The sequence below is a fragment of the Artibeus jamaicensis genome, unplaced genomic scaffold (genome assembly GCF_021234435.1).
Source record: "Artibeus jamaicensis isolate MK-2021 breed Jamaican fruit bat unplaced genomic scaffold, CSHL_Jam_final contig_786, whole genome shotgun sequence".
NCBI classification, from domain to species: domain Eukaryota; kingdom Metazoa; phylum Chordata; class Mammalia; order Chiroptera; family Phyllostomidae; genus Artibeus; species Artibeus jamaicensis.
Window position 1 is genome coordinate 3628143 of NW_026521971.1, and position 60948 is coordinate 3689090.

Sequence of the window (60948 nt, forward strand, 5' to 3'; positions counted from 1 at the left end):
TCCCTTCCAGTTATACCTCTCACCACCTTCCAGGTTCATCATCTGCAGGGAGAGTTGAGTGTGACTTCTCTGTGTAACCCTACACAGAGGCCCCCTTGTCCAGCAGATCCATAAGGTTTGCTGGCCAGCCTGCATCTGGGCAGGGACTCACTGTAGCAGGACAGCACAGACCTGGTGCTCAGTGGGTACTCAGTCAGTGTGGGGTGAATGGAGGCATAGTCGGGGGTGCCAAGCCCCTCTCAGACTGGGATGAGCCTTCCACAGCCTGGCCTATCTGGGGTGAGCACTGGACCCACCAAACAGAGGTACCAGCATCATCCACACAGGCCACCCCAGCTTCTCCACTCCCCTGCCCCCTCCTGGCCCTGTGTGAGGCTGAATGACTTGGGGAAATTCCTAACCTCCCTTTTCAGTGGGCTATTGGCCCTATGAATTTGCTACAACATAACTGCGCAGGTCCCTCCAACAAGGGGACTGTGTCCGTGGCTTGATGACTCATGCACACTGCTCCATCCCGCAGCCTTGGGCGGGACCCAGGGCTGGGGACAGTGCCAGCCAGCGCAGGCTAGGAGCTTGGACATCCCTTTGCCCGAACCCAGTCCCCAGGAACAGAGTGTACTCACAGCTTCGGGACAAAAATCTGGAAGCCGGAAGGCCACTCTCACTTGAACTGAGAACTCTCACTTGAACAGAAGAAACAGTTCAAAGGCCCTGAGGTAGGAATGAGCTTCGTGTGATCCAGAACGGAAATGAAGGCAGGGGAGGTGGGAGCAGGAGGAAAGAGAGGCCAGCAGTAGGACACGTGGTTAGACGGGGCCCACCTGGGTAACGGGGACCGGCTCTCCATCTCAACATCCTTAAATTAGCCAGATCTGCAAAGCCCCTTTGCTGTGTAAGTTTAACACATTCTGTGTTCTGTGCGGCAGGACACATATACCTTGAGGGAGGGGACATGACTCTGCCTACCAGTGTCTCTCTCTCATCCCCTCGTCTTTCTCCCACACACAGTTGCTGCGTTTCTGTTTTCCTATCCACCTACTTATGTGGGACTGTTGACCTTGTCCTCTGGCCACAGTTTCTCTCTCTTCCTACCTCTTTCTCAAGGAAGAGCAAGTTATTTGACAACCTACCATTCTTCCTGGCCTTAATCTTTCAACCTGATCTTTGCATCACCTTTTGGTTATCTCATAAATGAACTTTGAAATGCAGTTTACCATTCAGTTGTCTGTCTATGATGAATAATCGATCATCTGGCTCCATATTTGTGCGTGTGCCGCACGTGGGCATTCTTCTTCAATATACAAATAAAGTAAATAAATACTCTTTTGAGTATTTAAGACATGCTTGCCATGTGCCTGATTCTGTGTCCTGTGTGGGTGAGATGAAGGGCTGATGGCAGCCCAGGAGCCATAGTGAGTCCTTTTTCATCACCATCACCACCACCACCATCATCACTGCCAATCCGTGCACACCGTCAGGTCTTGTTGTCCACGTGGGGACCATCCCTATATGGACCTTCCTGCCCAATCCAGGCTGTTCTAGTCTGCCTGTGTATGCATAAATAATGCAGACTTATTTTAACTTGGTCTTAGATAAAGTGTGGGTAGAAAAATATATCTGCTGGCAACCATCTTATGCATCAAGTAACAAACCCTAAATTTAAATGGAAATTATTTTTAGGTTGTCTGGGCAGATAGCGCAGAAGATGGGGACTCCAGAGAGGTGACATCAGGCATGTGTGGGCATATGCAGATACACAACACACACTTGGGCACACACAGGCACACGTGTGCCCTCTCTTCTTCCCTCTTCCTCCACGTAGTGGCTCCTTCCTGGCTCCCTCCTTTTCTCCCCCACCCCCCACACCCGACCAGGGCCAGAGCAGATGCTTCAACACTGACTCATGACCTACCTCACCTTGTTTCCAGTCTAGGAATCTCACCTCCCCACCTTGGCCATGAGGTCTTCAGGGGCAAGAACGGTGCCTGCTCTTTCTTGGACACGGCCCCCACTAGCCTGGCCAGCCAGAGGAATGGACACCTAAGAGCTGCTGGCCTTTCCTTGAACTCTGAGGGCAGTTGGGGAACAGGGAGGTGAAAAGTTAGATGCCCAGTAACAGAGGCTCTCCAGAGAAGCCCCTGACACCCCCCAAGGAGCCTGCCTCTCCTGCCCCAGCTGATGCCAGGGTAGAACTCTCCTGGAGGAGCTGTACCAGCTGGATGGGCTGCTCAGAGGTGGCCCCGCCGGGGATCCGCTGGACCAGAATTCCCTCGTGTCCAAGCATCCCCACTGCACAGGCCTCCAGCACCAGTTCCTGTCCGAGCTGCTCCCCAGGGCCCTGGCTGGAGATCTGGCACATTGGGAAGCAGCTTACCGCCTGCCAGAGCCACAGGTCCAGCAGTTGTAGTGCCCAAGACCAGCCCAGGCTCACGAGCCACTTAGACCACGGCCCTAAAGGAGGAACAGCTTGCTCACCCGTGCCTGCAGGAGGCTCCCAAGGCAAACACCTTGCATCCTGGAGCACTTCCCAGCAGTGGAGGCTGGTCAAGGCCAGTACACCATTGAGGAAGCCTCAACTGGGGTGAGGCATTTCAGGGCCAGCCGGCCTCGTTGCTTCTGGTTCCATACTGTGCCTGGGTCCCTATCCGCATACCTGATCCCATGCACATACAAGGTATTCCCTCTCCCATCCCCTGGTATCCTCATCCAACAGGACAGAGGTCTCATCCAACACATCTCTGTAGCCTGAAGCGAGCAACAATGGGAGCTGTGTGCAGAACCTATCTGTACCAGTACACAGCCCACACCAATATCCCCGGCCCAGAGTCCTGGCCTCACACAGTCTCCACCTCTGTCACCCAGCCCAGGGCCCTCACTCAGTAAGTTTCATGAACTGTGTAGGGCCCACCAAGTAATGAATTATCCCCACACTTGCTGCCTAAAGGAGCCAGGCTGGGCCAGACATCCTCAAGCCAAATGTGCTGGGAAGAAATGGCGCTCACTGTTGGAGGAGGGCGTTGCACTGGAGGCCAGGCTACTTGGAAACTTCTCTCTTCCTACACTGGTTCCCACCCCAACCTGGCCCACGCCCACGTCCCAGTGGACCGAAGGCCAAGTGGGGGTTTCCATGCCCTGCTGGATCTCAGCCTCCGTGGGAAGGCTCCACCGACATGGACTTGGAATCTTAGGCTGGGCCAGCTACAGAAGCCAAGAGGACCTTTCCACAGGGGCCCAAAGAGGGCCAAACGGGCCCGAGCCACCCCAGAGTCAGCACTGGGGCTCGATCAGACAGCAGACTTCTCATTCCTGCCCTGCAAGGTGATGTTCTGTCCCACCCCTGGGCCAGGGAGCATGTCCCTCTGCACTGGCGATGCTCCTGTCCCTGCGGAATTGAAGCACCTGTGGGGCAAACTGCACTGCTCAACTACAAAGGGCTTTGGGGGTCCCACTCCTCCCCACATCCCCACAGCCCCTACTCCACCCCCTGGCCCTCCCGTCACAGGCAGCCAGTCTTCAGCTTGACAGGTATCTTCCCACACACCTTGTTTTTTTCCGTGAAATTATATATAGCTGGGTGTCTGCCTCAGGATAAAAAGGTAGACTTTTGTAAGTCTTTTTTAATGTGAATACAATCGTATTGTGTGTATTAGCCTGAAACTTGCTTTGTTTTCAGGTGTGCAATAAAGTGATTCAATATTTGTATATTCCGAAACTCGCTTTCCACTGCACACTCTTACGAGGGTTCTTTGTGCATCAGACGCACAAAACCGCACGATGATTCTTCTTTGTGTTGTCTTCTTTTTGCACCTTGGTGGACATTCAACCTCTTTCCAGTTTTTCACTGCTGCCACCTTTGCGGCAACAACGTTCCGAAACATCTTCTAGGGCCCTCGTCAGAGGGTCTGTCAGGCACAGATCCCTGAGAGGGGAGTGCACACCGTTGTCTCCTCCTTCGACGTGGGGCAGCAGCAGCAGGGGCTCACCTTTCACCCTCTGGTGTTAGTACCAGTGCACTTTTCTGTACAGAGGGCGGGCCCCTCTGGGAGAAGAGCCCTAGAACCAGCTAGGAGCTGCACGTTCTGCAGCCCCCCTGCACTGCCGTGGCCCAGGCAGACCCCGCCCACCTCCTGGAACGTCCTCCACCTCCTGTCCCACCTGAATTGCCATCTATCTGCCAGTCAATCCAGACGCCTTTTCAAGAAACCCTCTTGACCATTCCACCCCACAGGCTCCCAAGATGGCTCGTTTGACCTTGACTGTCCTGCACAGGCTTAAGGACTCATCTTCCTAAAGGGGCCAAAGCCCCTTGAAGACAGACTGCCCTAAGACAGAGCCTTGCTCATACTGGAGCTTGTTACATGCGTGCTATTTTTAATAAAGCCACGTTACCTCCAGTGTCACTACGAACTTAGCAAACGAAGGTGAGGGTCTTTGAAGACGGCCAGACCAGGAGATTTGCTTGGATTCATCGGAAACCCTGGGAAAGGGTTGAGAGGGTTTTGCTTGAACTGTTCAACTTGACTTGGAGCCAGAGCCTTTGGTTCTTGGTGGTTCTTGGATGCGCTCAGGCCCCTCAGCTCTGAATGGGGCGTCTCACACTTTGATTCTCGCCAAGCTGGCCTCTGACTTGGCTGGAGTTACCGTCTGCTGCCAGTTTCCGGGGAGGCATTTGGAGGCCCCAGGGATCAGCACTGCCTTCTGCCATCTGTGGCCACTGGGCCGGGTCCGAGACTCTGAGGAGGGACAGGTGGCCTGGCTGGCACATCATCCAGACATCTCCCGGGGCTGGTCAGCACCACCTCTAAACCAGTTGGCACAGGCTCCGGAGGAGCACCTCTCCCAGGAGCACGTTTAGAGTGCGCACAGGGAGAGCCAAGGCTGGATCTTGCTAAGGCAGTGTCTGCAGCCACAGACACGGCCCTGGGCAGCTCTCTCTATCCCAAACCCTCACTGCTGCCCCTGCCTGGAGACTAGGAGGCAGAAGTGGATGGATTTGCCCTCTCTTGAACGTTAAATTACGTGCTTTGCATGGAATAGGCAGCCAGCAGATGTTCACTGAACGACCAACAGAATGAATGTTCTCCCTTTCTCAGAAGAGGCCACCTAGAGCCACAGACCGCATGTGGGAGACAAGAGCGTGTGAACGAGCCACACTGGCTGCATCTGTGCGGTCTTCCCAGGTTTCGTTCTCTCCCTTCGGGACTCCCCAGGTTTCTCCCGGAGCTCTAATGTTAGGGCAAGTGATCCAGTTTTCGTAACCCTTGAGACCTGTTCTATTCAAGGGAGACCCTTGGACCAGCAGCATCAGCAGCACATGGGAGCTTGGTAGAAGTGCCGGCTCTCATGCCCCGCCCCCCACCCCAGACCCAACGAATCAGAAACTGCACTTGCACGAGATGCCAGGTGACCATGGGCATGTTGTCATTGGACAGCTATGGCCTTAAGCAGCAAGTGATTGCACAGAGGTTGGCTGCTAGAAAGTGTGGCGAACTACATTTGCTCACCTTGACGATTCAAATTACTGAGTCAGATATTTTCTGTCTCTCCGGCCCTTGAATACTGTCTAGAACATAATGGGCCTGCAGTAATTATCAATGAATACATGTTGAATGATTTTTATACTATTTTCTCAATTTAGCATGCTGAGCTTTTGCTTTTGGACATAAATTACAAGTTATTGGAAAGAATTTTTGTTCCCAGTAGGGACCCCTGGAAGAACAACTATTGTTAAATGAGCAATTACTGAGTGCAGGCCAATGAGGTACCATGTATATAAGCTCTCAGTCTTTTACAGAGTGTGGTTCAAGGCCAAGGGCATCAAACATGGCCAGGTGCTTGTTAAAAAAGGTATATCCCTGGGCCCTGCTCCAGACCTGACCATTGAGAACCTTTGGAGGTGAGGCTCAGAAATTTGCATTTTTTAAAGACTTTGTTTATTTATTTTTAGAAAGAGGGGAAGGGGGGAGAGAGGGAGAGAAACATCAATGTGTGGTTGCCTCTCATATGCTCCCAACTGGGGACCCAGCCTGCAACCCAGGCATGTGCCCTGACTGGGAATTGAACCAGCGACCCTTTGGTTCACAGGCCAGCACTCAATCCACTGAGCCACACCAGTCAGGGCAGAAATTTGCAATTTTAACACACATCCCAGGCACACTGAAGTTTGGGAATTATTTCATCCCCAGTTTACAGAGGAAAGTAAGCCTTGGGGAGGTTTGCTGACGTGCAAATTTACAGAGCTGGTGAATGGGGGAGATAAGACTCAGACCCCGAAAACAAAACTGCCCAATACCAGATGCATGATTTCTGTGGGATTTCTTAAAGATTTTTATTTATTTATTTTTAGAGAGGGGGGATGGGAGGGAGAAAGAGAGGGAGAGAAACATCAGTGTGTGAGAGATGTATCTATCAGTTGCCTCTCACATGACCGCAACTGAGGACCTGGTCTGAAGCCAGGCATGTACCCTGACTGGGATCTGAACCAGCCACCTTTTGGTTCCCAGGCTGGTGCTCAGTCCACTGAGCCACAGCAGCCAGGGCCAGATCCGTAGTTGTAGCCGCATTGTCTGTGACAACGGGGCTGACTGTATATTTGTGTGAACCTCGAGTGTCCATCAAGTTTGCTATATCGTGAACTCCTGGAAAGCAGCAAATGTGCTTCATTTTTCTCAGTATCTGTAGCATCCATCACCATGCCTAGCACCTGGAAGATCCTCAATACAAATCATGTGAATTGCATTTCTACAAATACATGATTACCCGTCTCTATTAACATAAATGCACAGAGGACATCTCGTTTTCAGGTAGACTCTTGGAGCAGGCTGTGGCACTGTTGGCTTCCCCCCTTTCCCTTGGACCCACTCAGTCAGACTTGTGATCACATCGCTCCCTTGACAAGGCTACTGTCTGCATCACCAGGGGCCTCAGCCTGGCTAACCCTGATGGCCGGCTGTCAGCCCGCACCTCACCTGACCCCTGGGCAGCGTGGGACACGGCACTTTCCTGTTCCCCGAAATTCCCTCCACCTGGCTTCCAGCATATTCATCCTACCTCTCTGGATGTTGCTTCTTCTTTTTTATCCCCCCAGTCCCCCAATTTTGGTACTGTGGTAAAATATACGGAATATAAAGTTATTATTGTGACTATTTTGAAGTGTGCAGTTCCGTGGCACTAAGCGCAGCCACACCACTGTGCGCCATCACCACCGTCCCCCTCCTGAACTCTTCCATCTGGCAAAACTGAGACCCTCCCCATGGACAGTAACTCCCCATCACCCCGGCCCCCAGTCCCTGGCAACCGCCACTCTACTTTCTGTCTCTATAAATGCCACCACCCCAGATAGCTCATACAGGGGGGATCATACAGTGTTCATCTTTTTGGGACTGACATTTCACTTAGCATGGGGACCCCGAGGTTCCTCAGTGCTGCAGCATTCTGCAGAGTTTTCCCTCCTTTTCAAAGATGAATCATATCCCACTGTATGTATCTACCACATGTGGCTTTATCCACTTGTCCGTCAGCACAGGTGTGCGTTGCTTCCATGTTTTAGCTGTTGTGAACGATGCTGCCATCAACACGAGTGTCAAGATATGTCTTTAAGACTCTGCTTTCAATTTTAGGGGAATGCACCCAGACATGAAATTGCTGGGAGATACGGTTATTCTGTTTTTGAACTTTTTGAGGCATGGCTGTTTTATTTTACATTCTCACCAACAATGCACAAGGGCTCTAACTTCTCCACATCCTCACCGACACTCATTTTGTCTTTTTTTTTTTTTCTGTCATCGCAGTAGCCATCCTGGTGAGTATGAGGCAGTACCTCACTGCAGTGTTGATTGGCATCTGCCTGTGAGTAGCGCTGTCGAGCACCTTTCTTTGTGTGCTTATTGGTTCGTATCTCTTCTCTGGAGGGATGTCGGGATACTTCTTTTCCAACAGCATCTTGCTGATTCCTCCTCCCCTGGCATCACCCGAGGGCACCATCCTTAGACCTTGGACTGCTTCCCTTTCTCCTGTCACTTCCTCAGTGACCTCAGACAGACGTGTATCTTTAAGTTGCATCTCCCGCTGACCGCTCTCAAATGATACCTCCAGTCCAGAGCTGGCCCCTGAGCTGAGCTGCTGTTTCTAGCTGCCTGTGGGACGGCTGCCCTTAGATGTCAAACAGGCAGCTCGAGCTTACCATGTCCAGCACTGAGCTCCTTATCTCCTTCCCCCGAAACCTACTTCTCCCACAATTTCCCCCATCTCAGTTCATAACAACTTCACTTTCCATTGGCCCAAGGCAAAACTCTTGTCCTCGTCCTTGACATCTGGTTTTCTCACACCTGGTCAACAAACCCTATCAGAGCTATCCTCAGAATGCATGCAGGTCCTGACCGCTGGTGCTGCTACCACTGTGGTCCGAGTTAACATCGCATCTTGCCTGGCTTATTTCCGTGACTGCTTACTGGTCGTTCTGCTTCAGCCTGCCCCTCATCTAGCACCAGAGTAACCGTAAACTCGAGCGACAGATCATGCCACGCTTCTGCTCAAAACTCTCCATATTACTCCTGGCAAAAGCCAAATTTCTAATCATTGGGCTAATAATGCCTTAATCAACTCTTCCTTGTACAGGCACATATTAGGGGCCTTCTTGCCTCAGGGCCTTTGTACTTGCTGCTCTCTCTGTAGACACAGTGGCTCTCAGCCTCTCGTCGTGTGCGGTGGACCCCCAAGGCAGTCTGTGGTGTTTGTGGGCTCCTTCTAAGTGTAATGTCTTCAAACCCATAAAAATGAGTTACATAAATAATAAAGGAAATGAATTATATTAAAATACAACCCTCAAAATATTTTAAATGGGTAAATAGCAATATACATTTCTTATTAACTCATTAAATTACAAGAACTAGCAGCATTTCGAAGCGGTGATGAGTATAATATTTTAAGACGTTTGCAACAACTATAACGTGACATGAAAATATCTGATTTCTACTAGCGACAATGTCACCGGTGCTGCTAATGTCGCTGTGATTTGCGGTCTACATTTACAATCAAAGAACGTGCTGAATTTTCATTAGTGAAAAAATCATTTTTTTTCTCTTCTTAGATTACCACCCCCTGAATTCTATCCACAGATCCCTGGAAAGGGGTGCGTGGACTCCGGGTTAAGAACCCTGCCCTTAGGATGCTCTTCCCCTGTTCAGCCCTCACAACTTACCCCTTCACGTCCTTTACTCCAAAGCCACCTTCTTGGTGAGCTCCTCCCCGAGGACTGTATGGAAATTGCATCCCCAGTCCCTCATTGCCCTTTCCCACTTAATTTTTCTCCATAGCAATTACCCTCAAATATGATATATATTTTTTACCTTCTAAAAAAAAAAACATGTACAGCTCCTTGCACCAGAAAGTGGACTGCATGAGAGTGGGCACTTTCATGTGGCACCTGGGTGCCGCGTTCCCAGCACACGAATGACCCTGGGCACACTGGAAGCGCTCAATCAATATTTGTTGGGAGAAAAAAAGACTGATTATATCTCTAAGAACTCCATGCTTTCCTTTTTTTTCTGTGAAAAGTTAATGATTTGTGAGACTTTTAATAAACATTAAAGAGTTATAATTAGCTTTACGGTTATCGTTCTGTTAACATTTCCAAGGTTAACCTTAAACAGTAGCAGAGAGCTGTAGAAAGCCAAGGATTTTGATGCAGCTTCCAGTCCTAAGCAAGAAGTGTCTTCCAAGGACTTTTTAGGGGACACGGGTCATATTCAAACTCAGGAAAAGCTACCTCAGAAGCAAAATGCTGCCCGTAGATTCTTTCTTACCTATATAGCAACCAAGCCCCCATCCACAATCAAACCAACGATACGGATACTTTTTATTTCTGGCAGTGTGGTAAAATGGAAAACCCATGGGTTTCAAGGTCAGCTGGGCTAGGTGCCAATTCTGTACCACTTGCTAGCTGTGTGACTGGGGGTAGGTAAGTTACTACACCGCTCTGAATAGTACGAGGATGCAATGGGACGGCTCACACAGGGCACAGCACAGAGCGGGCGCTCTGTCACTGGGCATTCCCTCCTTCTCCGATCTCTCTAGGACATATTTTCACAGCTTGCCAGGGTTCGTGGAATCCTGATGGCTAAGAGGAGCCTGTCCAGTCCGCTCCTTGCACGTAAACGCTCTGCAACTAGACCTAACCAGAGCGGTCTCTTGGGCTGCACCCCCTTCATCGGTGCCTTCATTCCCACCTCAGGTGTGTGGCTGAGGCTGATGTCTGGACCTAGACCACGAACCGGGCCATCTGTCAGTTTCTTCTCCCAGCTTTTCCTTTTGCCCACACTGGGAGGTCTTGTGTTTGTTCTCAAAGATGGTGAGACAGAAATCACTGACCTCCAGTTTTCCAGGGTGAAGAGCTTGCAGACAGCACATTCTCTCCTCCAAAATGTGGGCTCCGGTGAAAGTGCTAATGTGCACCGTGCACCCTGAGCTGCGCCTTGTTTAACACATAGAGCATGTGTGTATATATGGTACATACATGTGCATGCACACACATGACCTGAGGAACCCAACCACCTCTGTTCCACAGACGAGGAAAAAGGGAGCCAGAGAGGAATTTACTACTGATGTCCACATCAGCAGCTGCTGAACTGAAGGGTCAGGATTAGAACCCGAGCATTTAACCATTTTGTTACTCACTCGAGGCCTGCCACCTCTGTCTCTAACCACTGAGCTTGGGGTTGGGCAGATCCTACCCACCGGCTAGGGAGAGAGAGTGAGGTCTATGGGGGAGGCGATGCCCAGCCCCTCCCTCTTGCCAGATAAGACTTCCCAGACTTTGTGAGTAGAAGGCCAGGGAGATGCTGCACTGACTTCCTTCGAGCTCCTATTTCTTTCTTGTTGCAAAAAGTGCTATTTCAGACCCACCATGCCCCTCTTTGTTATGTAGACAATCAGCCCCATCAGAATATGTGTGTTATTATGAGTTTATTATTAGATTTATTTCTCCTATAAGCAACTGTGTTCACATCAGGAATCTTAATTGTGACATAAATGTCACCTTATGTAAATTAAATATTTATCTTCCCATGGAAGGGGGTGGAGGGAAATGAAAGAATAAACAACCTTCAGTCTTGGAGAGGGGAGGTGGTTGCTGGCTCAGTTCATAGCTCAACCAATGTGCTTTCAGAGTCAAAGGTGAGCTGAAAAAATTACTGGATCATCTTTGAGGGCTGCCAAAAGGTAGGGGGAAGAAAAAGTTGGCAATGACGCCTGCGGATGTTGGGCCAGGCTCCCAGGTCTCTCCCACTCCCAAATCCCACCTGAGGCCAGACCACCTCCTCCCCAGCTGGGAGCATCCGGAGTCCGCTGCGGTTGCTTCTCACTCCTCCCCATCCAGGAGGCCAGCCCTGCTCCTTCCTCGAGAGAAGGTGAGCGCGGCGGGCACAACGGGTTGAGTGGGTGTGGCCCGCGGCTCCGGGAACAAACCCAAGGTCCCGCCACCGCTCGCGAGCCGCCCCACAGCCCGCCTGCTGGGCGAGTGCAAGCTCTTCTTCCAGAAACTGCAAGGATCCGAGCGCACTGTTTGTGCACCACAAGGTCAAGTCGGGAAGTGGAGCCGGAGGAGGAGGGGCGAGGAGGCAAAGGGTGGGGAAGAGGGGCGCCCCGCTTCCTCGCCTAGTGCCAGCCTTTGGATGTGCCCCTCGGTTTTTAACCCTTTAGGGGGAATGGGAAGGACAACCAAGGGGGAAGCTCCTCTGGGGCCAGGACATGCAGCCAGCCAGCCACCCACCCATCACTGCGTTCCCCACCCCCCGGAAATGCGGGGCAGAGCTGGGTGCCAGGAGACTCCCGGGCGGGAGGAGGGGGCGATGAACCCGAGAGGGACCCTCTCCATGGACCGCCCCTCCTTTCTTGAGGTCGCCCACAATTTCAAGTTTCCCCTGCCCCAGATGTTAGTTTCCAGCTGCTGTGGGTGGGGGAGGAGGGCCGCGCCCCCTCCCCCAGACTCGCGCGCGCCCCTCCCCTCCGCTCCTGCCAGCACTTTCTTCTCACTTCTGGCGCTGTAAAACGCCACGCGATTTATTCGATTCCCATTTTTAAACCAGCGATTCAGGAGCAGGGCCTAGGGCGAGGGTCTTCCAGCGCCGGAGCCCCGGGAGGCGGGTGCTCAGTGCAAACCTCGTTCCCTCCGCGAGTGTCGCCTTCAGGCTATTTGCAAAGAAACGTCTTTTTGACGCAGGGAAAAAATGGCAAATTTTAAGTACGTCATTAATATGGCGCCAAAAGATTTTTTTAAGTATAAGCTTGCTTTTTTTTTTTTTTTAAGGTTGCGGGGGGCGCCGCCCGGGTCTGAGGCGAGAAGGGGGCGGGGTGTGAGCAGAAAGTGTGAGTGAGAGAGTGGAGGGGCGGGGTATGTGTGTGAGTGTGTGAAGTGTGAGCAGACCTGATGGGACTTGCACGGGCGCAGCCGCCGCTCGGGCCCGGCCCTGGGGACAGGGCGGGCTGGGGGCGCCCCAGAGCCCGTGGGAAGTCCGGGCTCGAGGTGCAGGCAGGCGGGCGGCCTGGCAGGGCAACCTACCTCCAGAGGCCTGCAACGCTACCTGGACCCGCTGTTGAAGCCAAACAACTGGGCACAGGGGGGGGGGGGGGCAGGCGACGGGGGGGGGTGTCAGGAGTAGAGATCCTACTGAATAAGAAAAAAGTGGCTACTCCCCCTCCCTTGCTCCTCCCGCCTGCCCCCACCCCCACCCCAACACATTTTTTTTTTTTCTAAAGAGATCACAAGGAAGTCTTGGTTTAAAAAGAAACAGAAACATACACAGGGGTTTGGTGAATGGTGCCGACCGCGGCCATCGCAGTTGGAGGCTATTTGGGGGGGGAGGGTGAGTAGCGTCCATGGAGTTACTTTGCGCCCACTCCTAGGTGGCAAGGGCTTGGGTCCCGTGGGCTGAACCGTCCCCGGCAGGGGTGCGGGAGCGGGGACGCCGCGGGCCCCGCCGCCTCCTTCGCCGCGACCCCGGATGGATGCGCGCCCCCCGCCCGCCCGCGCCGGCCCCAGGAGCTCCGGATTTCGGGAGCATCCTTCCCGCGCCGGCCCCTGCCACGGCGCGTAGCCGAGGGCAGCGCCCCTCGGAAGGGCACCACGGAGCAAGGTAAGATTCAGCCCCCGGCGATGGGCCCTGCGCATCTCCACAGCGTTATTTTGTGTTTTTGCAACAGATCTGCCAGCGCTCCTCGCTCTCTCTCTCTCTCTCTCTCTAGCTCGCTCTCTCGCTCCCTCTCTCTCCTGCTGGCTGCCTGTTCTAGGAAGCCAGCGCGCGGGGGGAGGGGGGATGCACAGCACAGGAGAGAGAGATTGCGCATGTTGGTCAGTCGTGTTTAAAGAGTACATTGCGGGGAGGCTGAGAGGGGCGCATGCAACAACAACTTTTGGAAGGGTGAGTTTGGCGACCTTCTTTATTAATGACTGCGGCAAAGCGCCCCCAGGCCGGCAAGGGGGCGCGGGCGGGCGGGGGCGCGCCGGGGCTGCAACTTGCCCCGCGGCTACAGCCCGGCAGAGGGGCTGCGGCGGGAGACCAGTGCTTTGAGGAGAGGTCGCGCGGCCGGGGAGGAGGGTTCAGAGGAACCGGAGCTAACTGCCCTCCTGTCGCCCCGAGTTTCATTTTGTTGATACGCAGCACGTCCGGGCGCCGAACCGGGCTGAGCCGGTGCACATGACCCGCGCTGGGCTCACGTGCAGCCGGCCAGGTCCCAGACACCTTCCTGGGGCCACCGCCTCCGCCCTATCGCCCCCTCTCTGGGTTGGGTGCACGCGGGCGCTGCACGCGGGGGCAGCATGCTCAGCTCCGGGGCGCAGAGGCTCTGCACAAATTAAACAGATTTTTGTAGGGGTGGGGGACGCCCTTTCCAGGTAAGTATGTAGGGTGCGCAGCCCCGGCCCGGGGGATGCGGGCTAGGTCAGGGGAAGCTCCCCCCTCCGGGGCTGCGCGGGAGTCCGGCGGGGGAGAAGCGCTGGGAGAGTGGAAATGTACCCGAGGCGGTCGGAGCGGCGGGTGCGCGCCCGCGGGGCGACGGCAGGGGGCGTGGCCCTTGTTTACCTTCTCCCAACTCAGCCGGTTCGCGTCCCGCTCCGGGGATGGTTCTGCAGCCCCTGGCCCTCCGCCTCCGCCCCTGCGCCCTGGGTGGTACCGGGAAGACGTAGGCAAGTGGCAGCCCCAGCCTGGACTTAACACACCGGACCCCAAAATGAGTGACACTGCAGCCCCCGCCCCCACCAAGCACCGCTGCAGTCCCTCTCCCGGATCCCCGGCCCCGCCCCCGGCAGTGGCATCTTCCCGGCCTCACCTCCTTCCTCTCTTCCTCTCCCTCCCTCCTTCCCACCCACTCGCCTGCGCCTGCGGAGCGGCTCCCGCCCGCCACCTCCCGCCTGTGTGCAGACTTGTGGCTCCCTCCGGTCCCTTCCCGCCCATCCTGGGCCCTAACACACCCTCTTCTCCAGGCCAAGGGGTGAGAGGGGGTCAGCCTGTTATGTCTGAAGATGGGGATGTCTGTGAGGCAGGCAGGCAGGAAGGCTTCACTGTACCTTCCAGAGGCCCAGAACACCCCCCCCAACACACACCCAGTTCCGTATCAAATACAGCAGTTCACCCCCCAAGAGGCGCGAGGCCCTTACCCGCTTCACCTAAACCCCTTCCCCTGCCCCAGGTGTCCAGTCCACCTCTCGGCGCTGCCCTCGGCACCAACAGCTTCTTGCCCTTCCTTGGCCTGGGCCGGAGCCCCCCGCAGCCACCTCCGGCTCCTCCTCCCAGCTCCCGCGGTCGGAATCACGCCGGCGCGCCTCCAGCCTGCCGTCCCGCGGACCGCCTCCAGGGGCAGGCTGGAGGCGCGTGCCATCCTCCCCCCCCCCCGCCCCTCCCGCCCAACCCCGTACCCTCTGCCACCCGCCGGGGCAGTTGACTTTTCTTTCTTTCTTTTTTTTTTTTTTTCTTACTGTCTTCGCTGCAAGTCTGGTGCCCAGGGCTGATGGGGGCGGGAAAGGCCATGTTTCCCTTCGCCCGGTGCCAAGGGCACGCTGCAGCCGGAAACTCGGGTCTCTGCAGATTTACAAACCTTGCCCCTGCACTCAGCACACCCCCTCCCCAACCCCTGCTCAAGTGCAGGATTCTGAGACAGAGTGTCACCCAGAGGCGGAAACTCCGCCGCGGGGTCATCAGGGGCCATCATATTTGCACTCAGCATTGCCGAAGGGGGTGGGGAAGCGCTGAGTAGGCGTGGCTGGCTTTCCCTATTACCTTTGCTGAAAGGGGAGGGTCCCTGACCTTTGAGCCCAGGCAAGCTGTCAGGAAGCCCCCTTCGCGGTTCTGCTCGAAAACTGAGTTCTGGACCCCCGTGGTGGTAGGGCTACCTGGCCCCTCTTCCTAGAGCGGTATTAACTCCCTTCACTGGTAAAATTCCCAGTAGGACATTTGGCAAAAGGGCCTGACAGGGAGCTGCCAGCCAGGGCTGGCCCTGTTTCCTGGGTTCTCAAGGTGCTGGCTTCTCCCCTACCCGACTTCCTCTCTCACCTCAGGGCCCCAAGTGAACGCATCATCCCTCCTGTCCCATCTTCATGGGGCAGGTTGGGACCCGCCAGCAGAGAAGGAAAATAACAACAGAATAACTGTAAGGGGAAGGAATGAGTAATGAAGCCTACCCAGGCAGGGAGGAGGGCTTTCATGTTTAAGAGATGCTATTTGCTTTTTAGGTCACAGGCTGCAAAAACAGGCTTTGATCCGAAGTGGGCGAATAATTTATTGAGAAAGTTTGCATGGTAGAAAAAAAAGGGCTGTTTGTTTGATCTGGAGCCCTCTTAGTTGTCCGAAGTGCTGTTGGCTGTTGTTCAGAGTGGAAAAGCATTTGGTTCCACAGCAAATGCCTCGCAGAGGGAAGCCCTCGCCCCAGGCAGCAGGACTTGCAGGGAATGTTGGATGTGAAACTGTTTGGCCAAGGGTCTCCCCAGCACTTTTGGAGATGAAGTGTTTAAGGATAAAGTTGTTTGGGCTTGAGATGCAGCAAATGTTTCCAGAGTGTTTCCCATCCAACAGGCTTTTCCTTTCCCTAAATTGCCTGGCTGAACAGCCAGTAATGCCGATCCAAGGGGCTGTCAGAAATCTCACTTAGCTTTTATGGCAGGTGAGGTGGGGCGGCTGGTGCCCAGCCCCCAGGTGCACCTCGGAGTGGAGGTTGGGCGTTTGACGCTGACTTCCACATCCTGGAGTTTGGGGGCAGGGTGTTCTGGTTAACTGACGTTCCAGTTAACAGGGTGACGGCTGTCTTATGCCCAAGACCCAGGCCTCCAGTCCAAATTTGCCCCAGTTCATGCAGCAGGCTCTCTGTGGGCCTCACACTTCTCCCTTTAGGTTCGCTAACGGAAGGCTGGGTCCGAGCTGTGAGGAGGGGAGTACAGCTCGCTTTCCCTACCCTCCACCTAGGACCCTTCCCATGTGGCTCAAAGCCTAGGACTCCAGGAAGGTTCTCAGACAATCCATGGGAACCTGGAGTACTGGCCACACTCAGGAGAGGTCGCCCAGTGGGATGGGGTACCCCATCTGGGGTTTAGCTTTGAACGCTGGCTGTACTCACCAGCATGCCAGCTACTCTGTGCCTCAGTTTCTTCATCTATAGATAGGGTCAATGACAGTACCTACCATAAAGAAGACTAAACCCAAAGCCAGGCATGTGGTAAGCGCTTGATTAGTATTAGTCATTCTATTATTAATGACCTGGAGAGGGTCCAAATGCAGCTTTGACCTTTGATCTCTCCCCTTTAGGCTTGGCTGAAGAGCCAACCCCCTTCTCTGAAGAAGGGGTCAGAAGGACCCTGCAGTTGCCAGTGGGCAGCCATCTGTGGGAGCAAGCGGACTGAGCTCTGCCCTCTCTGAGGTGGAGAGTAGGGCGAGAGGTGCCGAAGGACAAAGTAGACAAAGCCCCTTTCGCGCTCCCAGGATCCCCTTGGTATGTCCTCAGAACTGGGCCTGGAGGGTGGGTGCGGGCTGCATGTTGCAGGGGAGCTGGGTGCACCCCAGGACACTTGGAATTGTAGGTGGGCAATGATGGGTGTTGGAGGAGAGGTCGGGCTTCCCTGTGTGCGGAGAAGCAAGTGTGAGGGTCTGTGTACAAAATCATTTCTGTAGCGGCAGTTACTGCCCCTGAGAAGGCATTAACGTTAAAGAGAGATAGGAAGGAGCCGGGCCCTGACCCCTGTTTCAAGTCGTTAAAGACTAGCAGTTCTTGTTTTCTGAATGTCTGGCCTTCCCGACACAAGGAGGCTCTGAGGACAGGTTTTCCAGCCGAAATATCATTAAATTGTATTAGCATCTTATTACACACACGCCTTAGTGGTCTGCCTCAGACAGGGAGAGTTTTTGTTTCTCTTTGAAAGATTGTGTCTGGAATGGTAAATTGCCTGCCTGAGAGCCTCCCCCACTCCCCTTTTTTGAGGGAGGAAGACGAAATCCTGCTGCGTGTGGTGGCGGTCGGGGCAGGCCTGGTGGCCCCCAGAGAGGAGCGGCCGGAGGCCAGGTTGGGGTGTTTTAACTGCCCGGGGAGCGGCTGCAGTAGCAGGCCTGAAAGGCCCACTGTTCCCAGGGTCAGCTGGAAGGGCGTTAATGGAGGCCCGGGGTGTTTATTTGAGTTTATTTGCAGAGAGGTCTTTAAAGGGGGCTGGCACTGGGCATTGGTGTTTCAAGTCCAGACCCAAGGCCCCCACTAAGACTAGTGACTGGCGCTGCCAAGAAAACATCTGCCACCAAATTGCTGCCCTGTTACTGAGTTGGCACTGATCGTTAGCCAAGAGCCCGACCAAATAAAGAGCCCTGGAAAATGTGTGAGGTTAAGATGGGGAAGAGGGCTGTGAGAACAGGGCGAAATCTTGGGCTGGGGTGTTTGTCCTGCGAGCTCCAGGCAGGCCCGCTGGACTCTGCGGTCCCCGCACGTCTACAGGGAGGGGACGAGAATATCCTTGGCACTCTGCATGTATCGAGCCCCTGTCACGTGCTGGGTGCCGTGCAAGGAGGGCGCTGTGGCTCTAGCAGGGATCCAGGTGGGCTCACTCCTGTGGACCCCTTGTTCCGGAGGAGGTTTGACAGGTAGATTAGCAAACAAACTGGGGTGGGTGCCCTGAAGATGCTGAATAACGGGCACTATGTGTAGAGCCTGTGACATTTCAGCGGAAACCTGAGAAATGAAAAGTCAGACGTACCCTGGCTGCAGGGAGCATTACAGGCAGAGGGTACTCGGGCTGCATAGGGGTCCCAGAGCGCCGACTGTGGGGCTTGTGTCAGGAAATGCGAGGAGGCAGGTGTAGCTGGAAAGTGGGGGGAAGGGCTGCTGGGCAATGTGCATTCGTGAAGGTTAGGGATGGTCTCGTGGTCAGGGGCTTGAGTGTTACCCTTTGGTCAGCAGGAAGCCTTTGAAAGATTTTACATAGGGGCATGACATGGTCTGATTTATACTTTTTGAAGCTCGTTCTGGCTGCTGCATGGGTCCTGGATTGTGAGGGAGCGAGGCAGGAGCTGGGAGGTCAGTGAGGAGTCCAGGTGGGAGGCGGGAGGGCTTGGACCGGCTTGGGGGCAGGAGAAACGGGGGAAGGTGGATGGGTTCATGGTGCGTCCTGCAGGGAGAGCCCACTGGGCTTGCCAAGGGTTGGCTGTGGGGTAGAGGATGCACAGAGAGGCTGTGGGGATGCTGCTTCATTGGGGTGATCTTCTGACACCCACACTCCCAAAGGAGAGCTTCCTATCTGTGTCTCCATGCTGGGGACAGTGTGGGAGGGGCAAATGGAAGGAAAGGGATCTTTCATTCCTTGAGTTTCCCTTGTAGGGGGGAGGAATGTGCCTTGTGACACCCTCCCCCTGCCCCCTACAGAGCAGACCTTGCTCAGGGAGAACCTGGAGAGGCCAGTGGAGAGGGAAAACCTAGAGGCCAAGGTCAAGTCTCAGCATCCCCAACCCCCACCTATATTTGCAATCTCTGATGTCTTTTGGTAAAGGAGTCCTCCCTGTCCCCCTTGCTAGGATGGACAGTTCGGGTTCATGGGGCAAAAGGCTGTCCTGCAGGAGAGCCCAGGCCTCATCTGGGGCTTCATTAGCCACTGACCTTGGACACTCACCTGAGGCAGGGAGGCCTCTGGGACAGACTTGGTTCAAAGGCGAGAAACTTCACTCACCGACAGTGACTTTCCTCTGAAGCCTAGTTATTGTTTCAGTCAGGCCACCACCAGATCTGTTCCCTTAATAACACCGGGCCCAGGAGGACTCTGGACTGTGTGACAGAGGGCAGGGTGGACGGGCACTGGCCGAGGGTGGGGTGCAGGTCTGCACACTGGCAGGTCCCGGGCAGCAGGACACAGTGTTACGAGAAAAGTGTTGGCAGTCAGGGGTCCTCGTATAGAGGGCCTTGCCTACTGTGCAGCGTCGCCTCTGAGGAGCCCCCCAGGTGGGCACCGGTAGGAGGTCTCTACCTGGCCGAGGGCCGTCGTGGTATTCATAACCAACACCTACGTGGAGAGCCAGCCACCTCGCTCAGGGCCTTCTGCTGCTCTCATTTACTTTCACCAGCTGATTCTGGCCCAAAGATGTGTTTAGTTTGGCCCTCTCCGGGTGTTTTTAAAGTTCTGAATCAGTTGCCAACATTTTAAGTTCAGGAGATTTATGTAGAAATCCAGATCCAGTGTGCGTCCTCGGGGAGGTATGTATTTCCCATGGTCCCTGGTCTGGCGAGGGGTGTGGCTTGTGTACCATGTGAAAGCCAGGCTTGGAAGTGCCCTCTTTGCTAGAAATGAAGAGAAATGCGATTCCTGGACAGCCCACTGCAGGGGGAAGCAGGTGGGTGCCTTGGTAGCGCCTCTCCCCAACTCCTACCCGACCAGTAGGGTAGGCAGCTGGGTAGGGAGGATGTAGCTTAGGGTCAGGGCTTTGTTTAAACTCATTCTCTGACCCCAGAGGACAGCAAGGATGGGCGACTGTGGGTGGTGGAGGCAGGGAGGCTTAGAGGTCAAGAGCGTGGCCTCGCAGGTCAGGTTTCTTAAAAGCACTGCAATCTTGGGCAAGTCACTCCACCTCTTTGCTTTGTTTTCCTCATCTGCAAAAGGGGAGCAGCTTTCATGCCCGCCTGTACCCAGGGTCTGTTCTGGGGGCGTTGTAAGGTCCCCGTGTACCACAGCGTCCCCCACCCAGGACACAGTCAGTTGTCCCCACCACCTGGCCACCCATGCAGCTCATACTGCCGGGCATCCCTCCGTACCTGCACCCCTTCTGCAGACCCCTTATCTGTACCTTCAGAGCCGGGCCATACAAAGCCCCAGGGAACCTCCCTGTCATCTGGAGCTCGCTGTTGGGGGACATGGTGGCAGGTCTAGTCCGAGGCAGGTGGGCCCTCCTGGTCAGCTCAGAGGTTTGCAGGGCTGCATGCAGTAGGAGAAGGGGAACCCCAGGCCTGGCATGGACAGACTTGGGGTGTTGGCAGGTAAGAGATAGGATCATAGGCGGGCTGGGAGCCTGATAGGCCTGCGGCTGGGCTGGGCAATGGGGCTTTTTCCCTGCTGACACTGGTTCCTTGTAAGCAGGGAGGTGGCCCTGGTTCCAGACTGGAACAGGGTGGAAGGTCTGGAGACCCGGGGCAGTTTAACAAGCCACTCGGGGTGCTCCCCTCCGAGAGGGGACTGGAGCAGACTTGGCCACCCAGGTCTCTGCGGGATTAGAGGAAATAGCGGGTGGGAAAGCACTGCCAATAGGCAGGAGCTGATGAGGGCAGTTTGGTGCGGGCTTAGGGGTCAGGCCAAGTGGATTCAAATCTGAGTTCAGCCAGTTACTAGCCAGACAAGGCATTGAGCCTCCCCAGTAAATGAAGCTAATAGCTCACAACTCAGCGGGTTGCTAGGAACTGGAGGCGGCCGAGAGAGCATGGGAGAGGAGTGAACTGAGTGTGGGAGAGCCGCCCTTCTGAGCTTGAAGTTAAAGACCGCAGTCCAGATATAGTTGGTTTGTACTTTTACCTGGAGAAGGGCCCTGGGGGCTGGCGGGAGCCCAGGACCAGTCACCCCTGGGCCTGGTGTGTCTCAGGGACCCAGCTTGGAGCCTCCCTGTCCCCACCGCATCTCCACCTTCCTGGTCACCCCTTTCAGGACGTGTCCTCGGTGCTGACGGGGATGGCTTGTCCATAAACTCAGGCAGCATGGTCCTCCTGGAAGGATCCACCTCATTTCCTCTGCCCTCCCTCCCCTCCTCGGCACCCAGTGAGGCAGCAGTCGCAGCTTTGGGGTGGGGTGGGTTCTCTGATGGGCCTGGGTTTCCTCGAGAGGAAGCTGGTTCTGGGCAAGTCCTGTCGTCTTAGGCTCCCGCTCCTCTGAGGCTCTGGACTCAGGAAGCGGGGTGTGCAGCCTCCTCTCCCCTCCCCCACCCCAGGGTCGGGGGGGAGGTGGGGGGGTTGGCCGGGCAGGGTGAGTGTGGGGAGGTAGGTTTCTGGTGATTTTCGGGGGATTCGAGGGTTTCCCGAGCTGCCTGTAAGTACAGTGGGGCCTGCCTTTCGTTACAGATGGAAGAGAAGAGGCGAAAATACTCCATCAGCAGCGACAACTCTGACACCACTGACAGTAAGGCCTGCCATGTGGGACTCCTCTGGGGAAAGCCCGTGAACAGTCACCGGGCCCACAGCCCGCATGGGGAGTGGCTGCTGTGGTCTTGGTGGTGATGAAGGCATAAACTGGACCAGGTCCCTCTGCTCGAGGGAAAGTGCCCACACCACCCTGGCCCCCGGGACCTCGAGGTCCTCTTTGCTCCACTCCCTCTACCCTGAAGAGGGTCTCGGCCGCACCTGTTTGGCTCTGGTGGGGACAGACCTGCTCCCGTCTGGGACTCTGCCTCTGTGGCCCTGGCTCCCAGGGCACACCCCCTCCCTGTGGCCTCCTGTCGAGTCAGGGCCCTAGAGGAGGCCTCCACACGGCCCAGAGAAAACCCGTCTGTTATAATTACCTGATAAGTATGGTTACCTAATAACTGGTAAGCTCCTTGTTCAGACGGGTCGTGTCTTGCTCGCTCCTCATCCCCAGCTTGATCTGGCGCGTCGCAGGTGCCCAGAGAGTGTTTGCTGAAGAAACAAGGGAAGGGGTCTGACCTTCACGGGGTCTCTGTGATGGGCTCTCTGAGGTAGGCTAGTGTATGGGCTGAGGGTGTCCTTGGGATGTCTAGGGGTCGGGGGACATTGTCGAGGAGAAAATAGGGCTCCCTCTTCTGAGATCTGGGGCACAATGTAAGGCGAGAGCTTTTCTGTAGTAGCAGCAGGCAGCTCTTCTCAGCTGTCCCAGGAGCAAGGAGTTCCACGCTGCCCCGGGGAGGAGAGACTTGCTGCCAGGAGGATCCTGCCTGGTGGTGGAGGCCGGTGGAAGGAAGCCCAGGCTGAGGAAGAGGCTGCGTGGCCAGGGAGGCGGGGCCTGGAGCCCCACTGCCCCAGACCTGTTGGTTCACAGAGATAATGAGCACCCGGGATTAAGGAGACGGCTGAGGACCCGTAGAGCTCCCAAGATCCACATCTTCCCCCCGAGGGCCTGAGGCAGGTGCACTAGTTTGGCAGGTGTGGTCCCAGTTCCTGCCCCCTGCCCAGGTCTCATTCACTGTTCTCTGGGGTCTGTCGGCTCAGCTTGGCTCTGGTGTCAAACCTGGCCAGCCCTTCCTCCCTGTGGCAAGAGACCGCAGCATCCTGCTCTCTGCGGCGGTGACCACACTGCCCGTGGCCTGGCTCAGCAGAGCCAAGAAGAACAGCATCCTCTCGACTTCACTGCCTGCAGAGGAGCCCTCGAGGGCCGCGCACCTGCAGGAGGTGGGCCTCTGGGCCGCGATAGCCGCATTGGATCCAGGCTGATGCACATTCTTTTCTCAGCAGCCCTCCGCCACTGTGCCCACCCGTGGCTGCTGCCCCTTTGACCCGCAGGATGGAGGCCATAGCCCTGTCGTTCATCAGGGGCCTCAGGTCTCCGTGACATTAGCTGATACAGCACCGTGTGCTGAGACGGCAGGCGTGATAGCCTCTAATTCTCACGACCACCCTTCGAAGGCAGGCGGTCAGTCTCCTGCCCCCCATTTTATAGAAGAGCACCCTGAGGCCCAGAGAAGCTGTTGTTTGCCCAGGGGGGCAAACTAGTAGGTGGCTGAGCCAGGGCTCAGGCCTGGTCTGTGGGTCTGTGGGTCTGCGGCTCTGCCCTGCCTCTGTCTGCCCTCTGGGCATTACACTCAGGAGGAGGCTAGGGACCTGAGGGGCCAAGGGACTTGTCGTGGGTTACACGAGAAGCTAACATTGAGTGCCAGTCACTGTCTTTTATTTCCCTAGCCCCTTCTGGTTGGTGAGTGTAGGGGAGGTTACGTCCTCGTGGGTCATTGGAGAGGCCCTGAGTGGGGACAGGCCACCAGGCACTCACAGCGATGCCACCTCCTGCATCTTCAAGGACAGGCTTCTTGGCCTTGGGGGTGGGTGGCTGGTGTTTGTGGCCTTCCCGGGGCCCCTAATGGGCTGTTTTTTTATCTCTGCAGGTCACACTACATCTGCCTCAAGATGCTCCAAACTGCCCAGCAGCACCAAGCCGGGCTGGTCCCGGCAGAACGAGAAGAAGCCCTCGGAGGTGGGTAGTGACCAGTATTCTAGAGAAAGGTGAAGCAGGGACGGGGAGGCCAAGGAGCAGAGACCCGGGGGAGCGAGCTCCGCGGGCGAGTCGGGGAAGCACTCCTGGCAGAGGGCACAGCTGTGGCCGGGCCGGGCCAGTGTGGCTGAGGGCAATGAATGGGGGCAGTGTGGTGTCTTGTAAGTTGTAAAGATGTTTTTATTGATCTGAGCAAGAGACAAAGCCTTTCCAGGATCATCAGCAGGGCAGCGACATAGTCCAGTGTTTTAATGAAAGGAAGGTCCCACTGGCTGTCAGGACAATGGTTTGCTGGGGACACCAGTGGCAGCAGAAAGGATTCTGTTGCATTTGACCAGAAGTTGGATGATGGTGGCTTAGAGCCCAGCTGGAGCTGTGGAGTAAGAAGCAGTAGGAGTCAGGACACCTTGGAGGCTGAGCAAGGGCGACAGGATTGCTGGCTAAGGGGGGCAGGATGGATCCTCAGAATCACCCAGTTATCTGCTCCTTATTAGGCCCAGTTCACATGACTTTGCATTTTAAGCCTTCCTTGCTTTGACCTGTGGCAGGTAGAGTGGCTTCGGGAGCTGCCAGAGGGGTGGGGGTGGGGTCCTAGAATTCCACCTGGGACCTCATCGTTCTCTTCTAGGTCTTCAGTGTGTTTCTCTGGGCACAGAAGAGGCCGTGGGAGCACTAAGTCTCTGAGAAGGTGGGGGTTTTGAATTGAGCCTTTAAGAGAAGCATTGGCTACAGCCTACATACAGGGTAGACCGGCATTGGGCTGGAGGCTTTAGTTTTTTAATCCTTAAAGATGCCGGCACAGAGTTCTCAGTCCTGTTATAATAGGGTAACTGAGGTTCCCAAAGTTACAGAGCCAAGACCTGAAGTTTGGGGGGCCAACAGTGCCTAGAGTGAGAAGGTCCTTGGCTTGGGGTCGGGTGGGGGTGGGGGGCGATGTCTGTGTTCTGAGCCTGAGCCCTTCTCTCCCCGCCCTCCCTCGGCCCCAGGAGCGGTATGGCCTAGGAGTGGTCTGGGTGAGAAGCGTCATTAGCCAGCCTCTGGGGGGTCTTCCGCAGAAACTTGCATTTGAAAAGGAACTCCCGGGGCCTCCTGGAGTTGGCAGACCCTGGGACTCGCCCTTTGTGGGGAGTGAGGAGCCTTTGAGACCTGATGCCTCCCACACCCATCCCCCAACCTGTTGTCACCTCTTGGCCGGTGGAGGAGGGGTGGAGATGGAACGAGGTAACCTCCAGGAATGCAGTCTGGACTGGATCGGAAGCTGGGAGAAGGATTCTGTTCTTGAGGCTTAGTATCTTCATGGACTAGCCCCTGGGAGGACCCCTCCTCAGCTCCACTGCCCACCTCTTCCTCCTGTCCCCCAGCTGGAGACCTGCAGGGGCTCCCCTATTGTTGTGGTTGAAATAGTGAAACAATAGCTACCTTTGTGCGCCCTAGCGGTCCTGGGAGGCCGTGATTGTCATGCCCTTTTTGGAGGAGAAGAACCTGCCTGCTGCTTTCCATGGCTGTTCAGGTTGGAGAAAGGCGGAGAAGTTCTGAGGAGCTCCGTCCTCCCTCCAACACCAGCAGGAGGAGGGGCCGGCGGTCCTGGCAGAGATCCCGAGGGGCTGGGCTGCCACCGACACCCAGGACAGGCTGGTGGCTGGGAGGAAACAGGTGTCAATGCAGGTCGAGGAGAAAGAGTGATTTGCATGGGGCTGAAAATTCCCCCTGCCTCTCGGGTTTTCCAGCTCAGAGCCTTTGAACCTTTCTCCACCTAAAAATAGATCCAGGCCGTGGTGAGGATGGTGGTGCCGGCCCTTTCTGGGGACTGGCTGCACGTGGCCCTGCCTTGGAGCGCAGGAGGCCCCACCCTCGGGTCCTGGGCTCCGGGAGGGCTGAGGAAGTCCTGCCCGCCTTGAATGATGGCCGGGGACAAGCTTCCCTCCCCCAGAGGTTGGAGAGCAGCCTTTGAGGTTTCCCTTGTCCCCTAAGTGAGGAGGCTGAGCCATCGCCACCATAAATTCCAAGCTATCTTGGGGCGGAGAGGAAGCCGTCAATGAAAGGTTCCAAATTATTTGGCTCATGAGAAGGCGGAGATGAAAGGGAGGATTTGGCGGCAGAGAACGTTCGCACTAAATCTTGCTGGGCTCTAACCTTCTTTTTCTGTGTCTGGTGTGGAGAGGAGGACCTTTCCAGTCTTCTGGGCCTGGGGGCTGAGGGCCCCGTTCCCCGGGAGAGTAAGAGGCCTGTGGATGGGGTGGCTGTCAGGCTGGTCACAGGGTCTGCGCTCATTCTGGCCCAAGTTCCCAGCCAGAATGTTTGCAGAGTGATGCGGGTGGCTCAGGAACCCCTCCCTGGTAGCCACACGGTTGGTTCACTTCCTCTCCTCACCTCTGAATGGGGACGGTGACAGAGTGGGGTGTTGGGGACTGGCAGTACTTAGCATAGCAGCACCACCGGCCCGGTAGTGAAGTCAGCAGCTATGAAGAGGGCTGGGGTTGGGTTTCCTTGACACCTGAGGGGCTGTCCCTGTGGTGACCTACCAAGGCCCTCCCTTCCCAGTGCACACTGAGGGTGCAGATCAAGAGACACCCTCCACACCAAAGTGAGGGGACCCCGGGCGGGACAAAGCGCTCAGATCAGGAGTCAGGACCCTGGACAGGGCTGAGGCCTTGAGGTCCAGAATCTCATCCACCCTTACCCAGTGGGTGGCTTTTCTCAGCCAGAGTGAAAGGTGGGTGCAGGCCTCAGGTCCCAGGGGCTGTTGGGATGGGCCCTGGGGGCCTGGGAACCTGGGCCAGGGTTTCTGATGGAAGTCCACCAAGCCTGAGGCCGACCCCCGAGGACACAGGTAGCTGCTTTCCTCTGCTTTGCTCGCCAGCAGCATCCCAACAAGGCTGAGCTCCGTGGCTCGGGAATTAAGTCGGCCAGGCTAGACCGGAAGGAGGAAGTGGGATTATTAGCCTGGCCCTGAGAGGCATCAGTGTAGAAATCGTGCGGAGGCCTTGAGTTTCTGACTTGACGTGTCTCACCAAATGGCATCACCGTTTGGTTGTAGGTGCTTAACACTTTGTAGGTCGCATCTGTCTGAATCTGATGGAGCTCACAGACCACCCTCAGGGATTCTGACTTAAACGGTCTGGGGCCCAGGTACCTGTGCTTTTTAAAAGCCTTCCCCCTAGAGACCAGGATTAAGAACTACTGTCATGGACCTTTCTCCTCAATTTGCTAAGACAGGAGTTGCAGCCTGGTTGGAACTTCCTGGAAGATCCTGAGGTTGCAGGGAGCGGGGGCGGGGGGGGCGCTTTCTAGTCCTGATGCATTGACCTAAACAAAGGCAGAGAGTGTGGGTGGGGGCAGTGCCCCAGCTCACCCCCACCCTCCTGGAGGCTAGGGGACTGACAGGTTGCTGCCAAGCCCTCTGCCTGGCAGGGCAGTTCAGGAAGAGACCTGCAGCCCTGGCTGCTGTGGCTCAGTGGATTGAGCACCAACCTGCAAACCAGAGAGTCCCTGGTTTGATTCCTGGTCAGGGCACGTGCCTGGGTTGCAGGCCAGGTCCTCAGTGTGGGGTGCATAAGCGCCAACCACACATTGATGTTTCTCTCCTTCTCTTTCTCCCTCCTACTCCCCCCCCTCAAAGTAAATAAATAAAATCTTTTTTAAAAAAGAGAGAGACCTGGAAGCTGCTGTGAGGCTGTCTTTCTCGGGCCAGAGCAGAGCGGCCTGTGGGGCCAGCCACTCGGTGGAGGTTTCCTCCAGGGAGGCTGCTTGAAGTAGCAAGCTGTGCTTTCAGAAAGTCAGATGCGCAGAACTCATTTAATGGGCAGGCCCATGGATCTTCAGGGTGCTGCTTAAACTCAGCTCACACGCAGAAGCATCTGATAGACCCTGCCTGGCGCTAGGGGCTGAGGCGCAGGCCCCATCCCCGGGGAGCTCATTCTCGGGCTGCAGCAGGATGCAGGTGCCCACACAGGAAAGTGCCCGTTACGAGGGGTGCAGCCAGCCCGGCCACTGAGGAACTCCGTGACCTTGGGCGAACGACTGTTTCTTTCTGAGCCTCAGCATTGTCATCAGTAGAGTACTGCCCTACAGCCTGCATGGACTTCCCAGTCTGTAGAGGTGATGGTCCTTTCCTGGAGCCTGTGAAGCTGTGGGTGGGGGTGATCCAGGAGTGAGCGGAGGTGACTCTGGTCTCCCTGGGACAGAGACCTGGGTGGTCCCAGAGCAAGGTGGGTGGGAGCTGGGATCCAGCTCTCAGCTCCTGTGTTGTTTTTTTTTTTTAGTTTATCTTATTTTTTATTATATTTTCCCATTACCATTTAACCCCCTTGTACCCCCCTTGCAATCACCGTACTGTTGTCTGTGTGCATGAGCCCGTTTTCCTTGTTGCTCAATCCCTCCGCCGCCTGACCTCCTTCCCACCCCACTAGCATCATCTGCTCTCCATCTATGAATCTGTCTCTGTTTTCCTTGTTAGTTGAGTTTGTTCATTAGATTCCACATATGAGTGAAATCATATGGTATTTGTTTTTCTCTAACTGGCTTATTTCACCCAGCATAATGTTCTCCAGGTCCACCCATGCTGTCCCGAAGGGTAAAGTTTTCTTTTTTTACAGCTGAGTAGTATTCTATTGTGTAAATGACCCGCGGTGGTTTTATCCATTCATCTATTGACGGACACGTGGGCTGTTTCCATGTCTTGGTAATGGTAAATAATGCTGCAATGAACATAGGAATGCTTATGTTCTCTCAAAAAGTGTTTTGGGTTCCTTCAGATATATTCCTGAAAGTAGAATCGCTAGATCAAAAGGCAGATCCATTTTTAATTTTTTGAGATATCTCCATACTGCTTTCCACAGTGGCTGCACCAGTCTGCAGTCCCACCAGCATTACAGAAAGGTTCCATTTCTCCACATCCTCACCAGCACTTGTTTTTTGTTGATTTATTGATGACAGCCATTCTGACAGGTGTGAGATGGTATCTCACTGTGGTTTTCATTTGCATTTTTCTGATGATTAGTGAGGTTGAACATCTTTTCGTATGTCTGCTGGCCCTCTGTATGTCCTCCTTAGAGAAATATCTTAAGCAGCCCCTCTGTAGTCCCTGGTGACAAACTAGTACATCTCTGAATGAGGGAACGGGACCTCTTTGCAGGTTCACCAGTGCTCAGCCTCTGCCCCTGGGGGTCGAGCCTGGGAGAAAGAGGTGATCCTTATGGACAGCCTCTGCCCGCACTGGGATGTCCCCAAGACCCCCAGTGTTGGGGAAAGTTCAGCCAGTGAAGGGTGAGAATGCAGGTCATTGGCTTGACCCTTTGCTTTTAAAATGAGACCCTCCTGGCTTGGGGGAAAGCAGGGGTGGCTTGATGGTGTTGGGGCACAAGACCACGGGATCAGTTAAGATGCCTTCCTGAAGGAGCCGAGTTGGTGTCCAGATGTCGGGTGTAAACTATTTCATGTTAACACAATGATGGTGTATGTTGTGCTGATACGCCAGGTGCCCACCCACTTGGGAGAGAAAACAGGAGAATCCCCAGGGAGGGTCTGGGCTGCCTGCGTGGTTTCGAGCCCTGTTTGCAGCCGCAGCCCGTGTTGCCCTGGAGCGGGCGCCCGTGAGGGGAGGGCCCCATCGCCGAGCCCCCGCTGCCTCCCTCTGGGTCTCATGTAGTCGGAAACAGCGCTGCTCCCGCCAGCTGGAAAGGCCTTCTAGCCTCTGGGACTTGTCTCGCAAAAGAAATGTGTGTAATAAATTCTCTTTTAAGAGCAGGAAGTGCTGTTATCCTTGTGGGAGAGAAAGAGATGTTGAGAGAGAGAGAGGACGTGTATTTGTGTCTGTGTGTTTTTAGCGTGTGACCAAATGTGGTAGCTTGGATGAGACTGAGCCTTTATTTTGCTGGTGTTTTATGCCTAATTTTTTAGTATCTTAACTTTGCTCTTGGCTGAGATACTCATTATCAGGCTCCAGCCCAGGAAAGAGATTTTTTTAAAGAGTGAATACCTGGCGGGTTTGCAGGTAGCATCGCGGTGTCTAAAGCACAGTATAAACCTGGAACCAGCGTTAACTTCCCTTGGTGAGTCTCAGTGCACATGTCTGTGGGAGGGGCGCTGTGAATTAGGTGAGGTCACCGAGCAAGGCTCCGGGTGTAGGGCTTGCTCTGTCACCACAGGGCGGCCGTTCTTTGCCACTACCCATTGTTTCTGGTGAGACGAGGTACTCAGGAAAAAATGGATCAGAATGAGATATCCAGTAGGAATTGCGCTCGACTTTTCAGGGCAGACCCTCAGACATCCTCAGGGCTGCAGGGGGCAGGGGAAGGGTGCCACTCCCGGCTCTGCACTGGGGCTCCGTTTCCCTTGGTTTTGGGACAGTGCCCGGGACCGGTTCCTGAAGCCCACTAAAGAATCTTCCGGGCCAGCTCATCTGCCAGTCAGGACAGGGAGTTTCCGAGTGTAGTCACACTTCAGGTGGATCCGAGTTCATCCATCAATTCGCTCACTTGTGCCTCAGGCATTTCTTGAACCTCTGCAGCATGCCGGCCCCCTGCTACTGAGGGCGCCCTGATCAACCTGGTACAGGTAGAGGCTCTGCCTCACCCAACTTGGTCATCAGAGCAGATGGACATCAAACAAATACTGACACAAGCAATCACATTTAGTGATTGTGGCAGGTGCTAGGGCCTTTCTGTAAGTAACGGACTTCCTCTTGGTCTGAATACTGTGATACAGTAATTCACCCTGAAGAAAAGGAAGCAGAGTCCAAGGTCCTGGGATGAAGTATTCAAATAATATCCACTAGTCTTGTGGTTGTATTTGAGAGCTCACTGCATGGCACGGTGAACGCTGCCCGTTATCATTGTCTTTATCTGCTTTTGGAGGTCAGGTCAGACTCCACTGGTATTTTCGGGCAGAGTCTGCTTTGGGTCCTCCCTGCAGAAATGAGGGCCGAAAGCTGGATAGACTCTGGCAGCTGCGAAGGGCCAGGCTGTGAACCGTGTCCTCACTTCAGGCAGAGCAGGGTCTGCTGCTCCCTCCAGAGCTGCGCCAGCACCTCCAGCACTCAGATGGGTTATCACATTAGAATTTCAGACCTTTGAACACTCTTCCCACCGTTTGAAGAAGCTACAATTAACATCTCCTAAGCAGCTCAGCAGAACTTGGTTGCTAGGCAACAGGCCTTTAACGACAATTTGTCCATTTCTGCCAAAAAGAGAAAAATAGTAAACACTCACATTCTTAGAAAATTGCCTGTTTTCCAACTTCTAACTTTCTTGCCACAGCGAGGCCTCCAGTTCATCGGCGTCCATTTTATTCTTTATTTAGTTTCTGTAAATCATTTAGAGACATGTTAAGAGAATAATCGAGGCTTTTTTCCGGGCCTAACCTCTGGCAACTCAGAGGCGTCTATCTGGGTGACAGTGAGTTGCCATATGTGGGCAGGTTTGACGTGGATGGACAGAGGCTCCTATGAAAGGTCGCGTGCTGGTGGTAGCCCTGCTGCAACCCAGGAAGGCGGCAGAGATCCCTGGGAGACCTCTGGGTCCTTCAGCCTGTGTCGGCACCTAGCACCTGCCAGGCCCTGTGCACACGGCTACACTTGGCCTGCTGCCGGGCCAGACCTCACTCAGATGGCCTTCTCCTGGGGAGACGTGGCGAGAAACCACGAGATTCCACACTGGGGCTGTTGCAGTTCCAAGGAAACCCGGAACCCAGCCTGGCACTGGGGAAGTCTTCCCAGAGCAGATGTGGGCTGGACTGAGACCTTGAGGCTGAGGCAGGCCGCCCCTCTTTGGCAAGGGGCAGTGTCCCAGCAGGCCCCTCCCCTGTGCCGGCAGAGCGAAGTGCTCTGAGTACCTCAGTGGAGAGGGCTTGGGGCTAGTGAGGTATGCCCTGCAGCTCCCCTGCAGCTCTGCTTGAGGGCAGTTGCAACTTGCAAAGCCTCTGTCTGATTTGCATAATGCAGCCCTCCCAGAAGCCACCTGATTTGACTTCGGGTTCACTTGAGGGAATTGACAGAAGTGACAGTGAGCCTTGTGGCCAAAAGGGGCAAAGGGGCTATGGGGTGGTCGCAGCCTGGGTTCCTTAGCCACTTCCAACATGTGGGACCTTGTGTAGGTTATTTAACCCAACTGAGTACCAAGGTTTTCAATGGTAACATGGGGATGATGGCAGCTCCTACCTTAGAGCTAGTGTAGAGACTAATAATAAATTAACCCAAGAGCAGCTGGTACTGGGCATGCAGCATCCTTTAAGTGTTGCCTGGCACCATGCAATAGTGCCGCCCTACTGTGCTTCTGTGAGTCCTCACCAGAAAGGGCACTGGTGTCCCATCTGCCACCTGTTCCCTCAGCGATCCAGGACAAAACTTGGAACTATCTGGAGACCGTGTTTCTCTCGCTCCTGGATGCCCCTGGCCAAGCCAAGCCCAGGGACCCTTCCTGCTCTGAGTCCTCTGTGCCAAGCCTGTCCCTAGGTCAGGGTCACTTCTCCCAGCAGGTGTGGTTGGCGTGCTGGTCTTCAGCTCCTGCATGAACAGCACCCTGGTCCTTAGGCTTTGAACCCTGCACACCAGTCGCTGCATGTTGCTTGGTTCGGGTCCATGTGCTTGAGGATTTCAGCTTTGGGTGTATCTATGAGGCATCTCACCCTGTTGATGGGCATTCAGAAAGCACTCCCAAGAGCCGGCTGGGGACCTCAAGTTCATCAGAGAAGCCCTTTCACTCGTTCGCTCAGCCACTGCTTACTGAGCACCTACTATGTGCCAGTCTTTGTCCACTGAGAATGCAGCAGAGAACAGGACAGGTGTGGCAAGGAGGGGGTGTGACACAAGCACTGCGAAGACACCAGTCAATCATTAGAATTGAGAGCGCCCAGAGGTGAGGTTGGGTGATGGGCTGAGAAGTGGCACCCTGGGCATTCGGTGCTCCCTGGGTCAGGGGATCAGGGAAGGAATCCTGGAGGAGGTGGCGTTTAAGCTGCAGCCCAGGGTGAGGGAACAGTGAGAGGTTTCACACTCACTCATGCCTCCCTGGAAGGGCACAGAGTGACACTAGGCTCTTGAAGTTTGATTCCTGGGGTGGGGAGATAAGCTGACAGGATGGGCGGCTCCCTGTGGTGGTGGAGCCCCAGGGTTTTGACGGGCGTGCCCCTTGGCTGGCCGGGCTGGGAGAACTTGGAGGCAGTGATGAGTCCCCTGTGGGCCGCGATCGCGTGCTGGGCTTGGCCTTGGCCTCAGCTGGGAAAGGCCCCCAGAAAAGCACCGAGCGCCCGAGTTCATGTTCTTGTGTCTGCAGCTCACTGCTTGCTAATAAGATATGCAAATTATTGGGGCTGTAAAATCACCACATTCCATCTTCTGTTTAATTAGCATTTAATTGTAATCTCATTTTAATTTTTTCACACTGGCACCCTAATTAAATGTTAGGGTATTTGTCTTAACGATTAAATTATATTGGCAAATAGAGTCTTCAAGAAACTTGACCTTTTCCAAGCCAGGGCCCTCTCTAGCTAGGTGTGGCTGTAAATTAGATTTCTGCAAGATGCTGCCCCGAACCCCCTCGGTGCAGCCATTTCAGTTGTTTTCTTGCTGTTCTGGCGCGAGATTCGAACAAGACAGGCACAGACAGCATGCTGAGCCCCCATCAGGCAGAGGTGACCGTGAACGAGTTAGTCGTGAGCCAGCAGATGCTGGCTTTTCCAGGGAGGGGTGGGTTTGGAGTTTGGTCCGGGTCTAGAGCACTCCTTGAACTGATTTCTTCGGTTTCAGTGATGCCACCTCATCTTTAACTTGTGATTCTCACGGAGGATCACTGGGGACATTGGTACTTAAGCAAGGCATGTGGCTGCCACCAAGTCTCACAGCGGCCGTTCCTGGAAGCCACAGCGGGGTCAGGCAACAGGGCACAAGAGTGGCCTGATGCACTGATGTTGGCACGGGCTGGGCTTGGAGGTTGTTCTGGGGGGACCCTGGGAGGGCAACAGACAGAACATTGAGAAGAGCAGTCTCCTGAGTGACGAGAACAGCACCAAAGCTCGGGGTGCACCTACTCCCTGGCTCAGCTCTGGGGGAACTTGGATGGGCTTGATTGAGAAAGAATTCCACCCCACCTTCCTCCTACCCATCACACACAGAGGGTGGAGTGGTGGGACCCCTGCTGAGCAGGGGACCCGGTGTCCTGGCGCTGGCCCTCGAGAGACCTCAGAGACCATGACCTGTGGGAAGCCTTCCTCCGGGCTGCCCCAAGCCCCACCCACCTCCATGGTTTGTCAAGGTCCTGAAGTTTGTGCACCTGGGGTGGGGGCCCCACACTCTTGACATCACCACTGGGCCTGCAGCACGGTGTTGCACTGCCAAACACATTGTAGGCCTTCGAGGGAAATTGCCTGAACAGTCACGTGGTGGTGGTGCTGCCTTCACAGAGGCCTTCCTGCCGGCTGACTTGTTTCTTTTGTGCCTTTCCCAGCCTTTCCTCTTCCCTCCGAGGTCCACTCCCGTCCATCACTTCGGCCTGTAACAAGTCAGAGCACATGTGAATTCCATTCAGCACATTTACTGAACATCAGCTATGTACAGAAAGCCCTGTGTAGGGTTCAGAGAAGATGCGTTATTGTGCTTACTGGGTTTCGTGGGCATCTGACTTTGAGGGGCGGAAAGCCCACCCCAGTTGTGCCTGCCGTGCCCTCCCCCAGGCTGTGGAGCAGATCCCTGCCCCCGGAGGCGGTCTGAAGCCACCCTCCCTGCCCTTGCTCCCGACAGGTTTTCCGGACGGACTTGATCACAGCCATGAAGATCCCAGATTCACACCAGCTCAGCCCGGATGACTACTACATCCTGGCCGACCCATGGCGACAGGAGTGGGAGAAAGGTGTGCAGGTGCCCGCCGGGGCAGAGGCCATCCCAGAGCCCGTGGTGAGGTGAGCTGGGCAGCCCAGGCCAGGGACCCAGGCCAGGGGGTACGGGGAGTACATAGCAGAGGACCTTCCAGTCCTGGGATTCCTCTCTAGCCTAGCCTTCTTTTGTTAGATGTTTTGGCCCATAAACCATTGAGATGTTCCAGAAATACGGGCAGTTTGCCTTTGAAGCTAAGCCCTTGGGTTCGGGCGCAGCGATGGACCAGGCAGCCTGGATTCCAATGGCTACTCACATTCATTGTGACCTTGGACCAGAAGTGTAATCTCCCTGGGCCTTAGTCGCCTTGTCTGTGAAGTGGGAATGAGGACAACGACACCTCCCTTCTGCAGTGGTCCACGTGACCTAGGGAAATGGTGTGCGAAAGGCACTTGGCACGGGGTCTGGCCTGTGAGTGTTCAGTGAAAACTGGCCATGGATTAGCCTGATGTAGATCCAGACTGGGTCCCACAAGCCCATCTTAATCGGGGAAGTCTTCAGACTTTTAGTGAGTCCTTAAGACAGGGATAAGCCATGCTCTTGACTTCTTAAACCTTTTTAAGGAGTTCTTAGTGGGAGGGAGTGGTGTGCACACAGCAGGTGCTCAGGAAGTGGCTCCTGTGACCAGCCTCCTAGGAGGCCCCCTGCTGGGGCTGGGTTAGGGCTGGGTCAAGGTCAGGTCCCCTCTGGGCTTGTGGGTCAGAGAGAGACCCCTGGTGCTCTCGTCAGGAGGTGGCCTCGTGGCCATGGACCTCGCCTCCAGCAGCAGAGTTCAGCCAAGTGCTTGTCTCTGCTTCCTGGGAAACTGTCCAAGTCACGTCTTGGGGCAGAGGGGACTGCCGCCCTGGCCTCCCCTGCCCACCAGCCCACGAGGGCTGGGCAGCCTGTGTTATTGGCAGCCCACTCCTGTCCTTGGCAGCCTCGTGGCTCTCGCTTAGGCCTATAGGACTAGGCCTGGGGCAGAGATCACAGCCATCATCTCCTGTGACATTGGCACTGTTGCTTCCTGGCAGCCACGCCTGTGACTGGCTTGCAGACACCCAGGGCCCCCGTGGTGCCAGGCCTGGGCTGGGTCTGGGATTACGGAGGCAAAGCAGGCTAATCCATGCTCGGGTTCTCCGTTAGGATTGGGTGCTGGGCAGGGCTCATCCTCCCGTAGCTGCTGAGGCCTGAGCACCTACCAGTGCTGGTTTTAGGCCTTGTGAGAATCAGGGAGTCCCAGATTTCTGGGAGGGAGCACATGTGGGATTTGGAGCAGGAATTTATACTCCACACCCCCCATGCAGGGCCAGACGTGAGAGTCGGGCTCCTAGCCAGCTTCACATCCTCGCCGCTGCAGACTGAGGTGCTGTCTGCCCTCTTGGAGCCTGTTTTCCTTCTAAGAACGGTACCTGCCTGATGGCATGGTGCTGAGGACTGAGTGACAAAACATGGGCCGAGGGAGGGCCCAGAGTGATGGAGGGGAGGGCCTGGCCGCCAGCTGGGCAGAGAGCGGTGAGTCCTGATTAGGCCTGGCCTAGCAGTCCGTCCCCTCTCCTTGATGTCAATGTCAGGTGGTTCCGGAAACATCCGCTAGCCTGGGCAATGGATTGCAGATGCTTCCATACCAGTAGCTTGGCTTCGGACAGCTTTATCTGTTGACATCAGGAGGAGGGCACATGTTCAGACTGCTCTGGCTCTGCTAGGTGTGTTCCCCGCCTGTGTGCGGCTGCTGGGAGCTGGCCGGAGCAGGCAGCAGGCAGCCTGGCCAGCCTGCTCCTGAGAGGAGAGGAGCGGCTGCAGGCAGGCGGGGTGCTCTCGGAGAGAGCCGCATGCCCTCCCCCCTCCCACCCAGCCTCCGTCCTCAGCGCCACTAGGCCCTCCCCTGGAGCCGGAGCCCTGGCCGCTGGAGTTGGAGCTGTGACAGGAACTCACTTCCTGAGAACTCGCTGTGTTGAGCTGTTACGTTCATCTTCTCCTTTAGTGACCCTGTTGGCCCTATAACATGAGCACATATTGCTGTCCTCATTGTATATAGATGAGGAAGTCGGGAAGTTCTGGGGAATTCCCTGCACTACCCGCTGCTGGGGCCTAGTGGGCGGGGCCAGGAAGTCACTGGCCCTGGGAACAGCCCTGGATCCACCCCGGTGAGGCCCAGAGAGAGCCCAGTGCCCTCGTCACCCAGCCTGTTGGCTCTGGCTGCCCTGCCTTGCCGCCCTGGCCCTGGACAGGTGCCCCCACCTCATGGTCTGAAATTTATCTAGGTAATGAGAATTTGTCTCGCCCCGAGATGGTGAGGACCAATTGAGTGAGGACCTGTAGTGCTCCCTCAGTGAGGCCAGAAGACTCAGCCCAGGACTGAGCCAGCCTCTGATGTCTGTCTGTCTTTGGAGTAGAGACCCCTCGCCTCCCCCAGCTCCCACCCCAGCCACCCGCCTCCTCCCAGCGGACCTCAGTACAGCTGGCTGCACTAAGACTGCGGCCTTGGCCTAAGGTCAGGTTGGTCCCTGACTGGTGTGAGAGCTTCCTCCGCAGCCAGAGCCAGAGAGGCCAAATGTATGAAGGTGAGAGGCCCTGGAAGCCCAGGAAGTAAGAGCCTTTTCTGGTGTGAGCCCTTAACTCCAACCTCCCAGAGAAAGGAATGTGGTATCAGCCCCGAGAGCTCTGGCCGAGTGGCAGCTGCCTGAGCATGCAGGCCAGGGTAGCTAGGCCAGTGGGTGGGGGGCACTCGGACGAGGTCATCCAAACCCCGACTAAGTATGTGCTGGGGGCACAGGCAGAGCAGGGTCATGACAAAAATCAGTCTGTGTCTTTAAAAGAATGTATTCAAATAAGAGCCTCGTGAGGAAAGGCCGGATTTTGTAGAAGTGTGTTGGCGTTGCTTCTCTTTGAAATGACCTGAGGGAATGTGAGGAGCCCATTATCACTGGCATTACCTAAGGTCTTTCTTAACCTGGGCATCTGGGTGGGGGGGCCCTAAGTCCTTTCCCTTTCTCCTTGCTCCCCACCCCCGACAACTGCCTCTGGGCCTCCCTCCCTGCGTGGAGGCCATTCTGTCTCCTTCATCCTTCCTGCCTCTCTTGCTGACGCCCGCCCTGGGCATTTCCTGGAGTACAGGGCTCCGCCCTCCTCTCCCCAGGCTGCGGCTGAGTCACAGCCCCTGGCAGCCCTGCCTCCGACCCCAGGAGGGCTCTGGGGCCAGTGAGGGGCCTCTCAGCCCCAGCAGGGCTGGCCAGATGGAGGCCAGGCTCCGCAGCAATAACCATGGCAACCGGTGGGGGGGTGGGGAGCTGGCATTTTGAACTGGTATCGGGAACCGAGGGGCAGCACACCTCTGCACCGAGAGGGGAAACTGCCCTGCTGAGGTCACGGGCTCTCGTATTTCGTGTCAGAGGGAGCAAAGTGACACCCAGAGGTCTCAGTACACACTCACACATACAGGGTGTGTCCTGTGCCAGGCACGGTCCTGAGAGTTTGCATTTCCTCCTCATGCCAGCCGTAGAAGGCGAACGCTGGGGCACGGAGAAGTTCGGTGGCCTGCCCAGAGGCGCGCAGTCGGTGGTGGAGCCGGGCTCTGAGGCCTCATCCCACAGCCTGGCCCTTCCAGCTGCCTCGGAGGCAGAGCCGTGGCCTGAGGGAGGGTGTTCCTGGCCTGCAGTCCTGGGGCTACAGTGGGTGCATCTTCGTTTCCAGGGGAGGCGGTTTCCATCTTGGGGCGGGGGAGTACAGCAGACCAACTCCCTGCTCGGGTAGCATTCTTTCTGGGGAAGGAACAAGGTGTGTGGACAACTCTGGTCTCTGTGACAGTAGACTTTTATGTGGAAAGGGCCACCCTGGGCTGCAGTGGTGTAGCTGGGGAAGACTCCTCACCCCAGAGGAGACCTGGCTTCGGTTCTTCTTGGGCTGTTGGTAAGGAGGGGCCAAGGCCTGCGAGAGCATGGGGGTCAATCCCCGGTCTTGAGGGGGGTGCTGAAGGACCTGGAGCCCACCTGGCTCTGTGCCACTTGTCCAGAGTGGCTGGCATTGGAAACTGCCTAGAGCAGAACCTGGAACGCCCCCTGCAGGCTGAGCAGATCCAGGTCCCGAGGCTTTAGCCAAGGCCCAGTGCCCTGATTGTTGGGGGCTGGGGGGAAGGTAAGGTGTGCTCTGAGCAGAATGGCTGTTTATGGATGGATGTGCAGGGGCGGTGGGTCAGTCCCACTCCTATCCGTCTCGCTGCCCCACAGCCCTTTGCTCTCCTGTCCTGCTTGTTCATAGTCATGTGAGACTGCAGGGTGGGCAGGTGGGGGGAGGGGAGTGTAAGAAGGCAGTGGAAGGGGGTGGGCCCTGCATGGGTCAGAGTCTCACACCTCACTTGCCCACCAAGTCCTCAGCTGGGCCGGCCAACTCCCTGGTTGCCCCCAGACCTGGCAAGGGTAGCAGCTTAGGGTCCCTCCACTCATGACGTCCCCTCTTGATTTCCTAGGATCCTCCCGCCGCTGGAAGGCCCCCCGACCCAGGTGTCCCCCAGCAGCTCCGAACTTGGCGAGGGCTCCCAGCCTGATTGGCCAGGGGGCAGCCGCTATGACCTGGACGAGATTGACGCCTACTGGCTGGAGCTCATCAACTTGGAGCTCAAGGAGATGGGTAGGTGACCTGCAGGCTGAGAATGAGGTCGGGGCAGGCCCAGCAGGGTGTCCTTCAGAACTTTAGCATCCTCACAGTCAGGACGGCAGCCACGACCGGGCTTTGGCACCAGGTGGCCCCGGGGTGGCAGTCTCTACAGCACTGCTGTGCCTCCGTTTCTGCGGCTGTCGGGCAAGGGCAGCAGCAGCACGTGACTGACTGTCTTTGTGGGTAGGCGAGTGAGCGAGTGAGCGGGACTGTCCCATGAGGAGTGAGGCTGCACACAGGCGGGTGGAGGATGACACATGCGGCTGGCGTCGGAGGGTATGGGCCTCCGGGCCCGAGTGCACTGACCTGTCTCGGGGAGGGCCGGCTCTGTCGTACTCAGCCCCCGTAAAAGTCCCCCCCGTGGCATTCCCCACGGAGCCTGCCGCATCCCAGAGCTATGTCCCCATTATTGGCACGGACACCTAATGTGTGCGGAGCCACAGGCAGACCGTTCAACAGCAGAGCACGGTGACGGGCTGGCCCTTGGGGGTCGGACAGCCCGGCACCCTCAGTTTTCAGACGGTGGAGCTGAGGCCTGTGACAGTCGGCCTGGGTTCCCAGATCACCGCAGATGAGCAGAAACCCTGTCACCCATCTGCCCCGAATGCCGGGCTTCTCATGTGCCTCCCCGTTGTCCTCACAGACAGGCCAGAGCTGGACGAGCTGACGCTGGAGCGTGTGCTGGAGGAGATGGAGACGCTGTGCCATCAGAACATGGCACGGGCCATTGAGACGCAGGAGGGGCTGGGCATTGAGTATGACGAGGACGTCGTCTGTGACGTGTGCCGCTCCCCCGAGGGCGAAGACGGCAACGAGATGGTGTTCTGTGACAAGTGCAACGTCTGTGTGCACCAGGTGGCCAGCCCCCCAAGTGCCCTCTTCCACCCGGTGCCCTCACACGCGGCCCCTGCCTGGGAGGGGCTCCCCACTGCAGGACTGCAGCAGCCCTGCAGGCACCGGCCCCCGAGGAGGAGGGCAGGGTGGGAGGGAGGTACCGGCCTTAGTGCCCCTCGGTGCCAGGGACCCACGGGGCCCCTGAACTCGGCACCGTCAGCCAGACCTGGGTAAACACTGACTGGGTGGTCCTTCTGTGCTCACCTGTCACCTCCCCACGGAACACCCGGCCCCCGCCTTCTTCCTCTGCTCCTCACTGTCCTGAACGTACAAAGAGGCAGCACTGTGTCACGACTGAGAGCAAAGCCTGGAGCCGGGCTACCTGGTTTCAAACTGTGGCTCTGCCCTTTGTGAGCTCTGTGGCTTTGGGCCAGTTTCTTAACCTCTGTGGACCTCTTTCCTCAGCTGCACAGGAAAGTGAGTTGCAAGTCCAAGTTATTTGCTTTGAACAATATCATAAGAGCCCTGAGTATTAGTTACCATTGTTGATAGTATAAACGTGACCCGAGCGGCCGCCCTGCACCTCGATCTTCCACCCAGGACTCTAGGTCTCAGGCATCCCTGGGCCTCATTTGCAGAAGACTTGAATGGATGCAGTGCACCCACTCTGGCCCTGACTTCGATGCCCCCCACACACACTGCTGCTGTTGGAATGTCTCTTGGGGAGCTCCAAGGGCTCGCCCGGCTGGGTGTTTAGGCAGCACCCCCATATTCATCCTTATACCCAGTGGCTCTTAGGCATGTCTGGGGGGGCCCCCTTCACCGGTGCCTATGAGGAAAGGTGAAAGGTTGCTCCTTGCCGTCAGACAGTAGACACACCAAAAACTACTCAGCTGGAGGCATTTCCGAGGCCCCTGCCAATCAGGACCCTCTGGCTAGAGTGTCCTCCCAGCAGAGGGCAGACCTGAGCCCTTTCACAGAAGTCTGTGACTCAGGCTTGGAGGAGCCCTGTGTTCCGCCCCTCTGGAGGTTGCCTGGCAGCTCCCGGCCCGGTAGGGCCGGCAGCACCCCCTGCTGGCCACAGACCAGATGCCCACAGAGCGACACTTCTGACCGTGGCCGCCCTGCTCTCCTCCCAGGCCTGCTATGGGATCCTCAAGGTGCCCACAGGCAGCTGGCTGTGCCGAACGTGTGCCCTGGGTGTCCAGCCAAAGTGCCTGCTCTGCCCCAAGCGAGGAGGAGCCTTGAAGCCCACCAGAAGTGGGACCAAGTGGGTGCACGTCAGCTGCGCCCTGTGGATTCCTGAGGTGGGCAGGCGTGGGGGTGGGAGGTCCTGGGGATCAGCCATGGGGAAGTGGGTGTGCGTGGGACTTAGTGCTGGGGGAGTAGAGCACTGGGGGGGGGGGCACAGGAGATGGGACCACAGGTGTCAGGCCTGGAAAACACTGGGGGAGCAGCCCCCGGGGAACCTCACTGTGAAGTTGGACAGAACTCAGGTGGCAGCCTCTAAGGGGAAATGGGATTTGGGGCTCCCAGGGGGCCCAGTGGCAGGTCTGAGAGCCAGATGAACATCCCTCGGCTGACTCTGGGAAAAGCAGGTTGTGGGTTCACCCCTCTCTAGGCAGTGGCTCCAGCCAAAGTCAGGGCGCCCTTTTAAAATAAAAGTCAGAAAGCTGACCTGAAAGGAAATTGGGTGGCAAGCCTAGTTAAGAGTCGTATGGCGGGTCTGCTGCCAGGGCTGGGGCTAGGTGGGGAGGGCCCATGTAGGCTGGGCCCACAGTGAGGTAGCAGAGGCCCTGGGCTCCCAGAAGGCATCCGTTTCATTTGAAATGGGAAATGCTGGAATCAATGAAGTGTCAGCCCAGCCCCGCTGTGTACCAGGACCCAGAATGTAGCCTCACTCCAGTGCTGCCTGTGGCCGGAAGCAAGCCAGGTGGGCCTGTCAGCAGGTAGCCCTGGGCTCCTGGCCTGACGGTCCTTGCTGGGACCCACGTTGCAGGTTTCTGTGATGATAGAGGTTGTCTTGGCAGTTGTCTCTTGCTCCAGATCTGTATCTGGAAGGTCAGGACTCCCTCTGACTCTACCCCGAGCTGGGCACAGCAGGAACAGAGAGAATCAACAAGGACCCCACTGCAGGGACCCTTCCATCCTGAGGCACGCGCTGTGGAGAGGCGTAGGCCGTGCCCAGGAGATGTGGACGTAGGCTTCTGGGACAGGAGGGCTAAACAAAGGCTTGTCCCCATTGGCCAGCAAAGCCTCTGGTGGCCTCCAAGAAGAGATGCTACCCTGAGGCAATTATTTTGATGCCCAGAAAAATAAATAAAATAAATACAAGTTACAAAAAGAATTCTAAAGATGCTATTGACAAAAGCCTCGGGTACAGAAGAGAGGGGACCTCGCATGTACTCACCTGGACACACATACACTCGGAAACGTCTATCTCGAGGCCACACAGCCATAGGCACACACTCAGTTACACCTGATATGTACTGTCCCACACAGTCACAGACAGTGGCAGGCTTGTCACAGGTGAGCCCGCACTCAGCCAGCAGTCAGCTTAGGACAGACAAGAAGGACTCGGATTCAGGGGCTCTCCCACTGCCCTGTTTGCCCCCTCCCTCGCCTGGTTTCAGCAGCTGGCTTCCCATTTGGGGACTTGGGGATTTGGAGAAGAGTCCTGATGCAGCCCCCTGTGTCCCGCCCAGGTGAGCATCGGCTGCCCCGAGAAGATGGAGCCCATCACCAAGATCTCGCACATCCCCGCCAGCCGCTGGGCCCTGTCCTGCAGCCTGTGCAAGGAGTGCACGGGCACCTGCATCCAGGTGCGTGGCTGCCTCACCCCGCAGCTGCCCGGGAGCCCAGATGGGAGCCAGGCACTGCCTCTGTATGCACCCCACCCGCAGCCCATCCCCATGGTGCTTTGGACGAATCCACCGGTGGGACCCAAACACCTGGGACTGGAGTCAGAATGCCACTTTGGGGGCATTCTTCCATCCCAGTTCCTCTAGGCATAGGGTACAGGCCCAGGGAACCAAGACTCTCCACCCCGCATAGGGCAGGGCTGCCCCGGCCACAGCAGTGGCTCCCACATTCTAGTGTGATCGTTGTTACCCAAGGGCCTCATTCAGCATCTCTGGAGTGGAGCCGAGAATTTGCATTTCTAGCAAGTTCCCAGGTGATACTGCTGCTCCTGGTCCAGAGGCGGGAGGAGGGGGTACCCTTTCTCTCCCCCGGCTCTCCGGGAGTAATTGTCATTGCAAACACCAGCTCTGCCTCCACCCGTTTGTAAGGCTGGCACAATGGCTCATGAGTGCAGAGCACAGCAAAAACAGTCACTACTAGTTGGGTGGGTTGTTGCTGACTCAGTTATCAGCTGCCCACAGCCACCATCCGAGGCTGGGAGGGAGTGGCGGGCCCCAAGTTGACCCTGGCTGCCCAGGCAAGGGGAGAAGGAAGAGGTCTGAGTCCAGCACCCCTTCCCAGAGGACACAGGAGGGGGGCAGCTCCCCATCTGAGATAATGTTGAGGGGCAGGGGTGACAGTGACCTATCACCAGCCTCTTCCAGTGCCTCATTCCAAAGTCATTTTGCCCACACAGAAATGCAGCTTGTCCCCCAGAGTACTAGGTGCTGAGCCCTATTTCCTTTCCAGCACCCTCTTCCTACCTGCTCTGGCTCACCCTGTACCCTGCAGGATGTCAGGAGCCCATGCCATTGTATTTGGGGGCCCTGGGGGATGCTCACCTCCTTACCTCCCATCAGGACTCCCTTCGTGCCTGACACTGCCCTTCCTGTCTCCTCAGTGTTCTATGCCTTCCTGCATTACGGCATTCCACGTCACATGCGCCTTTGACCACAGCCTAGAAATGCGGACTATATTAGCAGACAATGATGAGGTCAAGTTCAAGTCATTCTGCCAGGAGCACAGTGATGGGGGCCCAAGGGTCGAGCCCGCATCCGAGCCAGTGGAGCCCAGCCCAGCTGCTGAGGACTTGGAGAAGGTGACCCTCCGCAAGCAGCGGCTGCAACAGCTGGAAGAAGACTTCTACGAGCTGGTGGAGCCAGCCGAGGTGGCCGAGCGCCTGGACCTGGCCGAGGCCCTGGTCGACTTCATCTATCAGTACTGGAAGCTGAAGAGGAAAGCCAACGCCAACCAACCGCTGCTGACTCCCAAGACCGATGAGGTGGACAACCTAGCGCAGCAGGAGCAGGACGTCCTCTACCGTCGCCTGAAGCTCTTCACGCACCTGCGGCAGGACTTGGAGAGGGTGAGTACTCCCGTCACACCCCCCCCCCTCCACCGGCAGCTGTCCCAGGAGGCTTTCTGCGCCGCCCTTACTGCCTGGAGCCCCTGTGACTCACCGGGACTCATGTGAGCTCTGGCCCAGGGGCCAAGGGCCTCCAGGTCTCAGACAGGGTGGAGGTGACTGATACTTCGCAGAGCAGGGAAGAATCCAGCTCTCGGGTCCGAGACCCAGCCCTTTCCAAGGCCAGGTGAAGGATGGGGCCCCTGCTGGTGTCGTGAGGCCCGGGAATAGCAGAGCTGGGGTCAGGGCCCAGGCTTCCAGCCCCACTGGGGGCCTCTGGGAGCCCTACCTGGTCCCCGCACACAAGCTGCTGCTTCAAGTCAGAGGTAGGGAGGGATCTGGGAATGACCAGTGAGCTGACTCAGCGCGACACGCATGTGCTGGGCCTGGGCAGGGAAGACAGGTGTGAATTGGCCTCCCCGGGGTGCTGGTCAGAGGCAGTGAGCAGAGGGGCCAGAGTGGCTGGAGTGGCAGCAGCGTGTGTACAGAATAAGTACGGAGCCGGGAGGGTGGACCAAAGCAGCCCAGAAACGGCCATGACTGCCACTTCCTGGGACTGCCCTGCTGTGACTGCCACTTCCAAACACAACCTGGAGAAGGAGTCACAGGGCCTGGATGGCAAGGGCAGCCGGCTGGCCAGAACCCCCAGTTGTAACCTGAGAGACGGGGGTGGTTGGCTTGGTCCAGGGCGGCAACTTTGGGGCTGAGCGAGATGAGGAAGGGGGAGCTGTGGGGGCTGGGGAGCAGGAAGAGTTGCTTTCCTGGAGCAGGGAGGCCTCCAAAACTTCTCTCTCCTGCTCCCCCAGAGAGGTGAGGGGGTCCTGCCTTCTGTGGGCTGTGCTCTTAAACTTGGCTTTTTGGGCACCCTCCCCCTGCCACCTCGGGTCGATAAAGTACCACCCTCAAGTGGAGGGCAGCCAAAGGAGGAGACAGGATGTTCTGGGTCCCTGGTTCAGTCCTCTGAACCCCAGGTGCTGGGTGGGCCTCTCTTCTGTAGGACACTCAGCTTTCGGGTGCCAGGGCCCATGGGGTCTGTCGGTGTTCTCCACAGGTGCAGACACACCTGCCCCAGCCCCCAGGCTGTGTTAGGAAACAGCCCAGGATGGAAGCATCCTGCGGGGGCGGGGGGGGGGGCGGTTTACGCCGCCGCATTCTGTGCGGTTCGGCTGACAGGTCTGCAGAGTGAGCAGAATGACTCGGCCAGCGCTGGGCTGCGGGCGATGCTCTGAGACCACTCGACTTCCCACACCCCACTCCTCTGCCCTTCCGCCCGGTCAAGGGGAGACGACCCTGTTGGTCTGCTACTGGGGAGGAGTACGCAGGGGGTGGCACTCCATGACCCTGGCTCCAGCAAGGGCCAAGGACCAGGCCACCTACCTTGCAGTCATGACTTCCTGGGCAGCCCAGCCTCCTGTTTCTCGTGGCAGGACCCTCAGGTACAAACCCTTCAGAGCGACGGCCAGAGTTGTCCTCAGCCCACCCCCAGGTCTCCGGTGCAAGTGCCCTGCCTTTACTCCCACGGTTTCCGTCAGGTCCGCCCCCCAGTTTCTGCCCAGGCCATGTGGGGAGGCACGTGGGGTGGGGGTGCTGATTTAATCATCACCGTGTAAGAAGAGGTGAGAGATGGATACTCACAGCCTCCATGAGCAGGGGAGGAACCTGGTGCTCAGGGAGGCGAAGTGACAGGAAGCCATGTGTGTTCTAAGTTGGGTTTAGATTGAATGGGGGGAGGCTCTGTCAGAAAGAGGGTTGTTGCCTTATTCTCTATTCAGCCCATATCCTGGGCAAAGCATCTTCCTCTCAGTCCCTGAACCTCTCATCCCCTTGCTAGCTGGTACAGGTGTGCCCAAGGTCAAGACTGCTAAGGGCTAGGATGCCAGTGAGCCTGCTGAGGCCGGCTCTTGGGGCAACCAGAGCTGCTGCCGAGACCCCTCTGGTCGGGGGACAGAGTCCTTCAGAGCCGAGTGTGAGCCAGCCCACTCTTCCTCTGGGAAGAATGGGCAGGGCCGGCTCTAAGTCTGTGCGGCTTCTCAGGGCTCAGGAGGCCCCATCACAGGGCTGCACCTCTGGCCACACTGAGCTGGGCTGGCAGCACCAGCTGGGAGTGCAGGGACAGTGGGCACAGCCACATGCCCGTCGGCCCCTCTAGGCCCAGGCTCAGGGCCTGTCACAGCTTCATGCTGGCGACTTGAGTAAACGAACAGAGCCCAGAAGTGTGCCCCTGCCGGTGACCTGGACACCAGGCCCTGACTGTGGCCCAGGGCCGACGGCCGGGAGTATCCAGCCTATCACTGGGCACCAGTCCAGCCCTTCCCAGCTCTGTGCCTTCTGAGTTTCGGTTTCTGTTTCTCTGGGTTTCACTTTCCTTGTCTGTAGAATGGGAACGAGGATCAGACTAACTTCAGGGTTTCAGTGAGGATGGGGACAGAGCTTAGCACAGCGCCCTCTGCTGTTAGAGGTGGTTGTCGCCACTCCCCTGGCTGGTAGCCAGTGGCCCGCTGGGGAGGGTGAGGTCCTGGGGGAATTGAAAGGCAGGCCCAGTGCCTGGGACTACAGGGCATCCTGCGGATGGACTTGCCCCCAGGCCAGGCGGGAGTTTTGCTGAGAGACCTGGAGCTGGGGCTGAGCTGCCTCCGCGAGGAATCCCCGTCCGCCAAGGTGCGCCTTTCTAGCCTGTGGCTATAGGGCCTCCACCCGGTCCACAGCGTAGGAAGGCGTGGCCACTGTGCTCCCCAGTTATTCACAGCTGTCAGAAAAATTGCAGTGCTGACCTGCTGCCCAGGGAGCGTGCTGGTGGCCCCTAGCAACCTGTCGCAACCGGCCCAAAGGCAGTTCAGGCTGCGTGGGGCCTCCTGCCTGTGGCCCTGGATCTGGTTACCAGAGGTTAACCCGGCCTGGGCTCAGCGGACGACAGGGCAGGGGCAGCCCTTGGCTCGCACCGGCTAACACCGTGGCGGAGGAGAGCGCTGTAGGGACTGCTCAGGCCTTGCTTCCCTTAGCTCTCCAAAGAGGGAGACCCTGCAGCCCCCAACCTGCTGGTTGTCCCCCCACCCCACCAACTGGTATATGCCTCCTCCTCAGTCAGTCACGCCCCGTTCGCTGTGTCCACGGTGCCTGGACTGTGTCGCACTTGGCCTCCCACCGAAGGGGCCTTGCCCTGGGCAGCCTTGGCCCTGGGCAGCCTTGGCTCCCGGCGCTCTGGCTCTTCACTCCTTGCCTCTCCCATCCCTGGGACTTTCCTAACCCAGCAGGGCCCCGCCATTCAAACCCTGCCGCCTCGCTCCAATCTCCACATGTCCTGATCCCCAAATCCTTAGCCACAGCCTCTTGGTCTCCCTACTTGGTTGCCCCCCAGACTCTGCCCTGCATGTCCCTCATTTTCTACATTGGCATTAGCTCGCCCCGGGCCTTTGCCCCATTTGGAGGCCACGCCCCTGGCAGAGCCTCCCCTAGGGGCCAGTCTCTGCCCACCAGGAGCCGTCCCACAGCAGTGAGGAGGGGGGCCCCCCAAGGTGCCTGCCCCCAGCCTCGGCAGGACCCAAGCCAGCGAGGTTCTGGGCTCCCCAACCCACCACCTCTCTTCATGCTTCCCCAACCTCACCCAGGGCCCCCCCTCTCAGCTCCCGTCCTGTGCCTCAGACTAGAACCTTCCAACTCCGTGCCAGGAGCTCCCTCTGCCCACTCCCTGGCTTTGCTGGCCCCTCCATCCCCACTCCCTGAGGGTCCCTCTCCAGCCCCCCCACCCCCCCACAGCACAGGAGTCTGTCTTCCTCTGTTCTTGGTCTCCACACTTCTGGCAGCATTCGAATCTGTTTTCCCCTCTGCTCTCTTTGGGGAGCAGCCCCTCCCTCCCCGTCTCCCTCTACTTGTGGGTTTCTGCATTCCCCACCCCTACTGTCCTTCCCTGTCATCCCACACTGCCCTCACTTCCTCGCCTCCCACTCTGGCCAAGCTCCTGCCACCACCACATTCCAGAACTTTCCAGCAGGGCTGACAGCCTCCGTCTCCCTGGGCCCAGCAGCCACTTCCCCGTGCCCGTCTGCCAGCCCTCTTGGCAGTGGTCGTTGCCGTGCCTTGTTCCTGAGTGACGTTTCCTGTCGGCGCTCTGACCAGATCCCCCCCGCACCCCAGCTCGAGCTCCCTCTCAGAGTCAGTGCGCACAGGCCGCGCTCGGCCAGCCTTTCCGGGCGGCACTGACCAAAGAAGGCTGGGCTGGCTGGGGTTCTCTTGTCTTCCGCAGCAGCAACCTCCAGGCATCCTCGGTGGTGTAGGGTGCCCTTCTCGGGAGAAAAAAACAGAGCGGTTATCTGTAGCATGTGGAACTTGTAATATCTATAATCACTGCTTATTATAAAACAAACATATTCAGAATTTTCAGTAGGATCAAAGAACATACCAATAGCAGTTCTGGTATTCCCCCACTGGGTTGCGGTGAGCCATCTAACTCAGGAGCCTGGGCAGCTGACTGGCGGCCCCAGCCGGGGGCAGGAGCTCTGATTCCACAGTCGCAGGTGAAGTGTGTGTATTGAGAGAGTTGGATAGGCCCCCAGGCCTGGGAATCTGTGTTTTTAATCAGCCGCCCATGGGGCCCGGACCCCAGCAAGCCCCCTGGGCGTGCTCACGGACCCTTCCCTGCAGTTTCCCACGGAAGCTAAAACCCAGAAACTGCCTCATGCGGGTTTTAGGAAGTCATTAAGTGTGATTCTTGGTTCTTTTGGGGAGAAATTTGCCACTCTGGCCTCACCTCATTTGGCTTCTCACAGTTAGAGGTTAAGTTAAGTTTAAGATGAGAAACTCCACGATGGCATGTTCTAGGAAGGTTTTAAAAGCCGGAACCTATCGCTTGTTGGCCTTTTGGCTCAGATCAAGTGCAGTTTCTGTTCTTACCAGTCTAACACCTGTTAGGTCCTCTATCCCAGGACAATATGTTTAAAGGTTTTTTTTAAAAAGATTTTATTAATTTATCTTAGAGGGGAAGGGAAGGAGAGAGGGAGAGAAATATCAATGTATGGTTGCCTCTTGTGTGTCCCCTGCTGGGAACTGGCCCGCAACCCAGACATATGCCCTGACTGGGAATCGAACCGTGGTTGTTTGGTTCCTAGGCCAGTGCTCAATCCACTGAACTACACCAGCCAGGGCTGTTAAAAGGGTTTTTAGAATGAGGAGATGGAATAGGAGCTTGCTCCGTCCACTCCCCGCATGAGCTGGTATTGCTGTACTCCCAGGAACAGCGCACGAGAAAATAAACAAATAAAAGCTGGGCCTTGACTGACCTGTTTTTCAGTCAGACATCTTGGCTGGTTTGTTTCAAGAGCCTCCAAAGCGGCCATGAACCCCCCCACACACACTCGTCTTCATCCCCACAGACCCCTCGCACACCAGGCCCTGTGGCTGCCTAGAGGCACACGGACTGGGGCACGGGGAGGGTGACACAGGGCGGCTGCTGCGGGAGACAGTGACGGCCTCGGGGGTGACGCTCCAGCAGGGACCCGAGGGACTAGGGCCAGCCCTGGGAAGGGGGGAGTGAAGAGCATCTCGGCCCAGGAGGCGGATACATTCCGAGGCTCCCAGGCAGAAGCGGGCTGGGCGCAGAGGGAAGGCGACGGGGGCCGTGCCGTCCCGGAGGACTGCTGGGACAGGGGCTGGGCGGTGACAGTGGGCCAGATTGATGGAACAAGGCTTCGGGCTGTGGCTGTGTTTTGTGTCTTGGTTTTGCACTCGCCATCTTCGTTTCCTGGGGCTGCTGTAACCAAGTGCTGCAAACGCCATGGCTTTGAACACCGGGCTGGCTTCCTCACGGTTCTGGAGGCTGGAGTCACCCGGGCTGATTCCTTCCGGGGGGTGAGGGAGGGTCCATCCGCCTCTCCCAGCTTCACCCGGGCAGCCCTTGACCAGTGGGCCCGTGACTCCGTATCTGCCTGTCCACGGCCACGTGGCATTCTTCCTGTATGTCCTCACAGGGTTGTTCTTAAGGACACACGTCGGTGGATTTGGGGTTCACTCACACCCAGTATGACCCCATCTTAACTGATCACTTCTAAGGCTTCAGACGGACATACACACAGGCAGGGCCACTCTTCAGCCTCGTGCAGAGGACGTGGGAGGATTTACATGTGCAGGAGATTTACAGTTGCAGGTCAGGAAGATTGCCCTGGGGTAGCAGATGCATCTGTCTAAATGGCTGCATGGGGGTGCTGAGAGGTGCGGGGCCGATGGCTAGGAGTCATGTTCCCGGGAAGGACTGGTGGCGGTGCTGGGGGGATAGGCCGTGGGGGCAGAGGAGCCACGTCATGAGGGGTGACTCGGGGGGCTCAGCACTCAGACATCCATCAGGAGTCTGCAGTGTGGGCCTGGCTGAGCCTGACGCTGTGGCCACAAGGCCACACAGGGCCTCGCCCCTGCCTGGCCTGCTCAGCTCTCTGTGATCACCTGCCTCTCAGCCTGGCGGCCCCCTTCTTCAGGAAGCCTTCTTCATCCCCCAGGTCCTGCCAGGACGTGGTCAGCATCTCTCTACCCAGCTGGGCAGTAAGTCCTGAGGGGAAAGGGCCCCTCACAGGAGTTTGCAGAGCCACCAGTGCACCAGAGCAGAGCTGCCAGGCCAGGCCAGGGTTGCCCCCTGGGGGAGGTGCTGGCCCCTCGGGTGGCCTGCTGGTCACATGCCAGCATGAGCCCTGCTGAGAGTCTGTCCTGCAAGGCCAGGCCCGGAGCAGGCGTTCCGGGCTCTCCTTCACAACCAGGCCCAGGAAGGAGATGAGGATGCGCCTTCTCAGAGTTCTGATCATAGTCCCCACTCTCCCGTCCCCCTGGGCCAGGAGGAACGGGGCTCTGACAACAGGCCGGGGCTCTAAAGCCTGGAGGCCACTCCCAGGCTGCTCGGGGACATGAAGCCTGAACTCACCCTTGAAGATGGAACCCACCTGGAAACAGGGAACTAGTTTCGGCTGGAAGGACCCAGGTGGGACCCAGGGGTCCAGTCCAGCAGCTCCTGTCCAGCTGTCCCTGCTGCCGGAGATTCCGACCTAGACCAGAGAGGACACCAGAACCAGGAAGTGTTTCCAGGGAGGGGGTCTTGGCCCAGGGGGCGGCTGGTGGGAGTGGGCGTGCTGGGCGAAGTTGTCACGAGCACAGGTGCTCCCAGGCCAGCTGCAGGGCATGTCCCTCTCCTGGCTCTCCGGCGCTTCCTAGCTGGCATCAGATTCAGAGCCCTGCCCTTTCCTGTGAGGGGTTCTATCTCTGGCTGTGCAAACGTGGCCGCCGGGGCCTGGGGGCCCTGGGGGCGCAGGTGTGGGCTGGCTTGGGTCCCAGAGCAGGAGGTAGCGCCAGGTGGCTTGAGGACTGCCTGTCTGCTTGAAGCCATTGTGCTGGAGGTCTCTGTCTTCCAGGTGCATGGCCTTTTGTGCATCGGGACAGGAGGTGCTTTTCCCCCTGTGGCTGTAGAATTTCCTTGATGGAGGGATGCCTTGGACTGAGGGCAGAGGGATAGACTCGGTGGCCTCACGAGGTCCCTAGGGGAGAGCAGCCGTGTTAGGAGGGCCTCGGGCAGCAGCAGGGCAGGGCTGACCCGGCCAGGAAGGTGGGGCCCCCAGCCTGAGCTCACCTGGCGTGCTCTGCTCACTCTGGCTCAGCCAGGGCCCAGGGCCAGGCCGGGCTGGGCTTGGCCCCGAGGTTTGGATCAGAGAAGCATGGCTTAGGGCTGAGGACACACTCTGGGGCTGGGAACGGATTCCTGGATGCACCAGGCAGGTTAGGCAGGGGTGGTCAGCCTTCAGTAAGGCAGGCAATCTCTCTTGTGTCTCCCCAGGTTAGAAATCTGTGCTACATGGTGACGAGGCGCGAGAGAACGAAACACACCATCTGCAAACTCCAGGAGCAGATATTCCACCTGCAGATGAAACTCATTGAACAGGATCTGTGTCGAGGTAGGCGCCCTCCCCACCGGACGCCGCCACCTCAGAGTGCACACTCTTGAGGGGCTGGCTGCCAAGGAGGGTGTGTCTGTGGGGCCTGTTTGGGGGTACTGGCCCCCACCCCTACCCTCCATTATTCAGTTACTTAGCCAAGATGGGGACCTCCCCAGGGTCCCAGGGATGTGCTGTTAGGCAAGAAGCCAGAGGTTGGATTGTGGGCATCAGACCTGCCCTCATAGAACCTTCTGGTGCAGTGGGGACACCCAGGTAGTGCCAGGGACATGGTGGTTCTGGGGTAAGTTGCATGTGGACAGACGCAGACTTGATGTCCTCGTGGCTCAGTGTTGGTGCTGGGACAGGAAGGGCCAGAACAGCGAGTGTCCCTGCCCCGTGAGCCTGCGTGTTGATCCCAAGGAAGGCAGCCGCCGCCATGGTGAGGGGAGAGGTCCCACGCACTTTCTCTTGGACCACATATGGGATTTGGGCCTTGCACCGGCATTTTTTTCCTGTGTTTTCTTTTTATTCTCTTGCATCATGTGCCTTTAACAGTCCTAGAAATCCAAGGCCAAAGAAGCTCCGATACTGTTTTTATCTGGTGGTTGTGTGTGTTGCCAGACGCAGGGATCCTTCCTGGAGCGTTCGCATGTTAAGGGGGCAGTGCATGGCCCCAGCAGCGGTGCTCTCATGTTGAATTGCATTCAGCAGGAAGAGCTGGATGGAGAGAGATTTGAGCCAGGGGCTGCCCCTGACCTCTCAGCCTCTGGGCCAGGCTGGGCCTGGAGTGGACAAAGAGGGCTGCCAGGCCTCCACCAGAGCAGATGGCAGTCCCAGGTCCTGCCCACCCCTGCCTGAGACCCAGGCTGCTTGGTCTGCACCTCGGGATCACCACCCACTTGGGCCCACAGCCCCAGGGATGCCGAGTGCCGGCGACGACGGGCAGCGTGGGTCCCGGCAGAGCTCAGAGTCCTGCACGCACCCCCAGGCCTCAGGCAAGCGGCTTCCCAGCTTCGGGAGCTTCCCCAGGCTCCCCTCACCTGTCCGTGCGCGGTGAGCACTGACCGAGCGTGGTCAGGAGGCCAGGAGGGAGGCCAGGCCTGTGCTGGGCACTGCGGGGCGCACTGCCGTCGCCTGAACTTCTGAGGGCCCTTGCCGTGGAGGGGCTCGCCATCTGGGAAGACAACGGGCCGTGGTGCCGGTGTGGGGCCGAGGTGTGCAGGTGGCATCAGGCAGCGGGGATTCTGTGCCGATGTCTGCGGCTCACAATTGAGGTGGCAGAGGGCAGTGTGTACAGTGCCCTGCCGTAGGGGACTCCAGAACCACGTTTAGGAGCCTGGGCAGCCCACAGCCCCACATCAGGTCCGGGGACGCTGGCAGCTCCTAGGCCCGAGTGGCTGTAGCAGGCAGGACACTTGAACAGAAGACTGGTTCGCCTCTGCCAGAAGCTGAGGGCTCCCTCAGCTTTTTGTGCTTGACCCCTGGGGTGGGACATGGGCGACAGAAATATGGCCAAGGCTCATCTGGCCAGAGGGCTGGAGAGGGCTTCCTGGTGGTGGTGATATTTAGGTCGTGAGCTGAACCAGGTGAAAGACAGGACAAGGAAAGAGCAATTTTGGAGCTTGTCTTGGAGAAACTGGATGGAGGCCAGCGCAGGCGCAGTTAGAGCAGCTGGAAGAAACCTAAAGCAAAGGCTGAGGGGCTTCTGGGGTCGGCTGTGCGAGGTCCTGGGACCCGCAGACGGAGCTCAGACTGTGCTGAGGACAGTGGGGGCCTCCCACGTGTGTGCACTGGTCCCATGTTACAGAGGTAGAGACTGAGGCTCAGCAACAGGCTGCACAGGGAACTGACAGCTGAGCCAGGAAGATTCTGGAGCTGGGGCCACACCCCCAACACTCTTAAACCCACATTCAGAAAGCCCTCCAGCCAGCAGCAGGGAAGCTGGGAGAATATTCCTGGCCACTGGGCCTCCCCCACCCAAGCCCCTCCCTGCTCTGGTGTTCTCTGTGGCCCCTTGGGCCTGTGTGGCCGTGGACTGAAGGCCATGTGTACACCCAGGCTCCCATCTCCGGTCTGGCCTCAAAAGCAGACCAGGAGGCCGAGGCAGGAGACTAGCTAAAGGAGGCTGTGACCAAAGCCTCTTGATGGTGTTCTGTCCACCTTCTTGGCCTGGACTCCAAGGCCTTGTCCTGCCCACTCACCTCCAGCCATCCCACCAACCCCCAGGGCTCCCCCAGGACCTGTGGACCGTGTAGGTTGGGCTGCCGTGCAGGCCCCGCCAAGTGGTCCTCCACCCTCGTGGCCCTGTGCCCTCCCCAGGCCCTGCCAGAGCAGCGGTTACCACTTCTCCCACACTGGGTGCCCCTTGACTCCCTGGAGCCCCGGTTACCCCGGGCTCTGAGCCTGGGATATGGAGGCAGGGCGAGGTGAGCTGAGTGGTAAGGTGCCAGGCGAGGGAGGGCTGCTGGGGTGGCATGCCGTGATCTTGGTTCTGCCTGAGGCAGCTCGGGATAACCACCTGCTCTCTCTTTCCCTGGTGCAGAGCGGTCCGGGAGGAGAACAAAGGGCAAGAAGAGCGACTCGAAAAGGAAAGGCCGCGAGGGCCCAAAGGGCAGCCCCGAGAAGAAAGAGAAGATGAAGGCGGGGCCCGACTCTGTCCTGGGGCAGCTGGGTGAGTAGGTGACCATGCTGGCCTGGCCAGCTGGCCTGGCTCACGGCGTCACTTGGCTTGCAGCCCCACCCCATGTCAGGCCAGCAGGGACCACCAGTGCCCCCACTACACAGAATGGGAGCTCCAGGAGGGCAGGACAAGGCCTTGGAGTCCTTCTTTGCCCAGGGACTCACACCTTCCAGGCACAAAGGCAACTGAGGTTTCAGAGCCCAGCGGCCACCCTGAGGAATTCCCATCCTGCAGACTGGAGGCTGTGCGCGGGAGGCTGACGCCCATCCCCCGGCCAGGCTCTGGGGTAGGAGGTTTCCCCAGAAGCCCTGAAGGGACCTCCAGGCCATCCGGGCCCTTCTGGGAGCCCTGTGCTTGGAAGCAAGGGCCCCAGAATTCTCTACCCTTGTCCCAGTCTGGAGAAACCTTTCCAAATGGGCGACTTTTCAGTACCAGGGACCTTCATGGGGCCACCCAGCGAGACCCAAAGGAGTGGCCAAAGGCTGGCCCAGCCTATCTTCCCTGTCACAGACCTCCTTACCACTGCCCCTTTACGCCAAGCAACCCTTGAGGGGACCCCCGCAGTGGGCTTTATGTCCCAGGACATCCTGTGCCTCCCCTAGAGCACACTTCCCAGGGACCGGGGGAGTGCCCTTCTCAACCTCATTTCTAGCAGAAAAACGCCAGGTCATCTTCATTTCCCTCAGTCCCAGTAAGGGGACTGCTTGTGTGTCCAGTGGGAGGCCCGGTCTCACCAGCTCTCCCGAGACCTGAATAGAGAGGGATGGCCCAGGGCTAGAGCAAGCCCTAATATCCAAGAGTGACTTTACACCCTGATGCCTCAGTACCCTGTTCATGCCTGACACCCTTATCCAGGTTCCTTGCTTTGGAAACTCCGAGAGGTAGTGCTCATAGAAACCCAGCGCCCCCTGGTGGCTGGAGGGCATTTTCCTCCACCACCCACTCCCCTCACCCCTCTACACCCTGGGGATGGGGGTGGTGGGCAGGGCCCGCCTCATGAGTGTGCACCTGTGCAGTATCAAAGGCCCTTGCTTGGTTTAATGTTTTACTGTGGGTACCTTGGAATTCTTAGTAACTTTTGAACAGGGAGCCTGCAGGGAGGAAGGTACCTGTTGGCATGCTGGGTCAGACAGGGCTTCCTGAAAGAGAGTAGGGACGTGCACCTGCGGGCATCTCACCGTCCTCCTCTCTCCCCGCCGCCAGGCCTGTCCACCTCCTTCCCCATCGACGGCACCTTCTTCAACAGCTGGCTGGCGCAGTCGGTGCAGATCACAGCGGAGAACATGGCCATGAGCGAGTGGTCCCTGAACAACGGGCACCGGGAGGACCCCACCCCGGGGCTGCTGTCGGAGGAGCTGCTGCAGGACGAGGAGACGCTGCTGAGCTTCATGCGGGACCCCTCGCTGCGGCCCGGCGACCCTGCCAGGAAGGCCCGAGGCCGCACCACCCGCCCGCCTGCCAAGAAGAAACCGCCACAGGATGGGTCTGGCTCACGGACGACTCCAGACAAACCCCCCAAAAAGTCCTGGGGCCAGGATGTGGGGGGTCAAGGTCAAGGACCACTCGCCAGGAAACCACCACGGCGAATGCCTTCTCACTTGCCGTCCAGTCCTACAGTTGGGGACTGTCCCATCCCAGCAGCCCCCAAGAGCCCGCCGCTGCTGGCCCCTGACACCCCCGACGAGGCAGCCTCAACGGCTGCCGACTCGAATGTCCAAGTGCCTGGCCCGACGGCGAGCCCCAAGCCCTCGGGCCGGCTTCGGCCGTTCCGCGAGAGCAAGGGAACCCGGAGGTCGTCAGGCGCCAGGCCTGACGCTGGGACAGGACCGCCTTCTACTGTGGCTGAGAGGCCAAAGGTCAGCCTGCGCTTTGACGCTGAGACAGATGGCTTCTTCTCTGATGGGGAGATGAGCGACTCCGACGTGGAGGCCGAGGACAGCGGGCTGCAGCGGGGTCCCCGGGAAGCAGGGGCTGAGGAGGTGGTCCGCATGGGGGTTTTGGCCTCCTAAGTCCCCCCGCCCCCACCTCAGGCCCTGTCCTAGTCCCCCGAGGAGGCCTCAGCCCAGACACAACTGCCATTTCCAACCTGCTGAGTGTCTCAGACCCTCTAGGTCACCACTCTGTTGAGGTTTTATTTTTAATATAGAGAGAGTGTCAAGTTCCACACTGTTGTCTTTCCTCTGTGCTGGCCGAGGACCTTAGGACTCCTTCCGTGGCCCCGGCTGCAAGGGCTGGGCCAGGTCCTGGCAGCACCTCTGCTGCCACTGAGGCATCCTCACCCGGCCCCTGTGGCCCCACTGGGCTCCCGGCTAGATGCAGACAAAGTGAAGGAAGCTCAGGGCGCCAGCCCGCCACCACTGGGGGACACAGACTGTCGTTTGGGCATTATTTCATGGCAGATGGGCCGGGCCAGGGCCTGCCCACCTTGCCCTCAAATCCCACTGGAGTCCTTTTGGGGGGTCCTGCTGCACTCCACTGACCCCCAAGGAAGTGTACGTGTAACCGGCACCCAGCAGAGTCTACTCACTGTCACAAGCACAACGAGCTCATACAAGAAAGCACTGAGGGCGCAGAGGGCCCCGCCGGTTCCAGGGGAACCACAGCCGTCCTGTCGACCCACATCTATCTAAGGCGTGCCCGCCCACCCCGAGACCCTCCACTCCCTTGCTGCTCTGTCCCTGCCAGCGCCCAGCCCTGCAGCTCTGGGAAGGGGTTTCCAGAATCCTTCCCGCGCTGTGCCACTTACTCAGGGGACTCCCAAGCAGCCAGCCGCCAGTGCCAGTGGAGGGCTGCCAGGGAGGGCCAGGGCCCAGACCGGGGCGTGGGCACCCACTCACCTGCTGCAGAGGGTCGCTCCGGGGCTCCGACTTCCTTCCTTCCTTAGTGGCCAGTCTCAGCTGAAGTCTGGTCACTCCCAGACAGCTGCCCAGACCAGACCGGTTGCCTTTTCAAGTTTCCCAGTCCGGCTAAGAGATGAGCTGCTTCCTCGGTTTCCTTTTGGGAACTCCCTTCCAACTAGCAGTGGGATCCCGGGGCCCAGGCGGCCGCCGCGTTGGCTGCTGCGGCTGTTGAGTCTTGCTGGAGGCTCCTGGTTCCTCTCCCTCCGAGCCTTAACCCCCTTTCCCACCCTGCCCTCCCCACCACCGACCTGCCTTTCCTACTCACCACCCCCTCCCACCCCCCCGCCTTCCCCCAGCCTCCCAGCCCCAGGTCCCAGGTAGTCGCTCTGAAGAGATTTAGTGGAGTGGCCCCAGGGTGATAGCTCAGGGAACAAACAAAAAAAGGAATTCAGTGAAAACATGTCTTTTTTTTCCTTTTGTGAATTACTTCTGGGTCACTTCCGCCACTGGTCATACGCCAGAACTTCTCCAACAAGAACCTTGCAAAAGTCCAGTGAATCAGTCGAATCATTCTGTGGATGCCAAAGAATATTTTGACCATAATACAGCACAGCCTGGACCTAACAACTTGTCGCTTGGACTTTTTTTTAAATGGAGTTCTTTAGCAACCAATACAGAACCACGTTTGTTGCGCACACCAAGGAGACAAGCCCGAGCTCTTGGAAGAGGATGCGGTTCTGCTGCTCGGCTGTGGGAACCAGGGACTGGGTGCTGGGTTCCAGGTCCCGGACCGGGCCCACCTCGAGCTTTCTGAAACTGAGACTCACGGGGGGGAGGAACACTGGTGGCGAAACCGGCACGGCCAGGGTCTCGGCCGCAAGGTTCCCCCACTGCAGACACACTCACCCCCGACTTCAAAACTATCAAGGTACGACAGTGGCGTTGTCATCGATACTCAGTTTCATGTGAATTTTAGCAAAATAGGAAACAAAGATGAGAACTAAGTGCAGGGGAGCGGACCCAGCGGGCTGCAAGCATTCTGGGCACTGGGATGGCACGGGCCACCAGGCAGCGGCCAGGCTGCCTGTCACCTCGGTCGGTAGTCGTGGCCAGTGCAGCATTAGCAGCAGCGTCCCAGCCCGGTTCTCCGTTTACTGCCTTTGAACAGACCTCCTTCCTCCCCGTGCTTCAGGTCACGGCCTTGTCTGTGCTGGACTGCCCAGTCTGACCTCGCAGGGAAAAAAGGGAAGAGCTTAAAGAACAACCAAACTCTCCCCGGGGCACATGGGGCAGGGGGGCCAGGGGTGGCTTGGGTCCAGCAGGCTCAGCACGTCCCCCTGACCTCTTCCTCCACCGGGAGGCACAGTCTGGGCTCCCTGGGGGTGGGAGAGACCAGGGTGGGGGTACGGTGGGCCTGGTGTGGGCAGGGCAGCCAGCCCTTTCTGGGGAGCCTCTGCTCAAGTTGGCCTTGGGTTCTGACCCTCTTCTCTGAGCTCTCGCTCTGTTTGGACCGGGTCGTTCCTGGGACAAGCCCTAACCTTGCCTCGGCAGGCCACTGTCCACCTGCAGGGTGTCCACCAGGAAGACAGGACGCCAGTTTCCACTCCCTTCCACCATCAGCCACGACCCCTCACTCTTTTTCTGGCCCACTGCCCACTGTGTTCACCGCTCTGCCGCCCCCAAGGTAGAGGTGGGAAGAAGGCGGGAGAGGCCTTTCCAGGCCAGAGGCTGGGGCAGACCTTGCACTTGACCATACCAGCCCTCAGGGAGGGTGAAGCTGCTCTGTGACTCGTTCTGGCTGTCATGCCCATTTCCCCGACCCCAGCTGCCCACCACCACCTTCACCCCCATCACAGTGAGAAAGGATAGTGTGCAAGGAAAGTATTTTTGTGGATCAGAGATGTATTTTACAACAAGGAAGGAGGAGAGGGGTAGAAGGATTTATTTTATTAAGTGAGCTCTGACCTGGTGACAGTGCGTGAGCGTCTGAGGGGCTCAGTTTTCTTGGAGAAGCCACCTTGGTTCCCAGATGTGGGGCTGGACTGCATTTGTGCGCGTGTGTCTGTGTGCACCGTGGGCGGGCACACTGGGACTCGCTGGGGCGTCCCTAGAGGATCAACTGCTCGACTCGGACACTGGCAGCGGCCGGACTCGGCATTCCCGTGCCTGCTGCCGGGGTGGCCGACCTCTGCCCAGGCCCAGCTCTGCAGAATGACCTGGACACCTGTAGCAGGGCCCCTGGGGAGGCCACTTCCCACGCCCCTGGCCCATCTGGCCACATTGGCCAAAGAGCCAGGGCTGGAGTCTGGGACTTGCGGTTGTTCTTCAGGGCACTTCCTGCCGCCTCGTCCCTGGGATACGCAGCACTGTGCTCCACGTCAGCTCGGGGTGGGGGGGGCGAAATGAATGTCACAGGAGGGGACTCCTCCTGTCTTTGTTTCAAAGAAAGTGATGTGCCATTTGTTAATATACAAGAGAAATATTGAAAATATATTGAAAAGAGCAATTTTAAATTATTTTTGGCTTATGTTGCAATATTTATTTTCTTGTATTAGAAAAGATTCCTTTGTAGAGAAAAAAATGTATTTTTCATTAATGCAAAGACCTATTTCTCCTTTTTGTACATTGTCCGTGGTCGCTCCCCCTAACAAGCAATAGAATGTATGGCCGCCCAGTGTGGCCGGCGCCTGCCGAGCCCTGCATGACTCTGTGTTGCCGCTGCTACGTAGCTTTCAGCCCCATCCTGTCCTGCTCACTCACGGGCTCCCCGACCCGGCCCCCACCAGGGCCTGTGTCTCAGGGAGCCCTCTGCACTCCTCATGTGTTGGCAAACGCAGTTAATAAAGCAATGTTTTCTGTGCTGGCTGGTGTGAGGCTTCTTCATGGCACTGAGTAGGGCAAGGGGTCCGAGGGTCCTGTGCAGCCACCAGACAGTGGGCTCCGTGAGATGGCAGTGTCCCCTGGGTGTCCCCCGGGACCCACTGCTGCCTCCTAAGGAGTCATGATAGTGATGGCCACAGCGACCACTCCATCCAAGTCACACCAGGGGCTGTGCTCAAGGGCCGGGATTCTTTGGCTCCTCACTGTCGTCATCCCCTGGACTCAGAGCATGTGAGAGATGTCCCTGAAGCCACACCTCTGGTAAGAAGTGAAGCCCTGCGTCACAGGCAGGACTGTGGGATTCTTGCCACTCCCGTGGACCACCTGCTTGGGGCAGTGGGAACGTTTGTAGGCAAGCTTGGACATC

The 60948-nt window shown here is 57.4% G+C and overlaps 1 protein-coding gene, 1 long non-coding RNA gene and 1 pseudogene across 14 annotated transcripts; 2 read left to right on the forward strand and 1 right to left on the reverse strand.

Annotated features, from left to right (window-relative positions):
• The first annotated feature begins 11470 nt into the window (after window positions 1–11470).
• On the forward strand, window positions 11471–60561 carry JADE2 (jade family PHD finger 2). 12 transcript variants are annotated; one of them, XM_037150843.2, is made up of 15 exons: window positions 11471–11574; window positions 12901–13130; window positions 16788–16971; window positions 21550–21607; window positions 22651–22830; window positions 23538–23626; window positions 34377–34534; window positions 38953–39113; window positions 39784–39995; window positions 41114–41281; window positions 42680–42796; window positions 43777–44241; window positions 52082–52199; window positions 54724–54852; window positions 56065–60561. In XM_037150843.2, the coding sequence occupies exons 4-15, from the start codon at window positions 21550–21552 to the stop codon at window positions 56868–56870; spliced, it is 2661 nt and encodes an 886-aa protein (XP_037006738.2). In that variant the 5' UTR covers window positions 11471–11574; window positions 12901–13130; window positions 16788–16971; the 3' UTR covers window positions 56871–60561. The 12 variants fall into 12 exon arrangements, with proteins under 12 accessions (XP_037006738.2, XP_037006741.2, XP_037006744.2 ...); XM_037150846.2 differs by lacking the exon at window positions 12901–13130 and having other exon boundaries at window positions 11474–11574; XM_037150842.2 differs by lacking the exon at window positions 11471–11574 and having other exon boundaries at window positions 12656–13130.
• On the reverse strand, window positions 13416–14809 carry LOC119053352 (uncharacterized). 2 transcript variants are annotated; one of them, XR_005083281.2, is made up of 3 exons: window positions 14651–14809; window positions 14076–14197; window positions 13416–13839 (listed from the first exon to the last, which is right to left on the reverse strand). It is a non-coding gene; the product is annotated as an uncharacterized LOC119053352 (long non-coding RNA). The 2 variants fall into 2 exon arrangements; XR_005083280.2 differs by having other exon boundaries at window positions 14076–14202.
• On the forward strand, window positions 49119–49237 carry LOC119053364 (uncharacterized; annotated as a pseudogene).
• Window positions 60562–60948: the final 387 nt, after the last annotated feature.

Coding starts and splice junctions, on each gene's coding strand:
- JADE2 (XM_037150841.2), top strand. CDS start 13,311: ATGCACAGCACAGGAGAGAGAGATTGCGCATGTTGGTCAGTCGTGTTT. Junction 23,627..34,376: donor ACGAGAAGAAGCCCTCGGAG/GTGGGTAGTGAC, acceptor TGCTCCCGACAG/GTTTTCCGGACGGACTTGAT. Junction 41,282..42,679: donor GCGCCCTGTGGATTCCTGAG/GTGGGCAGGCGT, acceptor TGTCCCGCCCAG/GTGAGCATCGGCTGCCCCGA.